The 72,089-nt window shown below is 41.8% G+C and overlaps 2 protein-coding genes, 1 long non-coding RNA gene and 1 other non-coding gene across 5 annotated transcripts; 3 read left to right on the plus strand and 1 right to left on the minus strand.

Moving 5' to 3' along the window:
• The first annotated feature begins 25,541 nt into the window (after positions 1-25,541).
• On the plus strand, positions 25,542-32,223 carry LOC110613761 (synaptotagmin-1). The gene is made up of 12 exons (XM_021755057.2): positions 25,542-25,976; positions 26,574-26,672; positions 26,785-26,835; positions 26,949-27,072; positions 27,876-27,994; positions 28,092-28,193; positions 29,301-29,375; positions 30,085-30,161; positions 30,299-30,545; positions 30,630-30,983; positions 31,406-31,537; positions 31,906-32,223. The coding sequence occupies exons 1-12, from the start codon at positions 25,866-25,868 to the stop codon at positions 32,035-32,037; spliced, it is 1,623 nt and encodes a 540-aa protein (XP_021610749.1). The 5' UTR covers positions 25,542-25,865; the 3' UTR covers positions 32,038-32,223.
• An 867-nt stretch (positions 32,224-33,090) lies between these two features.
• Positions 33,091-33,162, plus strand: TRNAQ-CUG. The gene has a single exon. It is a non-coding gene; the product is annotated as a tRNA-Gln (tRNA).
• Positions 33,163-38,069: 4,907 nt separating this feature from the next.
• LOC110614063 lies at positions 38,070-38,868 on the plus strand. Of its 2 annotated transcripts, XR_002487709.2 has the most exons (4): positions 38,070-38,230; positions 38,337-38,444; positions 38,557-38,599; positions 38,701-38,868. It is a non-coding gene; the product is annotated as an uncharacterized LOC110614063 (long non-coding RNA). The 2 variants fall into 2 exon arrangements; XR_002487710.2 differs by lacking the exon at positions 38,557-38,599 and having other exon boundaries at positions 38,701-38,865.
• A 13,527-nt stretch (positions 38,869-52,395) lies between these two features.
• LOC110612606 lies at positions 52,396-54,100 on the minus strand. Its single transcript, XM_021753384.1, has 2 exons — positions 53,889-54,100; positions 52,396-52,738 (listed from the first exon to the last, which is right to left on the minus strand). The coding sequence occupies exons 1-2, from the start codon at positions 54,098-54,100 to the stop codon at positions 52,396-52,398; spliced, it is 555 nt and encodes a 184-aa protein (XP_021609076.1).
• Between the last annotated feature and the right edge of the window lie 17,989 nt (positions 54,101-72,089).

The raw sequence follows: 72,089 nt of genomic DNA on the forward strand, positions 1-72,089 counted from the left end.
ATAATGGAAAAGTTCAAAATCAACAAGAGCGCTATCCGTGATTAAATGATCCAGTACAAAGGTACTCTGAGACGCATCAATAATATCACCTAGAATATGCTTTAGCCTATTTTCAATAACTTTTATAGCAACTTTCATAACATAATACATAGGCTAATTGGTCTAAACTAAAAAATAAGTATTGGACTTTTCACTTTTGGGATTAAACAAATATGAGTATGATTCAAACCTCTTGAAAGCTCATTACCTTGAAGAACATGATTAACTAAAGCCACCACATCATCGCCCACTATCGACCAATACTTGTAGTAAAATAAAGGCAGTAAACCATCCGGATTAGGTGCTTTTGTTGGATGCATCTATTTTATGTCTTGGTAGATCTCATCACGCTCATAGAGCTGTAATGAGTGTGCTGTAACGACCCGAAACCCGGACCGCTATCGGCGCTAGGATTCAGATCGACTTAAGGTCGCCGAAACCCGTAGCAAGCCTACTATGCATCCTGAATACCTAATAAAATCCCATACATGATTATACATTTTCATAAAAACTTAAACTTTTCGTATACCAAGCTTGACGTGTGCATGCATCAAAACTGTAAACATAAAAACCCCATACTAGAGCCCTCATCAAATGCTCTAGTAGGGTGAATATTTCATATATCAAGCTTGGTTCAATACATCTCATCAATTAAAACATTTACATAAAGATCATGTACCAAGGGGTTACAATCTACCAATAGGGCCAAGCACAATACTATCCACAATACATTATATGTTCACTACTAATCTATTACAAAGACTGTACCATCAACCTTGGCGACTTCCCGCACTATCTCTGCTCCTGCAAACCTGGGGGTTAGGGGAAAGGGATGAGCTACTAGAGCCCAGTGAGCAGAACGTAAAATAGTTTAATAATCATATGCTCGTATAGAATGTGTCACAGCATAGACAATACACATCAAGGATGGACTGACCCAAAAATCCCTCTACTCTGTGCCCGACCCTCGATGGAGCTCCTCAAGACTTCTTTACATACATAAGCTGTGTGCCAGGGGCATAGAATGGCAGCCCTGATCTTTCATTACATAACATAACATCTAGAGGGCTAATGGGTCGTCCTGTTGTCCATCCACATCAACAACCAATTATGCAATGCGGCATATTCATGAAATCTAATGCATACAACCTATTTCATATACATGATGCATGAACATGCTTAAAACATTTGATTTCTTGAAATAAAAGATTAGATTAGTTCTACTCACCTCTGGCTGACACTAGAACAGCTAACTCACTGTTGGCTTTCTCGGTTCCTCGGGTCCGATCCTACACAGGTGGACTCAAATGATGGACCAAACAAACTCTAACATGACACTAAACATCTCCCCAAAAATCCCCTATATCATCATAAAACATGCATGCAAAACAAGCAGAGGGAAGCTGGGCAGGGGACTTTCGGCAGCAGGTTCGGCGGCCGAAGGTCCCTACAGAGCCGAAAGTCAGGCACTTTCGGGGGTAGGTTCGGCGGCCAAAACTCCCCTCCAGAGCCGAAAGTCCAAACTTTTGGGGGCGAGTTTAGGCGGCCTAAAGCTGCCTCCACAGGCAGGTTCGGCGGCCGAACATGGGTTCTCCGGAATGGCAAAACCCGATTCGCCTCTCTCATTTAGCCTCCCAAAACCCTCCAAACTCATACTCAACACTCAAAAGCATGCATAAACACATCATCAAGCATATAGGGGCATAAACTAGCCTATACCCCAACAAACATCACATTTAACATCACATTTCTCATTAAACTAACATAACCCTAATATTTTACATCTACTTTAAACATGCATTAAACACCCTTAAAACCCCTCAAAACTTACTTAAAATATAAAAGAATGTGAGGATCTACGCTTACCTCTTGAAGATCGAGAGGAGAGGTGATCCAAACTTGGAGATTGGGAGAAATTGAGCTCCGGGGGTCTCCAAGCTTCAAAACTTTGATCTTAGCTTAAAATCTTCAAAACAAAGGTAAAAAGTCATCACAACTTGAAGGAAAATACGAAATCAACCAAAGAAGGGCGAAATCTCACCTATGTCCGAAAATAGAGAGAGAAAACTCGCCCATTTTCGGACAAAGGGCCCTTTATAGGTGGCTGGCCAGACCACCTTCGGGGGCCAAAGGTGCTTCCGCAAGAGCCCAATGTTCGGCGGCCGAACATGAGGTTCGGCGGCCGAACATGACTTTTCCCTCCTTGGTCTTTTCTTTCAAAACTCAATTTCTTTCTTCATTAAAACCATAAAAACATACAAAAACATTTTAGAAAACCTTTATTTTACCCTTCTAGAAGGCTCCAACATCCAAAATTCTGGATTTCAACGGGGATTCCGCCGGAAGGTAGGAATTCCGATGACGGGGTCTAGCCGAGTATTACATGTGCATTCATAGCCAAAGTAACCTTAAAGGGATAAAAGATAAGTCATCCAATAGGTCGCCACGCAAATCCAAAGCAAACAACTGCAAATAAAACTAAACAATATGATCATGGAGCTCAACCCCTTGTAAAAGACATTGAGCTAAATCTAGAAGACCACGGATAGCATTCCTACGTGAACTGGCCATTGCATGAAAATAACGAGTGTTACGATCACCATCTTTCAACCATATTTGTCGAGATTGTTGCTTCCACATCATTTCCTCCCATAACCCAATTTCAGCAAGCTTAATTTTCAACTCTCAGTGACGTCCCATGATAGTTGGTCCTTGCGAGCCACCTAAGGTACTCAATTCAGATAGCACCAGACGTTATTAAGTTGTAAATTGCCAAAAGATAGTTTACTCCAGTCTTAAAGGCCCTTACTGCAATTAGCTATTTTGGTACACAATTTGAAACCAACAAGATCAACATCCCCATCTGTCCAAGAGGATTGAATGGCCTCCAAACAGATAAGGTCTCGTGTCCATATAGATTCGAACCGAAAACGTTGTTGATAAGGCAATAGAGGTTGGAACTATTCCTCCAAATGCATCAAAATTGTGTAGCGATCAGATTCAGTATGCATCAGGTGTGGAGAGAGGCTGCTGGAAAGAGAATCTTAAAGCCAGGAGAACCTAACGTCTTGTCCAACCTTTCCTCCATAAAACCATCATTCTTTCTCCCATTGTATCACATGTAATGGTACCCAAAAAAACCCAAATCAGCCAGTTTTGAAACTAGAGCAGCCTCTCTAAAAGTATCAATAAAACCTCCTAGCCTAGCTGAACCACTGACTTTCTCAATTTGAGCCATGATTTCATTAAAATCACCCATAACCAACCATAGGAGAGATGATTCAGTGCGTAATTATCGTAGAAGCTGCCAAGATCAATAGTTGAATCGCCAACAGGCCACCCCACCCACTTGAGGTACATTAAAATCCATATGATGTAAAGAGTAGGATAGTAGTTGCAAAGATATATTATCATCCTAAAAATAAGCTAACCCCGCACCACCAGAAACTCCTCGAACTGCAAACATATGCTGAAAACCTAAAGAAGCTTTAATAAAAGACATCCATTCCTCACTTGTATGGGTCTCCATGAGAAACATGATGGTAAGAGTGAAGGACAAGCATAAGACAAATTCATGTGACAAGAGTTCAATGAACCTATACGCGGTTCTATTTATAAAAAAGAATACCATGGAATGAGTTGTCATCATAAGACAAATTCATGTGATAAGAGTTTAATGAATCTATACGCGATCCTACCTATTAAAAAGAATATCAGGGAGTGAGTTGTCATCATAAGATAGATTCATGTGATAAGAGTTCAATGAACCTATACACGATCCTACTTATAGAAAAGAATACCAGAGCGTTTCAGGTTAGCCTCAGAATAGGTGGTCTCAGGTCGGACAGACTCATGCTCTCAATTTCAGAGTGAGACTCCATAAAAGTGTTATTATTAACAGTTACAATTCAACAGATTTCCTTTATACTTGCGATCACGGATTTCTCGACCAATTAGTCGGTGAAAATTTTTTACCAACGAGCCAGCCACATTATCACCGGATTATCAATAAATGTTATATTTATCTCCATTTTCTTACAATATAAAAGGAAAACAAGGTAAAAATATGTCATTATCTCACACAACTACTTTTGAATTCTAAACATTATACTTGTCTCTCTCTTCAACTTATTGACTTGAACGTCAAAATGGCTACCATAGATGCCAACCACCTCATGTTTTTTATCTTTCAGATGAACCAATCACAACATAACTCTATTTCGACCACATTTGCTTTCAACAACATTAAATACTAGTTAACAATATGGTATCCTATGAAAAAAATTTACAAGATTGACTGTAAAAAAAAAAAATTTCTAACTTTGAGAAAAATTTTGAATAAGAGTGAGCAAGCATTTGACATTTGACGCCATTGATTATTAATACATTTTTACAATTATCTAACACTAAAACAGCCATAATAAAAATGCACATGAAATCAGATAGGGATATATATATAATTTATTAAACCCACAAAATGTCTCTTATTAAATTTTGATAATAAATTAGTTTTTAAATTTAATTTTTGTTTAACAAAATTATCCTTTTACAAATAAAAGATGCATATTACTGTGAATGGACTACTGATCAAAAGTTATATATTTTTAATGGCCAAAATATCCCTTTAAATAATTAATATTATTTTTTATAATAAAAAAATTAATTTTATCCATTATTTTAATAATAAAAATTGAGATACTATTGAATTTTTTAACGTACTAAACCTGTGAATTTTATCCATTATTTTTCTTATTTATTATCATAATAAATAATTTTAGTTTTTAAAATATAAAAATTAATATTCTATAAGTATAAAAGTTAAAAATTAAAAATATTAATTTTTTTTAAAAATTAATTTTTATATTCTATAAGTTTAAATTATAAATTTAAAAATTAAAAATTAATTTTTATAGTTAATTAAAAAATTATTTTTTACGCTTACATATCATAATTAGAGTCCATCTAAATTAATTTTTTTTATACTTTAAAATCTTAATTTTATGTTTTAAAGGTTAAAAGTTATTGTGATAACAAATAAGAAAAATAATAAATAAAATCTAAATATTACCGATATTCAAAATTAAAATAGTAATCTCGTAATTTTTTTATTATTAAAATAATGGATAAAAATAATTTTTTATTATAAAAAATTATTGACCATTTAAAAATATTTTAATTATTAAAAAATATATAATTTCTGGTTAATGGTCAACTCACAGTTTATGTACTTTTTTTCACGAAAAAAAACTGTTTTATTAAATAAAAAATTAAATTTAAAGAGTAATTTATTATTGAAATGAATGACTAATATACATACACTAGCGGGCTCAACTCAAATTAGCTGAAGGTATCATGTGAAGCAAGGTAGAATAGTTAGGCCATTTGACTCGTGAAGTTACCCCAATAGAGAAGCCACCACGCAAGGCAGAGTTGTTGTGCCATTTTTCGTATTGATATGGAGGGAGCTTGTTGGAGCATTGGCCTTTGAAGAACAGAGTGTTTCAATATGAAGGGAGCTTGTTCGAAGTGCTAGGCTTCGAACAAAAAAACACGTATGGACACCATCACTTAGTAGGTTCAACAAGCTCTTATCACCTTTTGATTGATATTTGTTATGAGCGTGCAAATTCTCTATAACTGTTTACGGTTTCGTCTTTCCATAATACTACTCTGAGACTCAAATATTTTGACATTAAAAAGAGCGTAGAAAATAAGTCGCTACCCTAATGAAATGAAAATAGGAAACAAACAAAAGGAAATGATTATTCGACTTACTCTTAGTAGGGATTCACTATTCTCCTTAATCCATAACCTAATGATCTAAGTTCACGATAGTAAATATGAGAAGGGAATGTTATAAGTATCATTCTCACCTAGACTTTACTTAATAATCAGTACTAATTCTTATATTAATTTTTATATCTTATTTTTAAGTATTTATTGAAAAATCCTCTTTAACGCAATATACAATTTACTATTACACATGTATCAATCACACAAAAATATTTATTTCACACACATCCACTAGCTTAAACATGCAAAGTTTTTATGTAAAATAAGGTGGAGAAATTATCAAGTTGTTCTAATTAGTTATATATGCACGATTTCTAGGTTCATATTTAGCATATAGCAAAAAATATCTCGCTAGGTTTCTAAACATGCATGTCAATTTCAATTTGAAGGTTAACTTGCTCCAAGGTGATTGTTAATAAGCCATTTAATTATTCCATAAGCATACGTAACCACATCTTTATTATGTTAAAGTTGCGTTTAAAAATTGCTAAGTGAATTATTTAATTTACTAATTTAGTTTCATGTATATTAAGTCAAGTGAATAACCATACCAAAGAAACGAGAGGGAAAATGAATTAACTAAAAATTAATTCAAATTCTAAACTAAAGAAAGAGGTAAGAGAACACTCTTTCAAAAGAACTTCAAAATACTCCAATGGGCCTCCATAGTTAAATAGATTTTTATTCTATGTTCCTTTAAGTCCAAACCAAAGAAAGGGCTTGCACACTAAGATTGGAGGATGCATTAAGCCGAGATAGAAAGTTCGAAAGAGATTGGATTTTCATCATTTCCTCGAGCTCATTTACCAATTATTAACTTACCATAATTAAGGAATAGAAAAAAAAAGAAAGAAATAAACTAACAAAGGCAAGCAATAGAAAAGGAAAGAAATGAATTCAAATACAAAAGTAAATATTTACAAACAAGATAAAAAGTAAAATCAGTTATGGGAAGAAATAATTATAGAAGAAAATATATTAATTAAGACAAGAAAACAACTCAAATATGGTAAGAAAATTATTTAATTAGGAAAAAGGAAATATATATAGACATGGTAAGAAATAACTCCAAACAAAAAAATAAAATAATGCACAAAGTAACAAAACATAAAAATTAAGAAATTTATAATAATTAAATAATTTATTCAAATATGGATGTTAAGGAAATTAAATATAAAAAATTAAAAAGAGAGCAAAATAATTCTCTCAATTTGGAGAAACAATATTAGGCTAACTCTAACTTCTAATGAGAACCTAACACCTATTTATCACATATTTTAATTCTTAAATACAAGTTAATAATATAAAAAAAAAAGTTCAAAATATAAAAACCTAAAAGCAAATAGTTAAAAGCATAAAAATTAGATCTATTAAAAATTTTTATTTGAATATCGATAATGCTGGTATTAGAAATTAAATTAAAAGTCAATGAAAAATAATAAATATGATGACCGCTGGATTCCTTCACCCTGGACCAGGGGCTTGACCACAGCCCAAGGCCCACGATGTAGGGGTCCACACACCTGATATGCATAACAAGCCTGGCTCGTCTCCTTCCTTCATGGCCGGGCTCGGCCCATCTTTCTCACTCAAGCGGGCCCGGCCCGCACAAAGCAGACCCTCTCCACTCCAGCTTAATAATCCGGTCCAACTTTCAGCCCAGCCCAAGATCCGAAATAATATTCACCAGACAGCCTAGCAGATCCGCTCGAACGTACGCACGAGGGAAATCAGAGGCCGTTACGCATGGAGCAGGCGGCTGATACCCTAGTACCTCCAAATCCACATGGCAGAGACGCGTGGCCCAATCCTGGAGAGACCTTCACACGCCACCAGTAAGCAAGACAATGTATAAAAGAGGAGTCTCCTCCTTAGGAAACTTAGGCCTTATTCAATAATACAAAACCCTTGTAAAACCCTATTCCATTGGATCTCAGATCATCAATTGGCGCCGTCTGTGGGAAACGAAGGAGATCTTTTCATCACCGGAGTTTTCACTTTCACAACCCACTGAGATCCACGATGGCAAACCACCAAGACAGTAACCTTAATATTCCAAATGACTTGAGCTCTGCCCAAGATGGGCAGCAGTTCTCCTTTTCTAGCCCTACAACGTTGAATAACCAAACACCTATCTCTCTTAATCCCTCGCCAAGCCTGGAAGGGAATACTCCCACCATGACCCTGTCTAACCAAGACATTCAAACCATGGCTCTCCAGCTACAAACCACTGCCCACTGGTTGGGGCAGATAATGCAACAAAGGGGACTTAGCACCCCAGTAAACGCACTCCCAGTAGTGGAGGAACCCAGAACCGATGAACCCCAACCTACCTCTGCCCGCCTCCAAACTAACAACCACAATGCCAGAGAAGAGGAAGAACCGGAGGCCCGAATCCATGGGAGAAGGGCAAGAGAGTGGATAGAAAATGAAGAGGTGAATGACTATTCTGCTGAAACAACCAGGGAAACGGGAACTGAAACAGAGGAGGAAGAATGTAGTTTGGGCAAAAGATCCAGCCCGGAAGACGAGAAAATGAACCAAAAGCTGAAAAGGTTGAAGGAGCAGCTCCTAGCCGAGCTAGGTAAGAAAGATCAAAGTCAAACCTCCTTGCCTACTTCTTCTCCCTTCTCAAAGTTAATGCAGCAGGAGACCGTTCCCAAAAAGTTTATGATGCCACCGATGGCGGCCTATAATGGAGCTGGTAACCCGAGAGAGCACGTCATGAACTATAAGACCTTCATGGAGCTACAAACCCTGTCAGATGCTCTGATGTGCAAGGTGTTCCCAACAACGCTCTCGGGACCAGCGAGGGCATGGTTCAACAGCCTAGAGGCCGGAAGCATTCAAAGTTTCGGAGATTTGGCCACTCGCTTCATTAGCCGGTTCGTAGCTGGGGTGCCTGCAGATAGGAAGACAAGTTATCTGGAAACAGTGAGACAAAAAGCTGGTGAATCCCTCAGAGAGTACGTCGCCCGTTTCAATACGGAGGCCCTGCAGATCCCCGAGCTTGACGAAGGAAGGGCGGTAGAGGCCATGCAGAAGGGACCGACCTCACTGGCCGAGTTGATGAAGAGGGCGGAAAAGTATATAAGGCAGGATGACGCCTTAGTAACGAGTAGATTTGCCAAAAGGGCGGAAGGAAAAGAAAAAGCCCCGGAGGAAGGGAGGTCGGAGAAGCACGAGAAGAAGCATGGAAAGAGGCCTGAACCGTACAAGCAGGCCTGGGAAAGAAGGGATCACAGGCCTCCTCCTCCTCGGATTCTCGAACCAAGAACGCTCCCTCCTTAGGTTCCGGAGAAACCGACTCCATTAAATGCGTCTAGAGCCGAGGTGCTCATGGCCGTCCAAAATGAAGAGTTTCTCCAGTGGCCTCAACCTTTGAAGTCGGAAGCAGATCAGAGAAATCCTGATAAGTATTGTCAGTATCACCGAACGCATGGCCACGACACAAATAACTGTTTTCAGTTAATTGCAGAGATTGAAAGATTGATAAAAAGGGGGCATCTCAAAAATTTTGTGAAGAAACCGGAGGGGCAGAGGCCTCAACCCGGTCCGGCAGCCCAGATGCCCAGGAGAACTGGAACGGGGCCAGTGAACGATGGGTCCAGTGGGACTATTAACATGATCGTTGGAGGAACTGGAGGACGGATGAACCGTCGAGGAAAGAAGAGAAACCGGGAAGGGGAGACCAGCAATGGTGAGGTCATGCAGATCGTTGAACACTCTCCCATGACCATCGTTTTCTCTTCGGAGGATGCACAGGGCGTTCAGATGCCCCATGATGACGCGCTTGTCATTGAAGCAGTCATTCATAATTTTCGGGTGAAGAAGGTTCTGGTGGATGATGGAAGTAAGGTTAACTTATTGCCATATCGGGTTTTCCAGCAGATGGGAATCCCAGAGGAACAGCTGGTTCGGGACCAGTCACCCATCAAAGGGATCGGAGGAGCACCGGTACTTGTAGAAGGGAAGGTGAAGCTGGCCCTCACCTTGGGAGAAGCACCCAAAGCTCGCACCCATTATGAGGTGTTCTTGGTGGTCAAACTCCCACTGAGCTACAATGCGATTTTGGGGAGGCCGGCGTTGTTCAGTTTCGAGGCTGTCACTAGCATCAGGTATCTGGCGCTCAAGTTCCCTACGGAAGGAGGAGTGGGAATGGTCCGGGGAAGCCAGGAGGAAGCAAGGGCAGTATACTTGGCCACAGTGACGGAACCAAACTCAACCGGAGAAGCACTTGATTCGGAAGTTTTGGAAGTCAGGGATGAGACAAAGGAAGCCCGGACAGAGCCCGTTGGAGAGCTGGAGACTTTCTCCCTATCAGAAGAAGAAACCAGTAAGGTCTTCAGTCTCAATGCCGGCCTCACCAAAGAACAAAAAGGTGAAGCCATGGCCCTGATCCGAAGTCACTCACCGACCTTCGCATGGAAGCCCTCAGACATGCCGGGAATTGACCCCAAAGTAATGACACACCAATTGAATGTCCTCCCCGAGGCCAGACCAGTAAAGCAAAAGAAGAGAGTAGTGGGAAGAGAGAAGCAGCGGGCAACCCAGGAAGAGGTGCAGAAGCTAGAAGAGGCAGGCTTTATTAGGGCGGTTATGTACCCACAGTGGCTGGCAAATCCTGTGTTAGTCAAAAAAGCCAATGGCAAATACAGGATGTGTATAGATTTTACCGACCTGAATAAGGCCTGCCCTAAAGATTGTTACCCCCTTCCCGATATTAATAAGATGGTCGACTCAACGGCTGGTTTTGATTATATGTCTTCTTTGGATGCTATGTCTGGTTACCACCAAATCCCAATGGAAAAAACGGATGAGGAGAAGACCTCATTTATAACCGAAGACGGGACTTACTGCTACAGAGCTATGCCTTTCGGATTAAGAAACGCCGGGGCAACTTACCAACGACTAATGAATAAAATCTTTAAAAACCAGATCGGCAGGAATGTCGAAGTGTATGTGGATGACATGGTGGTTAAAAGTTCAACCTTTCAACAACATATAACGGATTTAAGGGAGATATTTGGGGTGTTAGATCAATACAGGATGAAGCTGAATCCAGCAAAGTGCGCTTTCTTCATCAGGGGAGGAAAATTCTTGGGGTACATGGTGAGCGGAAAAGGCATTGAACCCAATCCGGAGAAAGTGGAAGCCATATTGAATATGCCAGAGCCGACCTGTGTAAGGGACGTTCAGAGATTGACCGGGAGAGTAGTGGCGCTTCATCGATTTATGTCAAGATCGGCAAAAAAGTGTTTGCCATTCTTCAAAAAATTGAGGAAGGTCCCGAATTTTGAATGGACAGGAGACTGCCAAAAAGCCTTCACAGAGCTTAAGGAATACCTCAGCTCGCCTCACGTGCTCAGCAGCCCCGCAAAAGGGGAAGAACTCTTGATATACTTGGCAGCCTCAGAGCAAGCAGTTAGCGCAGTACTAGTAAGAGTGGAAGACGGGGAACAGAAACCTATTTTCTACGTCAGCAAGGTACTCAGAGATACTGAGGTTAGATACTCGAACATTGAAAAATTGGCGTATGCCTTGTTGTTAGCAGTCCGGAAATTCAAAGTTTATCTGGAAGGCCATCAAGGAGTTGTGATGACAGATCAACCGTTAAAAAAGATCCTACGAAGGCCGGAAACTTCAGGACGGATGTTAGCATGGTCCGTGGAAATCAGCCCTTACTGTCTGGAGTACCGACCTCGGACAGCTATAAAATCTCAAGCGCTGGCTGACTTCATAGCAGAATGCTCATTCAACAAGGAAAAGGAAGGATCATCCTCGGAGATACCAAGCAAAGAAGGAGAGGGAGGATTTTCCCAAGAGTCCAGCTGGAAGCTATATGTAGACGGAGCATCAGGCTCTAAGGGCAGTGGCGCTGGGATAATACTTAAGGGGCCGGAGGGCTTCAAAGTATGTTATGCCTTAAGGCTAGAATTCAAAGCTTCTAATAATGTGGCCGAATATGAAGCCTTGGTGAACGGAATGTTGGTAGCTCTGGAAATAGGGGTAACCGACCTCGAAATAAATAGTGACTCTCAGCTGGTGATCAACCAGGTGACAGGAATATATCAGGCCAGAGATCCCATCATGCAGAGTTATCTTGATAAAGTAAAAGCTGTGGAAGCCGACCTCACGAGCAGAGGAATATTGACGAGATTTCAGCGGATACCTCGAAATGAAAATGAGGAGGCAAACCTGCTTAGTCGGCTGACCAAAGAAGAGTTAGAGCAGCTCCCTGATGAAGTCTACATACAGCATGTCAGCATACCCGCTTTCAAGAAGATAAACACAGTACTACAGGTGGAGCAGAGCCCAACTTGGATGACTTCATACTTGAAATACTTGGAAAAGGGCGAACTCCCCGAAGATAAAGTCGAAGCCAAAAAGATAGCAGCTCGAGCTGCCAATTACCAAGTAATAAGGGGAACTTTATACAGAAAAGGGAAATCCAGCCCATGGCTCCGGTGTGTGAGTCCGGAAGAAGCTGCAAAGGTAATGGAGGAAATACATAGAGGCCTATGTGGGGCTCACGAGGGAGCAGGGACATTAGCTAACAAAATATTCAGGCAAGGATACTACTGGCCCACTGTTAAAAAAGAAGCAGAAGAATTTGTCCGAAGGTGTGACGTATGTCAGAGATTTGCTAATGCCATCAGGACCCCTGCCACTCCTCAAGCAAGCATATCCAGTCCATGGCCCTTCTCACAATGGGGAATTGACATCCTGGGACCTTTCCCCAAGACTACGGGGCAAAGGAAATTCGTAGTGGTGGCTGTGGAATATTTTTCGAAATGGCCAGAGGCAGAAGCAATAGCCACAATCACAGCCCGCAAAATGATAGATTTCGTATGGGGGCATATCATCTGCAGATTTGGCATACCAAGAGTACTTATCTCAAACAATGGCAGACAATTTGACTGCAGCACTTTCAGAGCCTTCACAACGAACATGGGCATATGGCATAAGTTCTCCTCTGTGGCTCATCCTCAGACTAATGGCCAAATGGAAGTCACTAATAGAGCTATCCTTCAAGGATTAAAGAAACGGCTGAATGGCGCAAAGGAGAATTGGGCAGAAGAGCTCAATAGCACTCTATGGGCACTCCGGACCACTCCCAGAGCGCCCACTCAAGAAACCCCGTTTGCACTTGCTTATGGCACAGAGGCTGTAGTCCCAGTTGAATTGCAGATCCCCACTCATCGAGTTCAATTCGTTAGTGAGAACGCTAATGGGGACAAATTAAGGAACAACCTAGATGCTCTTGAAGAAGTTAGGGAAGACGCCCAAGTCCGAACTGCCGCTTACCAACAACGAGCAGCAAGATATTACAATCAAAAGGTCAGAGAAAGAAGCTTGAAGGTGGGAGACCTGACTTTAAGAAACCTAGAAGCCACTGGAAAAAGAGCAGCTGCAGGCAAACTAGCACCGACCTGGGAAGGTCCATTCAAAGTGACGAAAGTGGTTAAGCCCGGGGTATACCGAATTGAAGATATGCAAGGAAACCCCGAGCCCCATGCTTGGAACATCCAGCACTTAAAAAGGTATTTTCCTTGAAATATTTGTAAAGAAAAAACATCGTATTTTGATAAATATGAATAAATGGAAATTGTTTATACAATGAAATTATCTTTGTGAAAAAATATTTTTCATGATAAAGAAAAGAACAGGGCTAAGAAAGATCCCTCGCAAACAAGGCCTCAGTTAGGCACAAAAAACCAGCTGAGATGACGAAGCGACAGTAAGGCCAATAAGCCTGAATTTTGTACAAAAAAACCGGCGAGGCCCCAAGGTCGTCCCGGAAATTCAAAGAAACAACCGGCGAGGCCCCGAGGTCGTCCCGGACATTCAAAGACAAAACAGGATCCCGTAAGATCTCCTGGAAACAAAAACAACCGGCGAGGCCCCGAGGTCGTCCCGGAAATTCAAAGACAAAACAGGATCCCGTAAGATCTCCTGGAAACAAAAACAACCGGCGAGGCCCCGAGGTCGTCCCGGAAATTCAAAGAAAAGACAGGATCCCGTAAGATCTCCTGGAAACAAAAAACCGGCGAGGCCCCGAGGTCGTCCCGGAAATTCAAAGACAAAACAGGATCCCGTAAGATCTCCTGGAAACAAAAACAACCGGCAAGGCCCCGAGGTCGTCCCGGAAATTCAAAGAAAAGACAGGATCCCGTAAGATCTCCTGGAAACAAACAACCGGCGAGGCCCCGAGGTCGTCCCGGAAATTCAAAGAAAAGACAGGATCCCGTAAGATCTCCTGGAAACAAAAAACCGGCGAGGCCCCGAGGTCGTCCCGGAAATTCAAAGACAAAACAGGATCCCGTAAGATCTCCTGGAAAAAAATAACCGGCGAGGCCCCGAGATCGTCCCGGAAATTCAAAGAAAAGACAGGATCCCGTAAGATCTCCTGGAAACAAAAACAACCGGCGAGGCCCCGAGGTCGTCCCGGAAATTCAAAGACAAAACAGGATCCCGTAAGATCTCCTGGAAACAAAAACAACCGGCGAGGCCCCGAGGTCGTCCCGGAAATTCAAAGAAAAGACAGGATCCCGTAAGATCTCCTGGAAACAAAAAACCGGCGAGGCCCCGAGGTCGTCTCGGAAATTCAAAGACAAAACAGGATCCCGTAAGATCTCCTGGAAACAAAAACAACCGGCGAGGCCCCGAGGTCGTCCCGGAAATTCAAAGAAAAGACAGGATCCCGTAAGATCTCCTGGAAACAAACAACCGGCGAGGCCCCGAGGTCGTCCCAGAAATTCAAAGAAAAGACAGGATCCCGTAAGATCTCCTGGAAACAAAAAACCGGCGAGGCCCCGAGGTCGTCCCGGAAATTCAAAGACAAAACAGGATCCCGTAAGATCTCCTGGAAAAAAACAACCGGCGAGGCCCCGAGATCGTCCCGGAAATTCAAAGAAAAGACAGGATCCCGTAAGATCTCCTGGAAACAAAAAACCGGCGAGGCCCCGAGCCTAAAAATCCAATTCCGACCTCGGAAAGAGAAAAGCCCAGAGACTTAAAAAAAAAAAAAAAAAAAAAAAAAAAAAAAGGGACCGAGCTCCCAGCTCGACCAGACTTATATTCTTACGACACTCAAAGTCGAGCTCCCAGCTCGGACTGATGATTCACAAAGGCCCAAGACCGAGCTCTCAAACTCGGGTAGACTTATATCCTTAAAGGATCCAGATACGAAGGCCAAAACAGAACGGCCGAGCTCCCTCCATAGCAGGACGCATAAAATACCCTTAGAAGGATAAAAAAGGCTATAATCAAAGCCTAAATCAGTTTATCTAAAACAAATATACGAAGTCACAGCGCAGAAAGCAGGACTAAAAGCCAAAAACTGACATGATAATTGTCATTAAAAAGGTACGAGACTTGATCTCCCAAAATCATCAGCTAAGAGCTGAGCTCGCACATTCAGAGCTCCTAAATGAAATTATATAGTTTACATCACAAATACGAAGAGTAGAGATAAATGTCAAGAAATATGAAAAACAAGAAAGAAACTAACATTGCATTACTGACTATTACAATTTATTTCTCCGGCGAGGAAGGAGGATAGATAGTCCTTAAAGGACTTACATCAGTAAGTACACCCTCGCCTGCATTATCTCTATTTACAGCCATCCCCGAAGGAAGCTCGGTGTCCCTGGGGCCAGAGCTCTCAACATTAATAGTAGGGGCCACTTCTGACCTAGGGTGGAGGCCGTCTTTCTCAGAATCAAGATCATCTTCCTCCGACCCTACCTCAGATTCCTCTGACGAAGACTCAGATGGCCGGTCTATGTTCCTCCGCGAATCTCCTCGGGGCAAAGGGCAATCATCCTCCCCGTATAGCACTGACTCGCCATCTGAGTCCACTTCGCGCCTCCGAAGCTCGGCCAAAGGAACATCAGGAGCCTGTCTAGCTTCTCTTAAACCGCGATTGTAGCCAGTTACATACATGCGGTAGGCCTTATCAAGGATAGCCTTTTTCATCTCACCAGAAGCTTTATACTCATCAAGGTGTTCTTCACAAGCCTCAGCCACAAATTCCTTAAACTCAGAAGAGTCTTTGTAGTCCTGAAGATGAGCTTCACAGGCCTGATTAATTTTCACCTTCAGCTCATCAGACTCCTGATACTCCGCTATATACTGTTCATGCTTCAGCTGAACCTTCCCTTCGGCATACTTTACCACCTCAAGCAGGGCTAAACATTTACGTTCCAAAACCCTGACTTCATTTTTCAGCTGTTGTTGGCGAAGGTTGAACTCTTCAGCCGTTGAAGACAGATCTTTGATACGTTCAGAACTTGTGCCCAACTCCTGCTCAAGGACCTCCACCCGGGCTAGGGCACTTTCCTTCTGAGCCTTCACCTCACTCAGGTGAGCTTGAAGCCCCTCATAATCAGCCTTTAAGGCCTCATGTTGGCGCTGGACCTCGGTTTTTTGGCCAACAGCCTCATCCCTCTCCTGAAGGGCCGTCGTCATAGAGGACAGCTGTTTTACAACCTCTACACAACGAGTCTCCACTTCAGCTGCCCTCTCATCAGACTCCTGAAGAACTCTGCGAGTACGAGACAGCTCTGACTCCAGGGATTTGCTATGCTCTGCCGCCTCCATTGCTTTGTCCTCAGCTCTTTTAGAAGCCTCCTGGGCAGAATGCAACTCCACTCGGAGAGTTTGGATCTGCTCCCGGGCGGCTGCCAGGTGGCCCCTCGCGTCGCCGGTGGCAGTCAGGTTCTCATCATGACGCGCTTCCTCGATCCGGCGGTCCACGGACTCCCGGAGAGAGAGATCACGGGCATCCACCTCCATAACCAGGCCTAACACCTAGGACGGAAGAACAATTGTCAAGAAAAGACACAAAGCAAACTCAAAAGACAGGTAAAAACATAACTTACCATCAGCAGCATTTCTCCAATCGTGGATCCGAGCTCCTCACGAGAGCGAGATTGGAAGGACACCTACTCCTTGGTAGAACTGGCCAACTGACCAGTCAGGGCCAGCAGACGAGGATCCGAAGCCTCTGTTATCCCGCCGAACATCCGTTCCCGGAGAAGTGCGGCAACAGCGGAGGCCGGAGACTCCGAGGAAATGCTTGACAGGTCCAGAATGTTGTCAGTAGGGGACGACGAAGGAACAGCAGAAACGCCCTTCCCTTTCCCAATGGGAGGAAGAGGTGGGGAAGGACCCACAGCAGTCCGGGATTTTTTCCGAGCAGGAGATGGGACAGGCGTTCCAGAAGAGGTCGGACGCTTGCACCCAGTCCTTGAGGGGACACCCTCAGATCCCTCAGGCTCAGTCCTCGCAGGGGCAGGGGCACCTTCACCAGAAACCTCTGGGCTTTGATCCTCTAGGAGGATGATCTCCATCCCTGTCCCAGAGGCCTCCTTCTCGTCAACAGGGGACTTAAGTTTCCCCCCTAACACTTCCTCAGTAGAATGGACAGCACCCTGCCCCCCTTGTTCAGTAGCTTGGGTCTGTTCCATAACAGCTAGGGAAGTTTCCCTCACGACCTCTGAGGTTGAGCTCGACCCACCTTGGCCAGATGTCCGAGCTGATTTAATGCTGCGAGAGCTCGGCTTGGAAGTCCGAGCAGAGGCTTTGACAAGAGATCGGCTGATCTTCTTGGAAGAAGCGGCCTGAGCCAGCTCTGCAGCAATCTCAGTTACAGAGCGCCCATCCCCAAAGGCGTCAAAAATCGCATGCATGTTCTCTCGAGACAGTTCAAAATTCTTGGGGAATTTGATGCTATCCATTCTAACCTCGGAAGCTGCGAGAAACAAGAAGTTATAAAGAGTCAGCATACTTCCTGATATCATGAGCAAAGAAAAAAATAGAATAACCGAACAAAGCACTATACCCGTGTCCTGGATATCCCTAAGGTTTGACGCAGACATACACTTCTCGACATCATACTTCCTCTCAACGGAAGTCAGTCGAAGCAGCCCGACCTGCTCAATAAGACTCAATTCGGGCAGATCGTTGCAGCCCGGAAAGATCTCCCCCCACCTCAGGTCCACATCCCACGATCGGCAGGACCCTAATTTCAACTCCGCCACAAGGAAATTCTCTACCCATCCCTTTATAGAATCCTTGTAGCCCGTAAGAATAGACAGCCCATTACGGGGGGACAAGTAATAGAAGTTTTGCTTCACCCTAACCAGGCGGAAAAAAGTGACAAACAGACAGGCCGTAGGAGCAAAACCCCAACCCAGACAGATAGACTCAAAACAGGACATGAATAAAATGGAATTTGGAGACAACATTCGAGGAGTTACCCCAAAGTATTCAAAAACCTCAACAAAGAAAGGGGTAAAAGGAAGCGGTAGACCAAATTCTCTCTGCTTCAGGAAAAACACTATACTACGAACCTCTTGGGGATCTACTAAACCAGGAGGGCGAGGGTAAGGAAGAACTATCCTCTCATTTGGAAGAGGTGCTCGGATAAGATACAACGGAGTATCTAAAAGCCTCCGGGAAATGTGATTAGTTATGTTGGAAGGGGTAATATGCGACTCAAGGTCAAAAACATCAGGAAGCTTTAAACTTGCCATAGAAGAACAAGGAAGCGTACCTGAGAACACGATGGGATGAAAGAAGAAACGTAGAAGGAATTGCAGGGAGACAGAGAGCAACCAAGCGCTAGTTCTTCAAAGGACAGAAGGAATTCGAAAAGAAAGAACGAAAGGCTATTATGAGGCAAAGCGTCGATACTGAACAGTTTTGTCTTGGAGCGGTGCGATCATTAATTGTTCTCGAAGTTTACCCTCTTGACGGTTAGGTAACAACCGGCGAGACGGTAAAGGGGCAAAAGGATGATCGCTGGGCTTCTTTACATTTATCAAGGGCCAAGTATATGATGACAGTCCATCATTTAAGAGCCCATTTGCCACCCACATAATACAGGCCCAACCCGTCAGTCAGAGCAACTTAGCCTACTACTTCACCATCCCTATGGTAAATGCCGAGGACACAGAGGGGCAAGTTATGAAAAGACTCAAAAGTACAAGCAAATGGGAGCATGATAAAGGTCAGATTTGTGCATCACTTAAAAAATTATAAGATTTGATTTACCGCTATTAAACAAAGGGTGGGAGATCGGAAATGAGCGCCAAAAGCACCTCGGAGTCATACAAAGCTGAGAGCTTAGAGTTCAACTCATCAGAAGCCGAGCTCAGAGGATGGATTAGTCCAGCCCGGACAGCACGACTTGAGAGCTCGGCCAGCTAAAGGAAACTCCGAGCTCATTTCATTAAGCAAGGACAGAACTCTCAGGTCGGTCAATTCCGCTCGGACAACATGACCTGAGAGCCCGGACGGATGAAGGAGACTCAAAGCTCAATTCATCGAAATAAAGACCGACCTCACAGGTCGGTCAGACAGTCCAGTTCGAAAACTTGAAAGCCCAGTTGACTAAGTGGATCCGGAGTTCAACTCATCAGAGCTCGCAGATAGGTTAGATTAGCTCGGGAAAAAGCAGGACAGAGCTCAGTTGGTTAAAATTATAAGGCGAGCAATCTGAAGTATTTCACACATGATAAAAAGAGAACAGCTCAAGCATGAGAGCAAAACAAGAACTTCATTAAAAGAAAAGCACATTACAGCACGTTACAAAGGCCTACACTACGGGATGAAAGACTATCCTTAAAGAATTTACATATCCAGATACTTCCTCATCTGCGACTATCACCTATCCTATTATTCTAGTCTCCAGTTCGGAGGACTTCTCGTAGCTCGGAATGAGAGTTTCTCAGAAAAGGCCAAGATCTGTCTCGCTATCACAGGGGAACTGAACAAGTTGATTCCCATAAGCATTTCTCACTGTTCCCCTGGGCGAACATCCGGTTACCCAAATGTGATGCACGGTACATTCGAACAAGCTCAGATATGGTATGCCGACCGTGCACCACGCTTGAAAAACATAAGTCTTCGAGGCTATGGCCCCGAAGAGATCGTGAAGTACACATTCGAAAAAATCACTGGAGACCTGACTGAATGCAGCAGATCCCAGCCTCACGTAATACTGGTACTTCACACCAAAGGGAATAATAATACTGGTACTTCACATCAAAAGGAACAACGAGCTGAGCACCGGCGCCACTCCCATTTATATCAAAAGAAGACAACAGGGGCATCGAGGAAATTCCCTTTTTCTCTGCGGAAAAAGGCGAAGTTAGAGCGAACCCCCCAACAGCCCAGACCTTCTTTGGAGCCCGGACAACAAGCAGAGGAGGAGGCCGGCCGGACGACCTGGGTAAAGCAGTTTCAACAGCTTGCTGGATGGTCCCGCCTTTCGCCTGCCATACCCGAAGGACCTTCAATGCACCCTTCAGATACCTTAGAGGTAACATCAAATCTCCAAGAATTTTGAACTGACCCATATTTATTTCAGGAACGACAAAAAGTTTCAAAACAGGGACAAGTCAGAAACAGTTCTCCCTTGAGATGATGAGAGCACAATCAAGGCAAACCTCTGGGGCACAAGGCAATCTGCTTGAAGAAGGCGTCGGATAAACCTGCCGCAGATAAAACGAGAATTTCTCGCTTCAACAAGAAGGCTCAAGAATGAATAAAAGCTGGCGCTGATATATACTCGGAGCCTGAAGACTTAGCACGGGACAGAGCTACACTAGACTCTAAGCTAATGGCGTCAGATGTTTAAAAGGATATTCACAGAAAAGGAAAGAAAGGAGATGTCCAGATAATGATGACAAGAAAGTAAAGGCGGCGGAGGACAAGTAAAATGGAGAAAAGACAGAAAGAGGAAAGAGCAGATAGAATTCAGAAACTGCGCAACGACTGAAAGATGAAAGGATGTTATTAAGGCACCTGAACCCGAACAGGCGCGATCATAATAGTTCTTGATATTCACCCCCTCGGCAGTTGGAGCAATAACTGCCGAGAAGGTGAAGGGGCAATTGATGACCGCTGGATTCCTTCACCTTGGACCAGGGGCTTAACCACAGCCCAAGGCCCACGATGTAGGGGTCCACACACCTGATATGCATAACAAGCCTGGCTCGTCTCCTTCCTTCATGGCCGGGCTCGGCCCATCTTTCTCACTCAAGCTGGCCCGGCCCGCACAAAGCAAACCCTCTCCACTCCAGCTTAATAATCCGGTCCAACTTTCAGCCCAGCCCAAGATCCGGAATAATATTCACCAGACAGCCTAGCAGATCCGCTCGAACGTACGCACGAGGGAAATCAGAGGCCGTTACGCATGGAGCAGGCGGCTGATACCCTAGTACCTCCAAATCCGCATGGCAGAGACGCGTGGCCCAATCCTGGAGAGACCTTCACACGCCACCAGTAAGCAAGACAATGTATAAAAGAGGAGTCTCCTCCTCAGGAAACTTAGGCCTTATTCAATAATACAAAACCCTTGTAAAACCCTATTCCATTGGATCTCAGATCATCAAAATATATTAAAAAATTATAAAATTTTATGGTAAATTTTCAACACATAAAATACACAAGATGAAAAAGAAAAACACTAAAATAATTTTTTGTTTTAAATATTTTCATCGCATTGATGCGGATATAAGTTTGAATCTATACACTAATTTTTTTATGATACGTGATATTCGAAGATCCAGATAATAAGATTTACAATGGTTTAGTGAGTTTAGTCCGAGGGGAGAATGCCCCTCTCCCTTTATTCTTTTTCTTTTTCTGACCAATGATGTCTAACGGCCTTTCTACTATAGAGACATCTGTCTCTATCATTCAGTTCCGTACGTACAGTGGTGTCAGTTCCCCTTATTCATGTCAGGCGACCATTTAATTCCCTCAAGAGTGCGTACAAGAAGCGCTGCGAAAAGACCGAGTCTGCTGCCCATCCTTGAGTCCCATCACGGGGCTTGCTTCAATACAGCAGATTCTGGGCTCGAAGATGGCCCGAGTCGGCTAATGTCTTCAGGTCTGGTCCATTGCTGTGGGTAGGCTTTCCTTGAGGTGCTTCAAATTCTGAGCCGACCTTTGTTATCATGGGTCCTGACCCGGTCTGGAAGGGTAAGAGACCTAGCGGTTATCAATACAGAATTAATTTAGAAACATAAATTAAAAGAAATTAAAACATAAAAATTATAGGACACTTCTCAAACTTAATTTAGATTTAAAATTCACTTAATTTAGTAATATAAGTCTTTACAATTTCAACTATGGTATTATAACTTATTAAAATTCTAGATTTATCCTTATAATTTTAAAAATTCATAATTAATTTAATTTAAATTTAAAAAATACAAATAATATATAAAAATCAAAGAGAATTCATTGAGAAATATAAGAAATATTTAGAGAGCTATAATATCACCCAATTAGATTGAAAAGTCTAAATTTAATTGCTAACATAATTTCATATACAAAGTTTGTATTGCCTTTAAATTTTACATTAAAATTAGTATGAAAGATATCCAACATGATCAAATCAATTCAAAAACATATAGAATATTTTTTATATTATAAAATTATTTGTTTCAGTAGATTATCTTTAAAAAATAAAAGAAAAAGAAAAAAAAGCAAATGAGGGTAGTAAACTTTGAGAAGAAGGGAGATTTTTTAATTTTTTTGAAGCAACTGAGAAAATTTTTAGAGATTTTTGGGAGTAAAAAAAGTCGGCTGCTTAGGTCTGAAAGGAAGAAAATCATTATTAGTTAAGATTTTTAGATTAAAAAAAAGTTTAAATAGGTGAGGATTTTAAAGAGGAAATAAATCTCTCTTTGATTTCAAGATCGTCGGCTATAACACATGGATTTTGAATTGGTTTTTGCTTAATTTTGATTCAACTACTCCTCAATCAAACCACCCTTAAATTTTTTTAAGAGTAAAAAATAACCAAATTGTCATCTTAGCCCAGCATACTACTATCATGAATAAGGGGTTAAATATGGATCATTCATTATTTTTAACAACTATATCTATTCATTTATGCATGAACGTCAATTTTATCTTTCTGACTTGTTTAATGATAAATCGATTGTCCAAGGTTTCTACAAAGAAGACATTATTTTTATTAGCTTGAGCTTCCCACTTCTTACAACTATTGAGAGACCTTATTAGATCAAAGTTAGACAGGAAACATATCCACCTCCAGGATTTAAAATGGTTTTCATATTAACAACACACAAAATGCTTCACCTTTTTAAGTGGGTCTTCATCTATAAAGCAAGATCTAAATATAGACAAGATACTCTTATCTGTAGACCCTAGGAAACATGTAGAACGTTGGTTTGAAAAACTATAGATAAAGGATAAAGAAGAACAAATGAAAGGAAAAGAATAAAAAGAAAAGTGGTACAATTCGAGTGACATGAAAGATAATTATAATAAAAGAAAAATAAACCCTATTTTAAAATTTTAAGATTTGTATAGTCTAAAAGTTAATTTTGAATTTATTTAATTCCGATAAATTACTTCAGGATTTGTCATCGAACTCTCAGTAGGCTGTAAAATTTGATCACATTACATTATGGCATACCAAACAAAGCCATAGAGTTTGATTCTTGCTCATGTCTTTAATAATTGTATAATAATAATTTTATACATAAAGTTATATTGGTAGAACTCCTATGATAATAATTCCTTTCTTAGTAAAAGGGTTCAAAGAATTTAATCGATTTAAAATTTCATGATCTCTTTGAAATGAAAAAAAAAAATATTGGAGCAATAATCATTTTTCTCCATAACCATGTCTTACAAATTGGTGATCAATGTTCTGTATAAAAACTTGACTAAAATCCAGGATTGAAAGTGGGGTCAAATATGGATAGTCATAAAATTGACTAATATACTTTAATAAAAAATTATTTTATATTTAATAAAATTATAATTTTAATCGTATTTTTTATTCGCTGCAAAAAATAAATTATATCACTGTTTTATATTTAATAGTAAAAACATATGTCTTAGGTTTTAAACCGTTACTTATCTATAGTTACAGTTACACTATATAATATAACAATTTATATTCGTTCCCTTAAATATATTTATGTAGTAATGATACTAGATAGGGATGAACAGTATTCGGTTCAAATCGAAAAAATTGACCAAACTGAATTAATTTGAAATTTTGGTTTGGTTTTTTATTCATTTCGGTTCAATTCGATTTTTCATTTCAAAAATTTTGGTTATTTCAGTTCGGTTTTATTTTGATAAGAAAAATTGAAAAAACTAAATCGAACCGATTAATGATAATAGTATATTATTTTTAATAATATAGAGATATTAGATCATATTAAAGTTAAAATATTTCAATTAAATTTTAAAATACTAAAAATAAAGTGTAAAAAATGAAAAATTTATTAAAAATTCAAATCGATCAAATCGAACTGAAGTAAATTGAATCAAATCAGTTCGATTCGATTTAGTTTCTGACTAAAATCGGTTCAATTTAATTTTTTTAAATACTAAAATTTAATTTTCAATTTATTCAGTTCGATTCAATTTTGAATCAAACCGACCGAATGCTCATCCCTAATACTAGAGTAACAAAATATGATTTTAAAAATTATACACCAAGCTAACTAATAAGTTGTAATTCGTTAAAGGCGTATTCCAACCATGACCTTTCAAATTTAAATAATAATAATAAATATTTATAAAAAAATAAACAATATTAGTTCATAATAAAAAAAATATATTTTTAATAATATTTTTTAAAAATATTAAATTATAAAAAAGAGTGATGGAGCTTAAACTTGAGGTTTTTGAGATCAAGCACTATACTTCTTGCTCAACTAATCGAGCAAATTAGGTGGCTAAGCAATCTTTAGTCTTGTGTATAAATAAACAAGATGATTTGAAAGAATTCAACTTGTAACCATAGATTTTATCTTTATTATTTTGTCATTTTCCATTTGCTTGTAAAATAATTATTCCTTTCATTTCCTAAGAACATTAGTTTAGTTTTTTGCAATAAACTCTTTCCAAGTTTATAAAAGCAAGCTCCACATGCACAGGAATTAAAAGTGGAACTTAAATATGGTAAGAAATTTATGTAATTAGCAATTCTCATAAAAAATGATTAAAACATGCATAATAGTAATGTTTTAATTATAAATAATTTATATATAAAATTAAATCCACATGATTGCGTGAGAAGGCCTGAGAACACTGAATAAAAACTTTGTATCCCTATGTAACTTTATCCTAATTTAAAATGTTTACATTAATTTTAGTCAATTTTAATTCAAATTTATTATGCTTGTAAATAATATTAATTGAATATTATTTTATTTTTTATTGATATTTAAAATTAATTTTCTTAAAATCATTAAAAATAAATAATTTTATAATGAGTAAAGATAATAAAAAAAACTAGTATATTTAAATAGACCTTTTAATATATATACATTTGTAAGTTAAAAATAACATGGTTATTTAAAAAAATTATAATGTGACCGAAAAATTTACATTTTTAAACCCTTTTTCTTTATAGCTAAAAGCCACGTCGGCATCCATGTCCAATTACCGTTAGCCAAGCAGTAATCAGATGTATCCATTGCCACGATAAGAAAGTTAATCCTGATTGTCTATTTATCAAGAGTGAGAGATTTTATGGTATAAGATGAATCTCTAAACAAATTAAAAAATGCAAAAAATTAACTCAATATGCGGCATGATCGCCACGTGTATCTTATGGGCACACCTGCCACATAAGGTATTTTCTCTCATTTTAATGGGCCCAGTAGCGAGCGCCTGAAAAAGAGAAACAAAGAATAGCGTGTTTGGATTAAAAAGAGAGAAAAAAATTAAATACGCTGTAGCAGGGCACGGAATGAGCGTCGTTTCGTTTTCAGGTTGTCCATTTGTCTTTCTAATGCTTCTTCGTGATGTGTTATGGGTAACGTGATTGCGACACAGATCCAGGAAGGACAAATCAGTCATTTTCCTTCTCCGGTACTAAGCGTTTCATCTGAGAAATCGAGGAGATTTTGTCATTAATTCCTTCCACGTTCTGTGATTGAACAAGAGATAGAGAAAGAGATCGAGAATTTGGGAATTGGGCATTTGTTTGGTTGCCGGCAAACGTTGAGGATTAAGAGATGGGGTTTTTCAGTACAATTTTCGGTTTCTGTGGATTTGGAGTTGGAATTTCAATGGGTCTTATGATCGGATACTACCTTTTCATATATTTCCAACCCAGCGACGTTAAGGCAAAATTTTTTATCTTTATGTTTCTTGCATTCAATTGTTTTGTTCTTCATTTTTCTTATTTGTTTCTATGGATTGCTTGTGTTCCTCATTTTATATTTGGTTGCTTAGAAATGATATGAAGGAAATGCTAATCATAATTGCAATTGTTGCGTAATATTCATATTAGATTTATATTGTTATACACGACTACAGCGTAATGGTGCATACGCGAGTGGAAGTTGTTTCTTCAGTAGTTGGAGTTAGTTTTTGAAAGTTTGCCATGTTTTTGGTTTTAGGGCTAGTTTGGGTCAAAGCAAAAGTTATTTGGAAAAAAAATGCATAATCTAGTTAAGCTGTTCATTGTGGTAATCATGTTAATTTAGGGCTAACCTTCCAACCCAAAAAATAAAAAGTAAATAACTGCTTAATTGTAGTGCAAATTACGGAGATTATATTCACATACATGTAGGTCTCTCTATAATCCAGATTTAATAGGTTCCCATAAATTACTTGGCGTATTAGGCTTCATTTTAAATCTGACAGGCTATAATTCAAAGTTTTTGATATCTAGATGTAAGCTTATCAGAGTCATATATGTTTGCCTTTTTATTGGTTAGGATCCTGAGATTCGTCCATTGGTTGAGCAAGACTCAGAAACTTTGCAACGCATGCTTCCAGAGATACCCCTGTGGGTGAAAAATCCAGATTATGATCGTGTGAGTAGTTAATATATCTAGCATTCCTCCTATGCTATGAAATTTCACAACACAACTACGTGCTGCATTTTATTTGGATAACTTTACTAGTGTTGCCTTTGATTTTCTACAGATTGACTGGCTTAACAAGTTTCTTGAGTATATGTGGCCTTACCTGGACAAGGTTTGAAGTTTTTCATTTTTAAATTCTGATTTTTTTCCTTTTAAATTAATAGTTGCTTTTTCTCTATTGTCTGTGCTGACTTTTTTTCTTTCTACCTTTTCTTTAATACAAAGGCCATTTGTAAGACTGTAAAGAATATTGCAGCACCCATTATTGCTGAGCAGATCCCCAAATATAAAATTGATTCAGTTGAATTTGAAACACTTACGCTAGGATCCCTACCACCAACTTTCACAGGTCAGTAGAGCTGACTTATCCTTATTTCATTTTGCTTTCTTTTATTGTGTTGGTGAATACGGAAATGTAGATCGTTGTTTAAAATGGCATCTTAAGCCCTGTGGGGGGTGGGGATATTTCATAGTTAGAAGTGTGAACTTTATAGGCATTCACATTATATATCAGATATTACATCACAATTGCAATGTTTTATAATCGTTTGTAACTTGATGCTAGCAACGTTTTATAATCATTTGTTACTTGATACTATGCATGGCTAGAAGTTTAATAATGTGAAAGGGAGGAGAAATGATGGAATTACCTCGGCCATCTTTATTTGGCTTTCAAATTTTTCTAGGAGAGAAAAGCAAAGATGAGCAACCTTTACCCTTTGTTTCGTCATACAAGGTGAAATTTCTTTCATTTTTCCCCAATTTTTGAGGTATAAACAATTTCACCTTTTGGAGGGGATGACAACTTTTTTTTGTTCCTTCCTTTTTATTAGCCTGTTAGAAATTAAGTTAAATGCTATGCGGTGTACATGGTCTCTGCAGTTATCTTCTCCTATCTCACACACAAAAATTTCGATTTCCCTTCCCTTCCCTTCTTATCTAATTTTTATTTCCCAAATTTATCCCCACATTCCTTTCTATTTCAACGCATAGCATAAATGGTTAGGTGTGCCTTGAGGATAGTGCACTGGTTATCTAGAATAATTCACTTTCCAGCTATTGTCCTTGGATGCATTTTTGTTATTTATGACATATGATTAATGCTTTCATTTCGATGTTCTATTCATCTTTTCCACAAGTTGTTCTTTTCAGGAATGAAAGTTTATGTCACTGATGAAAAGGAGCTGATAATGGAACCATGCTTCAAATGGGCTGGAAATCCTAATGTCACTGTTGCTGTTAAAGCTTTTGGGTTGAAAGTAACTGCTCAGGTTGTTGCAGTCTTCTCTTTGGAAGGAAATTGCGGTTCTTTTGACTTATTTTTGAGAACTCTGGTTTTCTTATTGTGTGCTGTTTGAATAATTTCAGGTGCTGGATTTGCAAGTTTTTGCTTTACCACGTATAACTCTGAAGCCTTTGGTTCCTAGTTTTCCTTGTTTTGCCAAAATCTATGTGTCTCTTATGGAGAAGGTTGGTCATTCTATTTGTTCCTTTTACCCCTGATACTTCAGGAAAATAAAAACATCTGCAACATTGATACTTGGACTTACCTTTGTCGGGCACACATGTGCCACTTATGTTTCTGTCAAAAATTCGTTTGATGGGCATGGGCATATTTGGAGGAAATTAAGGCCTGAAAATGTTTGCTTTATTCCCTGTTGCAGTATTAATATTTTCTCACCCCATGAATATTCAAGTTTAGCTATTAAATGACCGAAACTACTATCCTAATGCTAGCAGGATATAGAACTTGTTCCTATCAAGAAAGTATCACCGTCTAGGGTTAAAAGTCACATCATGCAACTTACAAACAAAAAGCACAAGTTGCTGCTGAAAATTGAAATAATGCTTTACAGGTATGGTTTTTTTATTGATCAGAAGAAATCCTAAACACTTGGGCTCCTGTTGCATTTGGACGTTCTAAGCAAAGACTCCTTTACTTGAGTCCTGTGTTAACTAGGACTATTAGTATAAGTAAAAACAAACATAACTCTTATGACGCATAATTCGGAACTTACAAAATTACATCTGTGTAGTCCCTGCTGCTGAATCCTGTAGAAACAGATTAATCCAATCCCTGTTTAATCCTTTGCATCAGTGATCTTCTTAGATAATTAACAGTATCTCATGTAGTTCGCGTAAGATGTCAGAATTATACTTTGGGACTTGCTCATCCTACCTCTATCCTTTCACTGAGTCATTGCTTGACTCTAGGTGAAATATATTTGATAGACTATGGGCAATGAGAGCATTGACAAAAACTGGTTATGTCAAGTTTTTCTTGCCAAAGTAGCATCCAAGTTATTAGATATGGGGGGGGGGGGGGGTTGGGACTTTGTTGCTTCTGAACATACTTCATTTAATGTGTTAATGTGTCCTTAATCATTGCTCTGCTTTATACTCATCTTTTTGGTGCCTAATTATCTTTATTGAAATTGAAGGATGTTATTTATGAGAAATCTTTTAACTTAGAACTGTTTCATTTTGGTTCTTATACCATAACTTGGAGAACATATGTATGCTAGTGCTTTTAATATAATCCCTTTCCTTTCCATTTATTTGTTTCTGTTTCTGCAGCCACATGTTGACTTTGGACTAAAGCTTGTTGGAGCTGATCTCATGTCAATACCTGGCCTCTACAGAGTTATCCAGGTACGGTGTCTATATACCTTCTTTTGTTGCTTTGTCCATTCAGCTAGTTGGCAGATTAAGTTTTTTAAAATCAATTACATTGCCTCTTAAGGCCAGATTTTTTTGCTGATCAATTTGGATATGCTACCTTGTAGCATTATACAGATTATTGGTACCTCTTCTCAGCATTTAATATTAATAATTTTCCTGAGAAGTTTCCATAGCTCTAGGGAAATGCAGCTTCTCTGTCTCTCTAATTTTTCTTTATTGATTGATGTAATTTCACTTGCTTATCGGATTCAGAAAAATAGAATACGTTTCTTACAAGTTGTTGTTGGAACAAGCATGGGGAAATTTTAATGTAAAAGCATTTGTCTTTTATTTCATGGTTCTTACCTGATAGTAACTTTGCATGTTAAAATGTTTACTCTCTGATACCATTTTCATTTGCATAAATGAATTAAGGTTTGATGGCTGATGCTATATGTTGTCAGAAAAGTTCATGAACTTCGTAGTTGTCCAATGGGGGACAAAAGCAATTGAGCTTAAATGAGTTGTATCACTCCTGGTGATACTATGCATGTCTCCCTTTAATAGATTTATTTGCCAAATAACAAAGTTGGTGTCAACTGTTTTGTCAAGTCATTATAGAATCTGAACAATTAGGTTGCAAGTTTGGTTGTTGAGATTTATGATTTTTAACAGTATAGATATTTTTCTTTTCTTGCAGGAGATTATCAAAGATCAGGTTGCCAACATGTATCTGTGGCCGAAAACCCTAGAAGTACAGATAATGGATCCTACAAAGTATGTTGTTTATTAACTGTTCTGAAAATTTATATTGGCGGTGGCAATTTAAGACTAGTTCTCGATTGCGACAATTTTTTTGCCAAGATGTTTGATTTTTTTTTTTTTTTGTTCTCTAAATTAATTGGAAAATGCAGAGCCTTGAAGAAGCCTGTGGGAATTCTCAGCGTGAAAGTGCTGAGGGCACTGAAGCTGAAGAAAAAGGATCTGCTGGGTGCATCAGATCCTTATGTCAAAATAAAGTTGACCGAGGATAAGCTTCCATCGAAGAAGACAACTGTAAAACACAAGAACTTGAACCCTGAATGGAATGAGGAATTCAATTTGGTTGTTAAAGATCCAGAGACCCAGGCTGTAGAGTTCCATGTTTATGATTGGGAGCAGGTATAAGATTTCTATGTGCTTATTGGACGTCACCATCTTCTGCTACATATTTGTTCATCTCAAATTGTTTTTTTTTTTTCTTAGGTTGGCAAACATGATAAGATGGGTATGAAAGTAGTTCCTCTAAAAGAACTCCCCCCTGAGGAGCCAAAATTTATGACTCTTGACCTACTTAAAAATATGGATATGAATGATTCTCAAAATGAGAAGTCACGTGGGCAGCTAGAGGTTGAGTTAACATATAAACCATTCAAAGAGGAGGAGATGCCTAGTGGTTTTGAAGAGTCATCAAATACAGTGCAGAAGGCTCCTGATGGAACCCCAGCTGGTGGAGGTCTGCTTGTAGTGATTGTTCATGAGGCTCAGGATGTGGAAGGAAAGCATCATACTAATCCTCATGCACGGCTCATTTTTAGAGGGGAGGAGAGGAAAACTAAGGTATTCCTTTTGTTGATACAATATTGGTATTAGCTTTAGCATTTCTAAATACAGTATAATTAGCTTTATAATTGTCTTAGTGTGTATACATGTGATACATTGTGACTGAAATTTTTGGATGGACTGTGTTGAAATGATACTATGAGACTTTGCTTTTAGTTTGGCCTCTGCGTGCGTGTGGTAATTACCTCAACTTAGCAATATGCATGGCTGGTGCTGTGAAATAATTGGTGGCTGTTTCTTTTAATAGATTTAATGGATTTTTCAATAGCATTAAGTAGATAAATTCTAAGTTCATTTCATTTTATGTATTTATTTTTTTATTGTTGATTATGTCTGCTGTTGAATTTATAAATATGAAACTGGTTTATGCAATGCAATAAGATCTTTATGGTTAATAATTCTGTTTTCCATTGGTACAGCATATAAAGAAGAACCGAGATCCCAGATGGGAGGAGGAGTTCCAGTTTATGTTGGATGAGCCTCCCACTAATGATAGACTACACGTGGAAGTTGTCAGCACTTCAAAGAGGATGGGCTTGTTACATCCTAAGGTATGGGTTGCAAAATTTCCTTTTATTTTCTTCAAAGTATTGGGAGAAAATGCTACTAAAGTAATTATTTCCACTTCAATTGGGATTATGAGATGCTGAAGCAGCACCATGTACATTTTATGATTGAACCTAAAGAAGAAAATGATGCTTTTCAACTTCTATGGAATTTTAATTTTTCTCATCAGGTCGAATTACTTAAGAGAACAGAAATCTATCATGTCATGGGTTGATTAAACTTTAATTCTTTGTGCCTTGCTGCTTAGAATTTCAGAAGCTCCGAGATTCTTGGAGTTTTAGTTTAATTATCTACAGCTTCTGGATGAATTAGATAACAGGCATGGTTCCATGTTTCCCTGTTGTTTGATCAGGAATCTCTGGGTTATGTGGACATTAGTCTTGCGGATGTTGTTAGCAACAAAAGGATCAATGAGAAGTACCATCTTATAGACTCAAAGAATGGTCGGATTCAAATTGAGATGCAGTGGAGAACATCTTCCTGAGCTTGTTTACTGTTTGTTTTCTTTGTCTGAGTACTTCTTTACTTTGGATTTTGATTTTAAATAGCACGTTATAGGAATACTTGTCTGTTGTTTTTGCCCTAAACCCCTCCAATTCTTTTTGCTGCTTCTGTAAGTGGTTACAATAAATAAGGTAAAAAAGAAATACCACGCATAGTTACTTTCAAATTGATCATTTCTGGGCATTTCGTTTATGGCTAGAACGGAAGTTAACATGATGCTGAAACAAAAAGCTGCTGATAGTGAGCAGGAGCATGTAGGATTCATTTGGTATTAGTTGTATTATAGCTGTATGCTGAAACCGCCTCTATTTTTCAGATTGAAACCAGTTAAAAGTGAATCTTGTCTTTACTACAAATTCTTTTCCTATCAAATGGTATACTATAAAAATTGAAATGTTTCCTTGGCTGAAGTGTGTGGGCAACAAATCACCTTTATGATGACGACTCCATGTAGATTTAATATTTCAAGATGTTGAATCGATTCAAGTAAGACTAAATAAATTGAGGGGAATAATTTATACTCTTAAATCGATCAAATAAATTGAGGAGAGTATAATTTGTACTCTTAAATCTTCAAAATAATGATTTTATTTGATTAAGAATAATGATTTTATTTGATTTTTTAATAATAATTGTAGAATAAATTAAAAAAAATAAAATAATACATATTTCACTGTCTGTAAGCTCAAGTACACTGTCTTACTCCAATGGAAGTACAATTTTAATAAAAATATTTAATTTAATGATAAATGTATCCGTTAAAGGATGATATTGTTTATTTAAATACTAACACATATATCCAAACTTAAGAAATTAAATAGTTACAATTATTAAAATTATAATTAAACTATTATAAACTATCAATGAATTTAAACAAAATGGCCATTTTATAACAAAATAAGATTTTGGAGGTTAAATTATTACTCACTAAAAAATTTAGGGACTAAGTTACAGTTTTAGCCAAACCTCAGGCACTATAATGTGAGTTGAATCTACAATTATATAAAATTGACGTCCTATATATATCCAACAAGGTTCCATGGTCTAGTGGTCAGGACATTGGACTCTGAATCCAGTAACCCGAGTTCAAATCTCGGTGGAACCTAAAATTTCATTTTTTTTTTCCACAAATTTATTTTCCTGTCTAAATACGAACTACTGCGAAAATATCAAAATTTGCAATCCTAGAAAATTCTGAGTAATTGAAAGTTAAATATATCACATGGTGATTGGATTGAAACACTGCTTACTTTACATGGGGAATGGAGAGAAAGACACTCATGGTACCAATAATGGCTTGAAGTTTGCCCCTTTTTACCTTTATTACTCGTATATTTGTGTGTTTGAGCATGTGTTGTTTTCCACTTTTTTTGCAAGAAGTGAAAGCTAAAACTCCCAATATTATTTATGCAGACTAATTGATTATTCATGGCGTTCATAAAGTGGTGATATGGTCATGTTTCTTTTATTTTCCCCCATTTTCAGAAGCACATAAAAATTTTCCAATGCAAAAGAGGACAGGTTTTGATTCTAAGCTAAATGCGTTGGCTATTTTTTCCAATAAAATTGTCCCACATTTATCATTCGATTGCCTGGTGCCTATATTCTCCAACTAGACTTGTTACTTGTCGCAACATTGATATTATTTTATAGATCCTTCAGTTTTCTGCATATAATATTTTTTGTATACATGTTTCAGGCTGATTTTGCAGGTTTTATGCTTATAAGAGGGTTTAATTTCTTTACCAGATCTGAAATCTGGGTGTGCTTGTGATGACATCTCTAGAAGCTTAACCTAAGCCTCATATTTGTGGATTCAAAGAAGCCAAAGAAAAAAGTATGTGCAATCTACACCACTGACAGTTCTAAAGAAAAACTTTTTTTTTTCGGGAGTTAATTGTCCCACTGTATGTATTGGAAAACAAATTGCAGATAGCAATTATGTGATTTTTCAAAAAAAAATTCAGATTAAAGTTTAAGGGAGAATATAAAAGAGTAATTTCTGTCTCAATTAGCAAATGCATAAAAGAGTAATTTCTGTCTCAATTAGCAAATGCCAAGTTTTTTATTTATAATATAACTTACTATGATTTATAAATTTAAACCTTGATTCACATTTTAAAACCGAAAATAATATACAAGTGAAAAGCATTTTCTTCAATTTAGAATTTCACTAAATAAACTAACACTAACATGGATTTGTGCTGCTTCTTAAATTTATGAACATTTACAATTAAAACTGTTGAAGTATACCACTTCTCATGTTTATACAAGTAAAACCCTTATTTAAATAAAATATTACTTTATTAAGAGTGTCATTACTCATCCTCCTTTATAAGCTAGTATTTAACTTTACGTATCATTTAATGATTACAAATTTAACATCTAGCTTCCTTATTAATGATTTGTTATTACCCTTTAAACTTTGTTTCAGTAGTTTGCTAAAGAAAGTTGGGTTGCCAGTATTAGTAAGTCTAATTAACAAGTTTTAATCTTAAACTTGCAGATGTACTTTTTATTATATTAAATCTCTCAATAACATAAACAATTGTTATTATTTCATCAGCAATTAATTGACTTATATATTCATGTCTCAAGTTTATATGTCTAGATTTACCATTATATACTTTACCATATGCTCTAGACATGGTTGCTTGACTATCACAGTGTAAGGAAATAGTTGTCGTCAATTGTGGCCACAACTTTATATCCAATAATAAATTTTCCAGTCATTTTGCTTCCTTACATGCTGCACCAAAAGCTATGATCTGAGATTTCATAGTAGAATGTGTTATACATGTATGTTTCTTTGATGCTCAAGAAACAACGCCACCTCCTAGAGTAAAAACCCATCCCGAGGTAGATTTATTCTCATCAACACTAGTCATCCAACTAGCATTAGTATAACATTCTAAGACAATAGAAAATTTATTATAAAATAATCTGTAATTCATAATTTTCTTTAAGTAACCAAATACTCTTGCAATTGCTTTTCGACATTCTATACTAAGATTACTAGTATATCTTGATAATTTACACACTGCAAAAGCAATATCAGGTCTAGTATAATGCATAGCATATATTAAATTGCCTATAGTACTTGCATATTCAAGTTGAGTTACTGTCCTGCCAATATTTATAGTTACTTTGCATGATACATCATATGGAGTATTTGCTTCTTTTATATTCAAGTATTTAAATTTATTTAGTATTTTCTCAATATAATGAGACTGACAAAGAGCAAAACCCCCATTGTATTTCTCCACTTTGATATATAAGATTGTATTTATCTCATTTAGATATTTCATCTTAAACTGTGAGACAAGATACTTCTTTATATCAATTACATCTAACATGTTAGTTTCAATAATTAACATATCATCTACATAAATATATATAATAACTCCAAAATCATCTGTAAACTTAAAATAAATACATTTATCTGCACTATTATGCTAAAAACCATATTTTAAAATTACAGAATCAAATTTTTTATGTAATACCCGGCTAGACTCCGGTATCGGAATTCCTACCGTCCGGTGGGATCTCGGATGTCGGAGACTTCTAGAAGGGTAAAATCATGTTTTCATAAAATATTTTAATGTGTTTTATGATTTTAAGTAAGAAAGAAATTGAAATTTGAATGAAAAAGACCATAGAGGCATTTCCAGGTTCGGCCGCCGAACGTGGGATAGTTTAGGGGGGCAGGTTAGGCTTCCGAAAGTGGCTCATGTTCGGCCGCCGAACCCCATGTTCGGCCGCCGAACTTGCATGAGTTTTGGAGGCACTTTAGGCTGCCGAAGGTGGTCTGGCCAGCCCCTATATAAGGGCTCCATGGCCGAAACGGGCGAGTTTTCTCCCCATTTTCGGCCAACGGTGAGTCCATGCTCTCTCATGGTTGTTTTTGACGATTTTCCTCCAACCTTTCAAGTTTTAACAAGTGGTTGCTTGGTTTTTTGAAGATTTGTGAGCTTTGAGCAAGTTTTGGAGCTTGGAGACCCAAGGAGCTAGATCTCCCCAATCTCCGAGTTAGATCGCCTCTCCTCTCGTTCTTCAAGAGGTAAGAGTAGATCCTTAGCTCATTTTATGTTTTAAACGAGTTTTATGAAAGTTTATGGGGGTAGAAATGCATGTTTAGGTTATTATTGAGTTTATAGGTTTATGTTGAGTTTTTGAGCAATCACTACAAAAAAACGGACTATCAGCGACGAAATTAGCGACAGATCAGCGACGAATATTTTATTTTGGTATTTCTGACAGATTTCTGACGGATTAGAGACGGATTATAAAAATATTAGCGACGGAATAAATTCCGTCGCTAATCCGTCAAAAAATGCAAATAATATAAAAAAAAAAACCCTAATCATCTCTTTCATCCTCACTTCTAATTTTAGCCGCCCACTTCCTCTCCTCTCCTCTCCTCTCCTGGATGCCACATCTTTCTCCTTGCCGCAATCGCCGCCGCTGCCGCCGTTGATCCCATCACTGTTGCCGCTGCTAGACGCTCGCCACTGCTAGACGCTCCTCTCGCCACCATAGCGTTGCCGCTCGCCACTGCCGCCACTTTCGCCACTGCCTATCAAGTAAGTGTCTACTTTGATTTTTAGTTTCTTTTTATTATATTATTGAAATTTTGAGTTTTAGTTTTTGAATATGTTATGATATAGTGAAAATATTATTCATTTAGTTATAAATTTGTATTAATCAAAATATATTTTTAGTTTTACTAATTATATTTCAAAAAAATATAATTGTGGGCAGCAAGCACAGCAGCAGCAGCTGCTGCTGCGTAGCATGCTTACTGCTGCTGGCCAGCAGCAGCTTGCTGCTGGGCAGCAGCTGCTTGCTGCGCGCAGCAGCTTGCTGCACAGCAGCAGCATGCTGGCTGCTGTTGTAATTAATGTGGGTTTAATTTCTTATTTAAAATATATATAATTTTAATTGAGAAAAGAGATCAAATAATAATTGTGGGCCAATAAATCAAATAATAATTTGTTTTATCTAATTGTGTCATCATTTAAACTGCATTTCTTTTCCTTTTTTTCTAATAAAGCAATATTGGATTTAGCAAAGACTCTTGTGATTAAGGAATTAGAGAAAAAAGAATAAAAACATAATTTTCAGAAATTAATTTGATTTGATTAGTATATTAATGAATGGATTAACAAACTAATCTATTAATTTAACTTTTTTTAAAAAATAATAATATTTAAAAGTAGTTAGTTAATTAAAGACATGAATTAAAATAGTATTTGTGGGTTTGCTTTACATGCCTTCCTTTCAACTCTACTTTGATATGTTACTTATGGACAATTATTTTTTCAGATGCCTCGAAGAGCAGTATCATCCAGAGGTAGATGACATAGCCAGCATCTGTCTATGAATGAAATAGATGAAGTAGTACAGGTGCAGGAGGAAATACTAGAGCACACTCCACAAGCATTAGGGGGCCAAGCAAACGCATCCTCATCATCATCAGTTCGAACTAGGTCCGAATTTGGGACATCCTATCCCATCAAACCCGTCTGATCGACAATTGATTAGATTGAAAGGAACTGTGTAAGTCATATACAACTTTTTGCTATTGATTCAATATGTATTATTACTTACAACTACTCATTATATATAAAAAATATTGCAGTTTTTTAGATTCCACAGTTACTAGATCAATCATTAATGACATTAAGATGCGCTATGCTGCTCCATGGAAAACTTAGTCAGAAATACCTTTAAAGACAAAAGACGAGCTCTTCGGACTTTTTCGGGTAAATACAACTTATATTCTAAAATTTATAATATGCATTTTAAGTTTTTTAAATTTACATAACACTGATTGTTATTTGTAGAGTCGATATGCATGGGATGAGAGTGAAGAATGTATGGTTCAAATTGCTTGGGAAAAGGTAGGTAAAGAAAGACTACGAGACATTCTTAATAGAGTTAGGAGCAAATTGTTGCGCAAGCACAAGAAGGCAGATGTTGCTTATCTATACAATTTAGGACCAGATTGGATAGAGGCAGAGATATGGAATGAACTTGTTGCATATTGGAGTACACCAGAGTGGAGAAAGAAATCAGAAGCTGGTAAAGCAAATAGAAACGTAGAAAAAGATGGGACTATTACGAAACACTCTGGTGGTTCAATAAAATTGGAGGTTCATGAGAATAGATTGGTATAACTCTTTTATTTCTTACTTTTATTTATACAATTCTATTTTTATATAGATGGCTAGAAATTATTCGTGCATCTTGTGTTGTGTGATTATTTCTTTTTTGTAGGCAAAGAAGTTGGGTAGACAACCAACTCAACTTGAACTATTTCGTGCAACTCACACAAAAAAGGGGAGTCAAGGTGTTTACATTGATGGAAAATCACGACGAGTTGATGTAAGTTATTTTTTGCTTATTTAATGTTATCACATTATTTATCTAATTGTTATGTTATCATTAGTTGTATATGGTTCATGAAATGTTTATTATGTTTTCTTTTTTTACTTAGGGAGCTTATTTGAGTGCAATTGCTGAAAATGTGAATGACAATTGTGAGAATCAGTCTGCTTTTAATTTGAATAAGTGGATTGAAATTTCTGGACTAGCAAAGGAAGAGTTTATGGTTTTGGATCCTCTGATATTGCAAAATCAGGAACTCCAACTACATCTTTCTCATGCACATCAGCTCATCCTGGAGGACCTTCTCAAACTATGTTTTCTTTAGAGGAGGTTGAACAAATATTAGAGCAAAACCGGATCAAAATGAAACAAGACATGGAGCAAATGCAAGAGCAAATGCGAGTGCAGATAGAAAAACAAATAAAAGATAAGATGAAATCATTGAAGAACAAAAATAGATCTTCACCGCATAACACAACTGCAGATTCAGATGGTTCAACAAATTCATAGATTAGTTTTAAATTTTATGAATATTGTTAAGTATTATGGATTTATTTTAAATTTTATGAACATTATGAATTTATTTTAAATTTTATGAATATTGTTAAATATTATTGATTTATTTTAAATTTTATGAATATTGTTAAGTATTATGAACGTTAATTATAGTTTTTATGAATGATATTTGATTTATATTCAATATGATTCTTAATTATAAATTATTTTATTATATAGGGAATATCTAAATAAAAGCAGGAATTTTTTTTTTGTGATCGAATTTTAATAGACTAGCGATGGATTTGTGAGAATATTTATTAAAATGTCTTAATATTTCCGACGGAACATTTCCGTCGCTAATTATTTCTGACAGATTAGCGACGGATTGTTATAGGATGAATTTAGATATTCCGACGGATTTAGCGACGAAAAAACTCGTCGCTAAAATTTTTCGACGGAATTATCCGTCGGAAAATCGGTCGCAAATTTTTCCGACGGAGGTAAGATCCGTCGGAAATCCGTCGCTAATATTTCCGACGGAAGCCCGATCCGTCGGAAAAAATTAGCGACATGATTTTAAGCGACGGATTTGAGTCCGTCGGAAATCCGTCGATGATAGTCTGTTTTTTTGTAGTGAATGTGGTTGTTATGTATGTTTGATGTGTTGTAGTTGGGGTTTAGGATAGTTTGAAGCCCCTAGGAGCTTATGTGTGTATACATGTTGTGGAAGTGTTGTGTTTGAGTTGAATGGTTTGGGAGGCAAATGTGCATTGTTGAGGCTGAGTTCTGCCCTTTGGAAGAACTCAGGTTCGGCAGCCGAAAGGACTTTCGGCCGCCGAACGGACTTTCGGCCGCCGAACGGACTTTCGGCCGCCAAACCTGCCTATGGAGGCAAGTCTTTGACTGCCGAACCCTGCCCCCGAAAGTGGACTTTCGGCTCTGGAAGGGAGTTTCGGCTGCCGAACATGCATGAGTTTCGTCTCTGGAAGGAACCTTCGGCCGCCGAAAGTGCCGCCGAAGATGCATGACTTTCGGCTCTGGAGGGACTTTCGGCCGCCGAACCTGCCGCCGAAAGTGCCCTGTTCAGCCTTCCTTTGCATGATTTCTATGATTGTTTTAAGGTGTTTTAGGGGGTTTTTAAGGAGTATTTTAGAGTCATGTTCTTGTGTGTTTGGTTCCTCATTTGAGTCCACCTGTGTAGGTTCAGACCCGAGGAACCGAGGACCCCAGCAGTGAGACAGCTGCTTCAGTGTCTTGTCAGAGCTAGCCTGAGGTGAGTGGAATAACTCTTTATGTTTCAAAGTAAATAAATCAGATTTTGAGCATATTCATGCATCACGAATGCCATGAGATAAATTAGGTTATTTGCATTAGAATTCACAAATATGTTGCATTGCATAATATGATGATGATGTGGATGAGTATTGAATGATTCTTTAGTCCTCGTATGATATGAGATGATGATGGCATGATGTGAGATGATGATGGCATGATGTGATATGATATGGTATGGAAATCCAGGTCGAGGCCCTGTAACGACCCGAAAATCGGACCGCTACCGGCGCTAGGATCCAAGTCGGCTTAAGGCCGCCGGGACCCGTAGCAAGCCTAACATGTAACCTGTAAACCTGTTTAATCCCATACATGATCAACAACATACATAAAAAATTTAAAACTTTTCTTTCATACATTCTATCATACACCAAACTCAACCTGTGCATGCACTGAACATAGCTATAATCATAAACTTGACCCCTCTGTGGGATCTCATCAATGCCCCCAATGGGCGATATACATGTGTTGAGTTGGCTAACATCTATGTCATAAAACATCTAAGATCATGTATTTAAAAAGGGATAACAACATCCATAGGGTCAAGCACAACTTCTAATCTTCAATATCATTATACATAACATAACTATTCAACTTTACATTATCTTACAATTTATCATGTCCACTTTCTAACTATTACAAACATAAGACTTTACTCTTCTTGACTTCTCTGTCTAGCCCATACCTGCAATCCTGGGGGATTAGGGAAAAGGGGTGAGCTACAAGAGCCCAGTGAGCAGAATAATAGAAAACAACATTTAAAATCTCATGCCATCATGTAATGCAACACATCACAACAAATCACATCTCGGATGGTATTGTCACCAATAGTCCTCTACATTCCAAAGTATCGGAACGTAGAATGGGTACAACCGGTCTTTCTCTTAACATAACATATCATAACATACCAATGTGCCAGGGACGTAGAATGGGTACAACCTGGACTTTCTCTTACATAGTGCCAGGGACGTAGAATGGGTACAACCTGGACTTCCATACCATATCATGTCGTAACATCATCATACCATATGAGGACTAACGGATCATCCAATAACCAATCCACATCAACATCATAAGTGCAATGCAACATATTCGTGAATTCTAATGCAAACAACCTAATTCATCACATGGCATTCATGATGCATGAACATGCTATAAACTTTATAATTTATTTGCTTTAAATCGTAAAGGTTTATTCTACTCACCTCTTGGCTAGCTCTGACAAGGACTGATGCAGCTAACTCACTGCTGGGGTCCTCGGTTCCTCGGGTCCGAATCTACACAGGTGGACTCAAATGAGGGACCAAACAACTAGAACATAACTCTAAAAACATCCCTCAAAACCCCCTAAAACACCTCAAAACAATCATGCAAAAACATGCAAAGGAAGGCAGAACAGGGCAGGTTTGGCGGCACCTTCGGCGGCCAAAAGTCCCAGACAGAGACGAAAGTCTCTTTTCGGGGGCAACTTCGGCAGCCAAAAGGCCTGCCTCCCCAACCATGTTCGGCGGCCGAAAGTTCCTTCGGCTGCCGAACCTGGTTTCTGCCAAAGGGCAGAAACTTGGCTCCTCTTGCCTCCAATGCCTCCCAAACCTTATAAACATGCATAATCCTATTCTACAACACACATACTCAAGCATACAAGCTCCTAGGGGCTTCAAACTATCATAAACCCCATCTACAACACATCAAATAACACAAACTCAACATACATTATCCATAAACCAACACAAACCCACAAACTCATAAAACCCTACACATGCATTCTACCCCATAGATCTTACACAAAACTTACTTAAAACATGCAATGAGCTTAAGATCGGCTCTTACCTCTTGAAGATCGAGAGAGAGACGACCTAAACTCGGAGATGGGAGAGATTTGAGTTCTTGAACCTCAAAGCTCCAAAACTTGCTCAAAACTTGAAAATCTTCAAAACAAGATGAAAACTTGTGAAAATCGTGAAAGATTTGAAGGAAAGAACTCAAGGATGGTGAGGAATGGCGAAAGGGCTCACCTTGGCCGAAAATGGGGAGAAAGCTCGCCCATTTCGGCTAAGGGGCTCTTTTATAGTGGCTGGCCAGGCCACATTCGGGAGCCGAACGTGCCTCCGCATGCATGCCATGTTCGGCGGCCGAACCTGGGCTTCCCTCACTTATGCCTTCGGAGGCCTAAGGCTCACCCGAAATGCATGCATGTTCGGCGGCCGAACTTTGAGTTTCGGCCGCCGAACCTGAGTTTTCCTCCAAGGTTGTTTTTATTCAAAAACTCATTTCCTCTTTACTTAAAATCATCAAAAACATTAAAACATTTCATGAAAACATGGTTTTACCCTTCTAGAGGTCTCCGACATCCGAGATTCCACCGGACGGTAGGAATTTCGATACCGGAGTCTAGCCGGATATTACATTCTCCCCCCCTTAAGAACATTCGTCCCCGAATGTTCCTCAACTAGCACATAGCATGGCATACACATAACATACATGTAAAGCACATAGAACTCACAAAGAACTAACCTTAGAAAAGATAAGGGTATTGCTGGAGCATGGACTCCCGTGTCTCCCAAGTGCATTCTTCCAAATTGTGGTGGTTCCATAGGACTTTCACCATCGGGATTTCCTTGTTCCTCAGCTTCCTGATCTGGGTGTCTATGATCCGTACTGGCTGCTCAACATAGGTGAGATCCTCTTGTATCTCCACATCAGGCTCACTAAGAACCTTGCCCGGATCTGACACAAATTTCCTCAACATTGAAACATGGAAAACCGGATGGATTCTTGCCATTGAAGCAGGCAAATCTAGCTTGTACGACACATTCCCAATCTTCTGCAAGATTTCAAAGGGTCCGATGTATCGTGGGGCTAGTTTACCTTTCTTCCCAAAGCGAACCACTCCTTTCATTGGAGACACCTTGAGCAATACCAGATCCCCCTCCTGAAACTCTACTTGCCGTCTGCGGATGTCTGCATAACTCTTATGTCTGCTTGCAGCAGCCTTGATTCTCTCTCTGATTATGGGTACCACCCTGCTGGTGATCTCTACTAGCTCAGGCCCTGCCAAGGCCTTTTCTCCAACTTCCTCCCAGCAAAAAGGTGACCTGCACTTCCTTCCATATAAAGCTTCATATGGAGCCATCTCGATGCTAGCATGATGGCTGTTATTGTAGGCAAACTCCACCAAAGGTAGATGCTGCCTCCAAGAACCGCCAAAATCCAGCACACACATTCTGAGCATATCCTCGATAGTCTGGATGGTCCTTTCGGACTGTCCGTCCGTCTGGGGGTGGAAGGCAGTACTGAAATCCAACCTAGTACCTATGGCATTCTGCAGACTCCGCCAAAACCTGGAGGTGAACTGGGGCCCTCTATCAGACACTATTGAAACAGGAACCCCATGCAGCCTGACGATCTCATCCACATATACCTGCGCCAACTTGTCCACAGAGTAGCCACTCCTGACAGGGATGAAGTGAGCAGATTTGGTAAGTCTGTCCACAATCACCCATATGGAGTCCAATCTGTTGGACGCCGCCGGTAACCCCACTACGAAGTCCATAGCTATATTCTCCCATTTCCACTCAGGAATAGGTAGCGGGTTAAGCATTCCAGCCGGCTTCTGATGTTCCAGCTTCACCCTCTGACACACTTCGCAGGCTGACACAAACTGTGCCACTTCTTTCTTCATCGCTAGCCACCAATAAACCTTCTTCAGATCTTGATACATCTTGGTGGCTCCGGGGTGAACGCTGTATCTTGCATTATGAGCCTCTCTCATAATGTCTCCTTTTAGCCCTATGTCATCTGGTACACACAATCGACTCCCATAGTGGAGGATCCCCTTACTGTCAAATCTGAACTCACTGTCCTTGCCTGACTGAACAGTCCTGGCAATCTTCACTAACTCTGGGTCCTCATGCTGTTTCTGAGCCACTTGCTCCAGAAACACAAGTATCACTCTCATCTGGGCCACTAAAGCACCTGTACCAAACAACTCCATCTGTAGACCTTCATCAATGAGCTTGTAAAACTCCTTCACCACTGGTCTCCTCTCTGCCGTGATGTGGGATAGACTGCCTAGTGACTTCTGGCTTAGGGCGTCTGCCACGACATTCGCCTTACCCGGATGATACTGAATCTTGCAATCATAGTCACTCAGCAGCTCTACCCATCTCCTCTGTCTCAAGTTCAAATCTCTTTGACTCAGGATGTACTGCAGGCTCTTATGATCTGTAAAGATCTCACATTTTACCCCATAGAGGTAGTGCCTCCACATCTTGAGTGCAAAGATTACTGCTGCCATCTCAAGGTCATGTGTGGGGTAATTCAACTCATGCTTCTTCAGCTGCCTAGAAGCATAAGCAATCACCCTCTCATTCTGCATTAGTACACAACCCAGGCCCACACGGGACGCATCACAGAAGACTGTAAAGTCCTCATCACTAGATGGCAGAGCTAACACTGGTGCTGAAGTCAACCTCTTCTTAAGCTCTTCAAAACTCTCTTCGCACTGGTCGGTCCACACAAACTTCTGATTCTTCCTGGTCAACCTGGTCAGAGGAGCTGCTATTTTCGAGAAGTCCTGAACGAACCTCCTGTAGTAACCTGCCAAACCCAAGAAACTCCTGATTTCTGTCACTGAAGTGGGTCTGGGCCAGTTAGCCACAGCTTCTATCTTCTTGGGGTCCACCTCTATCCCATTCTCTGACACTACATGCCCCAAGAACGAAATGCTCCTCAGCCAGAACTCACATTTAGAGAACTTGGCATACAAGCCATGTTCTCTCAAAGTCTGCAGAACCAACCTCAGATGATGGGCATGCTCCTTTGCATTCCTGGAATACACCAAGATATCATCTATGAAGACAATAACAAAGTGATCCAGGTATTGACTAAACACTCTATTCATGAGATCCATGAATGCTGCAGGGGCATTGGTTAACCTGAACGACATTACAAGGAACTCAAAATGCCCATATCTGGTCCTGAAGGCTGTCTTCGGCACATCCTCTTCCCTTATCCTTAGCTGATGGTACCCCGATCTCATATCTATTTTGGAGAAACAACCTGCTCCGGCTAGCTGGTCAAATAGATCGTTGATCCTAGGCAACGGGTACTTATTCTTGGTAGTGACTTTGTTCAACTGCCTGTAGTCGATACAAAGCCTAAGGGATCCATCCTTCTTTCTCACAAACAAAACTGGTGCACCCCAGGGTGAGGTGCTTGGTCGGATGAAGCCCTTTTCTACCAGCTCTTGCAACTGTTCCTTCAATTCTTTCAACTCGGTTGGAGCCATCCTGTAGGGAGGAATAGAGATCGGTCGGGTTCCAGGCATCAGTTCTATCTCGAACTCTATCTCCCTAGCAGGTGGTAAACCTGGCAGCTCGTCTGGGAAGACGTCTAGAAACTCTCTAACCACTGGCACCGAGGCAGGCTCTCTAACCTGACTGCTAAGCTCTCTCACATGAGCCAAATACCCCTGACATCCCTTCCTAAGCAACCTACGAGCCTGAAGAGCTGATATCAGACCTCTAGGTGTACCCCTCCTGTCTCCCCTGAAGACAACCTCTGACCCATCCTGACCTCTGAACCTGACTACCTTGTCCCTGCAGTCCAAGGTAGCACCATGGGTAGATAACCAGTCCATCCCTAGAATGACGTCAAAATCTGTCAAATCTAGAACCACCAGGTCGGCGGACAAGCATCTTCCCTCAACAAACACAAGACTACATTGGCAGACTGACTCTGCCACTGATGGATCACACTTGGGTCCACTGACCTAGAGAGGACACTCTAACTCAGAGATCATCAACCCCAACCTCTGGACGGCTCTCGGAGCAATAAAAGAATGAGATGCACCAGGGTCCATCAAGGCATACACATCTGAACAACCAATGACTAAGTTACCTGCCACCACGGTGTTAGATGCATCTGCCTCCTGCTGAGTCATTATGAAGATCCATGCTGGAGCTGATGGACCTTCACCTCTGAAACCCGCTGAAGAAGAGGCTGCCCCTCTCCCTCTGCCTCTGCCACTGGCCTGAGTCATGGCTAGAGCTGCTGGCTGAGCCACACTACCAGAAGCTGTCTGCTGAGACTGTGCTCCAAAAGCTGCCCTAGGACACTCCCGAGCCATGTGTCCCTCTTGCCCGCATCTGAAGCATGCTGGTGTCCCAGCCCGGCAAACTCCCTTGTGTGGCCTACCACACTTTGCACAAACTACATTATCCGCACCAGAGCTCGAGCCACTCCCTAGTCCCAGACTGGATTTGACCTTGTTCCAAAACTTGTTCTTCTTGGGCTTCCTAGTGGTATTATTCCACTTTTTGCTACCTGAAGCTGCTGCACTCAGAGAAGAAGAGCCTGGGGTCTTGGAACCAGAAGGCTGTACCACAGACTGCTTAACTGTTCCCTGAACGATGGCACTGGCCTCCATTTTCCGGGCCATATCCACTATGGCATGGAAGCTCTCCCTATCTGCTGACTGGATCAAGGAGGAATATCTGGAGTGGAGTTTCATGATATACCTCCTTGACCTTTTCTGATCTGAGTCAAGATTTTGCCCTGCAAATGGCAACAGCTCCAAGAATCTGTCTGTGAACTCCTCTACACCCATCTCATCAGTCTGCCTCAACTACTCAAACTCTATCATCTTCAGCTCCCTGGAACTATCTGGGAAAGCCCATCTTGCAAACTCGTTTACAAACTCCTCCCAAGACATGCTGTCTACTCTGGGGTTCACATAATTCTTGAACCACTCTCGTGCCTTCTTGTACTTAAGAGTGAACCCAGCCATCTGAATGGCTCTACTGTCATCAGCCCCAATCTCATCTGTGATCACCTTAACCCTTTCTAGATACACAAATGGGTCATCCCCTTTTTCATACTGAGGAGCACCCAATTTCATGTAGTCGGTCATCTTGACCTTGCTCCCACTGGCTAAGCTAGGTCTAGAAGGTTGGGTAACTGGGGCTGCTGGTTCTGTAGGTGGTGGAGGTGGTGCAACATTTTCTGAGGTAGGGTTTGCTGGATTTGGATAGTAGGGTGGGGGTGGATACATTGGGTATTGTGAATATGGTGGGTAGTAGGGTGGGTATGGCATCTGTGTAGGATAAGGGGTGAAGCTAGGGTAATCCGATGTACCTCCCATCGACTACCCGGGATTTTGTGAGAAGTGTGGGTAGTGGGGTGGCTGAACAAATCTCGAGGCCTGAGTGCCTCCTTGGGACTCTCCCATTCCCTCTTCTGACATGCTAACTCCCAAACTGCCATCCCTCCTCTGCTCTACATCCATATCATCCCCCATGTCTTCTGACATTCCTCCCTGAACTGTTCCCCTCACTGATCTGCTCCTACCCAGATCCAGAGACCTTCTAGGGTCTCTTACTGCTCTTTCTCTGTTAGACCTACTAGACATTGCCCTAGGCAATGTAGGCGGACGGGCGCTCGTGCCCTCATCCTCAGGTGGCACTCCAGTCAATCATACAGATCGACGAGTTCCCCTCATCCTATTTTCTGAAAGGCAGCACATAACAAGCAAACATTAGCATCATATGGTTCATGTGGGCACACATGAACCCTCATCACATATCATTAATGCACATGCATATAATCATGGCATTTCACATCATCATGCAAGACAGGACTCCATATCCTATCCTAGTGGACATGATCTTCCTATTATGCTTGACCTTCTATAACATCTATGAGCCCGACACTCTAGGTCCGACCATATGAACCTAGGGCTCTGATACCATTCTGTAACGACCCGAAAATCGGACCGCTACCGGCGCTAGGATCCAGGTCGGCTTAAGGCCGCCGGGACCCGTAGCAAGCCTAACATGTAACCTGTAAACCTGTTTAATCCCATACATGATCAACAACATACATAAAAAATTTAAAACTTTTCTTTCATACATTCTATCATACACCAAACTCAACCTGTGCATGCACTGAACATAGCCATAATCATAAACTTGACCCCTCTGTGGGATCTCATCAATGCCCCCAATGGGCGATATACATGTGTTGAGTTGGCTAACATCTATGTCACAAAACATCTAAGATCATGTATTTAAAAAGGGATAACAACATCCATAGGGTCAAGCACAACTTCTAATCCTCAATATCATTATACATAACATAACTATTCAACTTTACATTATCTTACAATTTATCATGTCCACTTTCTAACTATTACAAACATAAGACTTTACTCTTCTTGACTTCTCTGTCTAGCCCGTACCTACAATCTTGGGGGATTAGGGAAAAGGGGTGAGCTACAAGAGCCCAGTGAGCAGAATAATAGAAAACAACATTTAAAATCTCATGCCATCATGTAATGCAACACATCACAACAAATCACATCTCGGATGGTATTGTCACCAATAGTCCTCTACATTCCAAAGTGTCGGGACGTAGAATGGGTACAACCGGTCTTTCTCTTAACATAACATATCATAACATACCAATGTGCCAGGGACGTAGAATGGGTACAACCTGGACTTTCTCTTACATAGTGCCAGGGACGTAGAATGGGTACAACCTGGACTTCCATACCATATCATGCCGTAACATCATCATACCATATGAGGACTAGCGGATCATCCAATAACCAATCCACATCAACATCATAAGTGCAATGCAACATATTCGTGAATTCGAATGCAAACAACCTAATTCATCACATGGCATTCATGATGCATGAACATGCTATAAACTTTATAATTTATTTGCTTTAAATCGTAAAGGTTTATTCTACTCACCTCTTGGCTAGCTCTGACAAGGACTGATGCAGCTAACTCACTGCTGGGGTCCTCGGTTCCTCGGGTCCGAACCTACACAGGTGGACTCAAATGAGGGACCAAACAACTAGAACATAACTCTAAAAACATCCCCCCAAAACCCCCTAAAACACCTCAAAACAATCATGCAAAAACATGCAAAGGAAGGCAGAACAGGGCAGGTTCGGCGGCACCTTTGGCGGCCGAAAGTCCCTCCAGAGCCGAAACCCAGGCAGGTTCGGCAGCACCTTCGGCGGCCGAAAGTCCCAGACAGAGACGAAAGTCTCTTTTCGGGGGCAACTTCGGCAGCCGAAAGGCCTGCCTCCCCAGCCATGTTCGGCGGCCGAAAGTTCCTTCGGCTGCCGAACCTAGTTTCTGCCAAAGGGCAGAAACTTGGCTCCTCTTGCCTCCAATGCCTCCCAAACCTTATAAACATGCATAATCCTATTCTACAACACACATACTCAAGCATACAAGCTCCTAGGGGCTTCAAACTATCATAAACCCCATCTACAACACATCAAACAACACAAACTCAACATACATTATCCATAAACCAACACAAACCCACAAACTCATAAAACCCTACACATGCATTCTACCCCATAGATCTTACACAAAACTTACTTAAAACATGCAATGAGCTTAAGATCGGCTCTTACCTCTTGAAGATCGAGAGAGAGACGACCTAAACTCGGAGATGGGAGAGATTTGAGTTCTTGAACCTCAAAGCTCCAAAACTTGCTCAAAACTTGAAAATCTTCAAAACAAGATGAAAACTTGTGAAAATCGTGAAAGATTTGAAGGAAAGAACTCAAGGATGGTGAGGATTGGCGGAAGGGCTCACCTTGGCCGAAAATGGGGAGAAAGCTCGCCCATTTCGGCTAAGGGGCTCTTTTATAGTGGCTGGCCAGGCCACATTCGAGAGCCGAACGTGCCTCCGCATGCATGCCATGTTCGGCGGCCGAACCTGGGCTTCCCTCACTTATGCTTTCGGGGGCCTAAGGCTCACCTGAAATGCATGCATGTTCGGCGGCCGAACCTGAGTTTTCCTCCAAGGTTGTTTTTATTCAAAAACTCATTTCCTCTTTACTTAAAATCATCAAAAACATTAAAACATTTCATGAAAACATGGTTTTACCCTTCTAGAGGTCTCCGACATCCGAGATTCCACCGGACGATAGGAATTCCGATACCGGAGTCTAGCCGGGTATTATAGGCCCATTCTACGCCCCTGGCATTATGTTAAGAGAAAGACCAGGTCGAGGCCCATTCTACGCCCCTGGCATTATAGGAATGTTATATTATGTATGTTATGTTAAGAGAAAGACCAGGACGAGGCCCATTCTACGCCCCTGGCACTATTGGATATGTAGAGGACTATTGGTGACAAAACCATCCTTGATGTGATTTGTTTGTGATGTGATGTATTCCATGAAAGCATGAATTTTAAATATAATATTTTATTATTCTGCTCACTAGGCTCTAGTAGCTCACCCCATTTCCCTAATCCCCCCAGGTATGCAGGTACGGGATAGGCCGGGAGGTCAAGAAGAGTAAAGTTATGTTTTATGTAATAGTTAGTTGTGGACATGAGGATGATGTAATGTATAGTAATGTAATGTAATGATGAGTATTGAGGTTTAGAGATGTGCTTGACCCTAGTATGTTGTTAATCCCCTTTTGAGTACATGATCTTTTAATGATATTTATGTAAACCAAACTTATCATATGTTATGTCACCCCATTGGAGTATTTGATGAGGGCTCCAGTGTGGGGTTTAATGTTTATACTTATGAGTTGTGCATGCACAGGTTGAGTTTGGTAATTGAATGAGAAAAGTTCAAAATTTTTATGTATATGTTGATCATGTATGGGATTAAACAGGTGTACAGGTTGTATGTTAGGCTTGCTACGGGTCCCGGCAGTCTTAAGCCGATCTAGATCCTAGCGCCGGTAGCGGTCCGATTTTCGGGTCGTTACATTTTATGCCATAGTTTAGGTGTTTATTTTAATCCATATAAAGATTTAATTAATTTGCAAACTTTATTTTCATTTCCTATTAAAACAAACCTTCAGGTTGTTCCATATAGACTTCCTCATCCAAGTCTTGAATGCAATTTTAACATAACATATAAGTTATATATTGATGCTAAAGCCAAAAGAATTCTAATGGAAGTGATTCTAGCTACTGGTGCATAGGTATCAAAATAATCTATTCCTTTCTGATGTCCTGAGATCTAATAATGGGTAGGCTCAAGGTATATTTAGGTAAGCTTAGTCTGGTTTGTCTCCCCCTTACTTCCCTTATTCATTTTCCTTTTTATCCTTTAGTGACGTATAATTGCCGTCTTGCATTTGTATCCTCCTGCCACAGTCACACTAGCCATACGTACGAACGTACTGTGTCCTTTTTTATTGTTAGGCGGCCATTTAATTTCATCTGGCGCTATGTGGACACGACCCCGGCGTCACAGGGTTTGGTGTCTCATGGAGCTAGAGGGATAAACAGGGTCAGGCCTCCTATGCATAGGCACGAGCCTGGTTCAGCTCATCAAAGCGAGTTCTAGACTTACACGTGAGGCAGACCTAACTGTTGAGGCTTAATAGAGTTGAGACTTGGCCTTTTCAGCATGCGCCCAACCTGAGTCGGGGTGTCCAGGGCCTGGCTACAATTACAAAACTCTTCTACCCCATAGTCTTAGGGAATGCCTATCTATCCTCCCACTGCGAGAACAGACATGGGCTTGATATACTTGACTGTGGCATAGCCGGGCTGTTGATAGCATTAGCAAACCTTTAGCAAACATCACATCTCTTCACAAATTCTCCGACTTTTTTCTTTGGTAAAAAACAATAGTACCCCTGCCGGAAAATCTTATTTGCCAATGTGGTTGCTCCCTCCTAAACTCCCAAACCCCCTGGTGTATTTCTTGGATTACCTTGGCTACCTCTTTCGGGCCTACATATCTCACCCACGGGTTGGACTTCCCCTTCCTATGTAAAATTTCTCTTACCGCTTGATAATTGGCAGCTTTAGCTGCAATTTTCTGAGCTTCTACTTTGTCTTCGAGCGATTTTTTAGTTTTGGGATACTCTAAGTATGGGGTCATCTAGCTCCATTCTTCATCAATTTGCATGAAAGAGGCTGACTTTTCGAAGGTGGGAGTGTCAATTTCCTGCACATACACTTCATTCGAAAGTTGTTCTAACTCTTCCATAGATAATTTGCTGAGTAAATGTGCCTCTTCATTCTCTTCTCGAGGTATTCTCTGGTATTTGACAATGGCTCCTTGCTCACCGATCTCGGCTTCCAGAGCTTGTACTTTGGTTAAGTATCTCTACATGATGGTATCCTTTACCTGGTACACTCCTGTCACTTGGTTCACTACTAGTTGAGAATCACTGTTTATTCTGAGGTCGGTTGCCCCCACTCCTAAAGCTATATGCATTCTATTCAGAGGAGCTTCGTATTCTGCCTTGTTATTAGATGCCGAAAACCCACAATGCAAGGCATAGCATACTTTAAACTCGTGAGGCCCTTTCAGCAGAATTCCTGCCCCAATACCTATGGTGTTCCATGCCCCATCTACAAATAGATTCAACATGAACTCTTGTTGGAGCTGACTCCCCTCCCCTTCTTCCACTAAACTCGGCAGTGCATTATTATGCTCTTTATCCGAGCTGAAGGAGCATTCAACTAAAAAGTCAACTAAGGCTTGGGCTTTGATTGCAATCCGAGATTAGTATATGAGATAGTACGGACTGATTTCTACCGGCCATGCTAGCATCCGTCCTGAAGTTTCAGGTCTGTATAAGATCTTTTTCAAGGGTTGATCAATCATCACTACTCCCTGGTGGCCTTTTAGATACATAATGAATTTCCTCAATGCTAACAACATAGCAAATGCTAGTTTCTCAATGCTCATATACCTAACCTTGGCATTTTTAAGTACCTTACTAACGCAGAAGACAGGCTTCTAGGTCCCTACCTCTTCTCTCACTAGCACGACGCTTACTACCTATTCGAATGCGGCCAAGTAGATCAACAGCTCTTCTCCTGCTAGGGGACTGCTGAGCACAAGTGGAGAGTTGAGATATTCCTTAAGGCTTTTGAAGGCCTCTCAGCAGCCCTCCGACCATTCAAAGTTCAGGACCTTCTGTAGCTTCTTAAAGAAGGGTAGACATCTCTCTGCTCACTTGGACATGAACCTATTAAGTGCACTCTTTCCGTGAGTCTCTGTACATCCCTTATATAAGTCAACTCGGGCATACTCAGAAGAGATTCTACCTTTTCCATGTTTGGCTCTATGCCTTTCCTACTGACTATGTAGCCCAAAAATTTCCCTTCTCTAATGAAGAAAGCACATTTGGATTCAACCTCATTCTGTATCGTTGTAGTACCTGGAAGACCTCTTCTAAGTCAATCAGGTGTTGTTAGAAAGTTTGACTTTTAACTATCATGTCATCAACATACACATTTACATTTCTCCCTATCTGATCTTTGAAGATTTTATTCATCAGCCACTGGTATGTTGCCCTGACATTTTTCAACCCAAAAAGCATAGTCTTGAAGCAATACGTTTCATCTTCGGTTATGAAGGAGATCTTCTCTTCATCCGACCTATCCATAGAAATTTGATGATACTCTGACATAGTATCTAAAGACGATAAGTAATCAAAGTTGGTCATAGAGTCGACCATTTTATTAATATCTGGGAGGGGATAATAATCTTTTAGACAAACTTGGTTTAAATCAGTGAAGTCTATACACATTTTATACTTTCCATTGGCTTTTTTCACCAACATAGGGTTAACTAACCACTATGGGTACATTGCTTTCCTAATAAACTCGGCCTCTTCTAACTTCTCTACCTCTTCCCTCGTAGCCTGCTGTTTCTCCTTCTCGAAGACTCTCTTTTTCTGTTTCACTGGCTTGGCTCCAGGGAGGATGTTCAGCTTATGGGTCATTACTTCTGGATCAATCCCTGGCATATCAAAGGGCTTCCAAGCAAAGCTTGAGGCATGCCCCCAGATTAGGGCCATTACAGCTCGTCCATAGGCTCAGTCTTGGTCTCCTTCTTTTCATCTCAGATCTCCATAACTTTAGGGTCTATTTCTTTTGGTTGGACATATTGTTCCTCTACTATGGCCAGGTATACAGCTCCGGTTTCCTCATATCTTCCCCGGACGACTGTGACTCCTGCCTCTATTGGGAACTTCATGGCAAGATACCGAATGCTGATCACTACTTCAAAGTCGTAGAGCATCGGTCATCCCAGAATAAATTTGTATCTCAGGGGTAATTTCACCACCAGAAACACTGTGTGGTGAGTCCGTGACAGGGGCGGATCCCCTAGGGTGAGGGCTACCTTTACTTTTCCTTCCACTACTACCGGGGTTCCTCCTATCCCCTTGACTGGAGCTTGATCCCTAACCAGCTGCTCTTCATGTATCTTCATCTGCTAGAAGACTCTATAAGGTAATAGATTCACTTTGTTGTCGTTGTCTACTAACACCTTTTGAACCCTGAAGTTATGGATGACAGCCTCGATGATCAAGGCATCATCATGGGGCATCTATACTCCCTATGTATCCTCCAGGGAAAAAGAGATGGTCACCAGAGAGTATTCAGCAACCTGCATCACTTCGGCACCACTTTCGTCTTCGTTTCTGCTTCTCTTCTTCCCCCTTCTACTCATACAACCTCCAGTTCCTCCTACAATCATATTGATGGTCCCACTAGAGCCATCATTCACTCGTGCCCCAATTTGTCTCTCGGGCCTCTCCCTAGCCATATTTTGTTGTTGCCTCTTTCCCTCCTGCTTCTTCACGAAATTTTGGAGGTGGCCTCTTTTGATGAGTCTTTCTATATCGTTTATCAGCCGGTAACAGTCATTTGAATCATGGCCATGAGTCCTGTGGTATTGGCAATATTTGTCTGGATCTCTTTTGTTTGCTTCTGCTTTCATGGGCTTAAGCCATTATATGAAGTCTTTGTCTTGGACTGCCATGAGTATTTTTGTAATACCCGGCTAGACTCCGGTATCGGAATTCCTACCGTCCGGTGGAATCTCGGATGTCGGAAGCCTCTAGTAGGGTAGAAACATGTTTTCATAAAATGTTTTAAGGTATTTCATGGTTTTAAGTATGAAAATTTATTGAGTTTTTGCATGAAAAGTCTTTGGAGGAAAACCCAGGTTCGGCCGCCGAAAGTCAAGTTCGGCCGCCGAACGTGCATGCGTTTTGGAGGCACGTTAGGCCCCCGAAAGCATGAGTGAGGGAAGACCAGGTTCGGCCGCCGAAAGTCAAGTTCGGCCGCCGAACATGGCATGCATGCGGAGGCACTTTCGGCCCCCGAACGTGGCCTGGCCAGCCACCTATAAAAGGGTCCCTTAGGTCCGCACGGGCGAGCTTTTTCTCCCCCGTTGTCGGCCAAGGTGAGTCTCCGCCACCCCTCCCTCGATCTTGAGTGTTTTCCTTAGATCTTCCATGATTTTCACGGGTTTTAACTTCTATTTTGAAGATCTGTGAGTAAAGAGCAAGTTTTGGGTACTTGGAGGTTCAAAGAGCTCAATCTCTCCATCTCCAAGCTAGGATCGCCTTTCCTCTCGTTTCTTCAAGAGGTAAGCTCGGATCCACCCTTGTTAGGTGTTTTAAACAAGCATTAAGTTGTTTTATGGGTAGAGATGCATGTTTAGGCTTGTTGATGAGTTTATGGGTTTTGATGTTTTGATGAACAATGTATGTTGATTTTTGTGTGTTTGAAGTGTTGTAGTTGGGGTATATGCTAGTTTGAGACCCCTAGGTGTAATGTATGATATGTATGCATGTTTTAGAACAAGTTTATGCTTGATTGGTGAGTTTGGAGGCAAAAATGCATAAGGGAGCCAAAGTTTCTGCCCTTTTGCAGAAACCAGGTTCGGCAGCCGAAGGCACTTTCGGCCGCCGAACATGGCTGGGGAGGCAGGCCTTTCGGCTGCCGAAGTTGCCCCCGAAAAGAGACTTTCGTCTCTGTCTGGGACTTTCGGCCGCCGAAGGTGCCGCCAAACATGCATGAGTTTCGCCTCTGTCTGGGAGTTTCGGCCGCCGAAGGTGCCGCCGAACCTGCTTGACTTTCGGCTCTGGAGGGACTTTCGGCCGCCGAACCTGCTGCCGAAAGTGCCCTGTCCAGCCATTTCTTGCATGTTTTTATGCAGTTATTTTATGATGTTTTAGGGGGTTTTTGGGGAGTATGTTAGAGTTATGTTTATGTATGTTTGGTCCCTCATTGGAGTCCACCCGTGTAGGTTCGGACCCGAGGAACCGAGGACCCCAGCAGTGAGCCAGCTGCTACAGAGTTTGTCAGAGCTAGCCAGAGGTGAGTGGAATAAACCTTAAGTTTTAAAATAAATGAAATATGAATTTTGAGCATGATCCATGCATCATGAATGCCATGAGATATAGTAGGTTGCTGCATTAGTATTCACGAATATGTTGCATTGCATTTATGATGTTGATGTGGATTGGTTATTGAATGATCCTTTAGTCCTCATATGATATGATGATGTTATGGCATGATATGGTATGGAAGTCCAGGTTGTACCCATTCTACGTCCCTGGCACGATGTAAGAGAAAGTCCAGGTTGTACCCATTCTACGTCCCTGGCACAGTTGGACTGTATGATATGATATGTTAAGGGAAAGACCGGTTGTACCCATTCTACGTCCCGGCACAGTTGGACTATGTAGAGGACTATAGGTGACAATACCATCCGAGATGTGATTTGTTGTGATGTGTTGCATTCCATGAAAGCATGAAATTTTAATATATTGTTTTCTACTATTCTGCTCATTGGGCTTTGTAGCTCACCCCTCTCCCCTAACCCCAGATGTGCAGGTACAGGGTAGACCAGGAGGTTAGCCAGAGTTTTGAAGTATGTCTATGTAATAGCTAGATTGTGGACATGACAATTGTATTGATGTAATGTAAGAGATTTCAGTATGTTATGTAATGAGGTATATTGAGGTTATAGATGTGCTTGACCCTATGAGTATTGTAATCCCTTGTTAATACATGATCTTATATGTTTTATGATGTTCATGAAAGCCAACTCATCTTATGATGTATCGCCCATTGGGGCATTGATGAGACCCCACAGAGGGATCACGATTATGATCATGACTATGTACAGTGTATGTTCAGGTTGAGTTGGATGTTTGAAGGAAAAGTTTTAAATTTTTATGTATATTGTTGATCATGTATGGGATTATACAGGTTTACAGGTTATATGTCAGGCTTGCTACGGGTCCCGGCGGCCTTAAGCCGATCTGGATCCTAGCGCCGGTAGCGGTCCGATTTTCGAGTCGTTACAGAATGGTATCAGAGCCCTAGGTTCATAGGATCGGACCTAGAGTGTCGGGCTCATAGATGTTATAGAAGGTCAAGCATAATAGGAAGATCATGTCCACTAGGATAGGATGTGGAGTCCTGTCTTGTATGATGATGTGAAATGCCATGATTATATACATGTGCATTGATGCTATGATATAAATGTGATGTATATGTGATGAGGGTTCATGTGTGCCACATGAACCATATGATGCTAATGTTTGTATGATGTGTACTGTTTTTCAGAAAACAGGATGAGAGGAACTCGTCGATCTGCACGATTGACTGGAGTGCCACCTGAGGATGAGGGCACGAGCGCCCGTCCTCCTACATTGCCTAGGGCAATGTCTTGTAGAGCCAACAGAGAAAGAGTGTCAAGGGACCCTAGAAGGTCTTTTGATGTTAGCAGAAGGGGGACTGATAGAGGAGGAAGTTCTTCAGGAGTGAGGGAGGTTATGGAAGAAGATCAGAGGAGGGATGGGAACCTGGATGTGAGCATGGAGGAAGAAGGGACAGGGGAGTCTCAGGGAGGCGTTCAGGCCTCGGGGTATGGTTTTCCACCCCATTATCCACCCTTCCCACAGGGTTCAGGATATCCGATGGGAGGTACATCGGATTACTCCAGCTTTAACCCCTACCCTACCTACATGCCTTATCCACCTTTCTATCCACCTTACACACAGTACCCAGCTTATCCACCCTCACCCTTCTATCCAAACCCGGCAAACCCCACCTCGGGGAATGCTGCACCTCCACCTCCACCACCTACAGAACCAGCAGCCCCAGTTACTCAACCTCCTAGACCTAGCTCAGTTGATGGGAGCAAGGTAAAGATGACAGATTACCTCAAGCTGGATGCTCCCAAATACAAGTCAGGGGATGACCCCTTTGAGTATCTGAGAGTAGTGAAGACAATCACTGATGAGCTAGGGGCAAGTGACAGCAGGGCCATTCAGATGGCAGGGTTCACTCTAAAGTGCAAGAAGGCACGGGAATGGTTCAAGTGTTATGTGGACCCGAGACTAGACGGTATGACATGGGAAGAGTTTGCGAATGAGTTCGCTGGATGGGCTTTTCCAGACAGTTCCAGAGAACTGAAAATGATTGAGTTTGAGCAACTGAGGCAGTCAGAGCACATGGGTGTAGAGGAGTTCACGGATAAATTCTTGGAGCTATTGCCTTTTTCAGGGCAAGCTCTAGATACAGATACGAAGAAAGCCAAGAGATATGTTATGAAGCTGCATTCCAGGTACTCCTCGTTGATTCAGTCAGCTGAGAGAGAAAGTTTCCACACTGTGGTGGATATGGCTCGAAGAATGGAAGCAAGTGCTATAGTTGAGGGGTCAGTGAAGCAGTCAGTGACCCAGTCTTCAGGGGTTAAGACCCCAGGCAGAGGAGGACCAGGTTTTTCTTCTCAGAGCTCAGGTAAGAAGAGGTGGGATAGCACCACCAGGAAGCCGAAGAAGAATAAGTTTTGGAATAAGTTGAAATCCGGTCTAGGTTTTGGCGGTGGCTCGAGCTCAGGCTTAGATGGTACAGAATGCCAGAGATGTGGAAGACCGCACAGGGGAGTGTGTCGAGCTGGGACTAATACATGTTTCAGATGTGGACAGGAGGGACACATGGCTCGGGATTGTCCTAGAGCACCTTTTATGGGCCAGCCCCAGCAGACAGCCTCCGGTAGTGTGGCACAGCCAGCAGCTCCAGCCACAACTCAGGGCAGTGGCAGAGGTAGAGGGAGAGGGGCAGCCTCTTCTTCTGGTTCCCGAGGTGAAGGTCCATCAGCTCCAGCCAGGATCTTCACCATGACACAGCAGGAGGCTAACACATCCAACACCGTGGTGTCAGGTAATCTCGTCATTGGGTGTTCTGATGTGTATGCATTAATGGACCCGGGTGCATCTCATTCATTTATTGCTCCGAGAGCCGTTGAGAGGTTGGGTCTGATAGTCTCTGGGTTAGAGTGTCCCCTATGGGTCAGTGGACCCAAGTGTGACCCGTCAGTGGCAGTGTCAGTCTGCCAATACAGTCCAGTTTTTGTTGAGGGAAGATGCCTCTCCGTCGACCTTGTGGTTCTAGATTTGACAGACTTTGACGTCATTCTAGGGATGGATTGGCTATCTACCCATAGTGCTACCTTGGACTGCAGGGACAAGGTAGTCAGGTTCAGAGATCAGAACGGGTCAGAGGTCGTCTTCAGAGGAGACAAGAGGGGCACACCTAGAGGTCTGATATCAGCTCTTCAGGCTCGTAGGTTGCTTAGGAAGGGATGTCAGGGGTACTTAGCTCACGTGAGAGAGCTAGACAGTCAGGTCAGGGAGCCGGCCTCGGTGCCAGTTGTCAGAGAGTTTCAGGATGTTTTTCCGGATGAGCTTCCAGGTTTACCACCTGCTAGGGAGATAGAGTTCGAGATAGAGTTGGTGCCTGGAACTAGACCGATCTCTATCCCTCCCTACAGGATGGCCCCAGCAGAGTTAAAGGAGTTGAAAGAGCAGTTGCAAGAGCTGGTAGAAAAGGGTTTCATCCGACAGAGTACCTCACCTTGGGGTGCTCCGGTTTTGTTTGTGAGGAAGAAGGATGGATCCCTTAGACTTTGTATCGACTACATGTAGTTGAACAAAGTCACTACCAAGAATAAGTACCCATTGCCAAGGATCGACGATCTATTCGACCAGCTAGCCGGAGCAGGTTGTTTCTCCAAAATAGATCTGAGATCGGGGTACCATCAGTTAAGGATAAGGGAGGAGGATGTGCCGAAGACAGCTTTCAGGACCAGATATGGGCATTTTGATTTCCTTGTAATGCCGTTCGGGTTAACAAACGCCCCTGCAGCATTCATGGATCTCATGAACAGAGTGTTTAGCCAGTACCTGGATCACTTCGTTATTGTCTTCATAGATGATATCTTGGTGTATTCCAGGAATGCAGAGGAGCATGCCCATCATCTGCGGTTGGTCTTGCAGACTTTGAGGGAACATGGCTTGTATGCCAAGTTCTCTAAATGTGAGTTCTGGCTGAGGAGCATTTCTTTCTTGGGGCATGTAGTGTCAGAGAATGGGATAGAGGTAGACCCCAAGAAGACAGAAACTGTGGCTAACTGGCCTAGACCCACTTCAGTGACAGAGATTAGAAGTTTCTTGGGTTTGGCAGGTTACTACAGGAGGTTCATTCGGGACTTCTCGAAGATAGCAGCTCCTCTGACCAGGTTAACCAGGAAGAATCAGAAATTTGTGTGGACCGACCAGTGCGAGGAGAGTTTTGAAGAGCTTAAGAAGAGGTTGACTTCAGCACCAGTTTTAGCTCTGCCATCTAGTGATGAGGACTTTACAGTCTTTTGTGATGCGTCCCGTGTGGGACTGGGTTGTGTGCTGATGCAGAATGAGAGGGTGATTGCTTATGCTTCAAGGCAGCTGAAGAAGCACGAGTTGAATTACCCCACACATGACCTTGAGATGGCAGCAGTAATCTTTGCACTCAAGATGTGGAGGCACTACCTCTATGGGGTAAAATGTGAGATCTTCACAGATCATAAGAGCCTGCAGTACATCCTGAGTCAAAGAGATTTGAATTTGAGACAGAGGAGATGGGTAGAGCTGCTGAGTGACTATGATTGCAAGATTCAGTATCATCCGGGTAAGGCAAATGTCGAGGCAGACGCCCTAAGCCGGAAATCACTAGGCAGTCTATCCCACATCACGGCAGAGAGGAGACCAGTGGTGAAGGAGCTCTACAAGCTTATTGAGGAAGGTCTGCAGATGGAGTTGTCTGGTACAGGTGCCTTGGTGGCCCAGATGAGAGTAGCACCCGTGTTTCTGGAGCAGGTGGCTCAGAAACAGCATGAGGACCCGGAGTTAGTGAAGATTGCCAGGACTGTTCAGTCAGGCAATGATAGTGAGTTCAGATTCGACAGCAAGGGGATCCTCTGCTATGGGAGCAGACTATGTGTACCAGATGACATAGGGCTAAAAGGAGACATTATGAGAGAGGCTCATAGTGCAAGATACAGTGTTCACCCCGGAGCCACCAAGATGTATCAAGATCTGAAGAAGGTTTATTGGTGGCCAGCTATGAAGAAAGAAGTGGCACAGTTCGTGTCAGCCTGCGAAGTGTGTCAGAGGGTGAAGCTGGAACATCAGAAGCCGGCTGGAATGCTTAACCCGCTACCTATTCCCGAATGGAAATGGGAAAATATAGCTATGGACTTCGTAGTGGGGTTACCGGCAGCGTCCAACAGAGTGGACTCCATATGGGTGATTGTGGACAGACTCACCAAATCTGCTCACTTCATTCCTGTCAGGAGTGGCTACTCTGTGGACAAGTTGGCGCAGGTATATGTGGATGAGATTGTCAGGCTGCATGGGGTTCCTGTTTCGATAGTGTCAGATAGAGGGCCCCAGTTCACCTCCAGGTTTTGGCGGAGTCTGCAGAATGCCATGGGTACTAGGTTGGATTTCAGTACTGCCTTCCATCCTCAGACGGACGGACAGTCCGAAAGGACCATCCAGACTATCGAGGATATGCTTAGAAATTGTGTGCTGGACTTTGGCGGTTCTTGGCGGCAGCATCTACCTTTGGTGGAGTTTGCCTACAATAACAGCCATCATGCTAGCATCGGGATGGCTCCATATGAAGCTTTGTACGGAAGGAAGTGCAGATCACCTGTTTGCTGGGAGGAAGTTGGAGAAAAGGCCTTGGCAGGGCCTGAGCTAGTAGAGATCACCAGCAGGGTGGTACCCATAATCAGAGAGAGAATCAAGACTGCTGCAAGCAGACAGAAGAGTTATGCAGACGTCCGCAGGAGACAGTTAGAGTTTCAGGAGGGAGATCTGGTATTGCTCAAGGTGTCTCCAATGAAAGGAGTGGTTCGCTTTGGGAAGAAAGGTAAACTGGCCCCACGATACATCGGACCCTTTGAAATCTTGCAAAAGATTGGGAATGTGTCGTACAAGCTGGATTTACCTGCTTCAATGGAAAGAATCCATCCGGTTTTCCATGTTTCAATGTTGAGGAAGTTTGTGTCAGATCCGAGCAAGGTTCTTAGTGAGCCTGATGTGGAGGTCCAAGAGGATCTCACCTATGTTGAACAGCCAGTACGGATCATAGACACCCAGATCAGAAAGTTAAGAAACAAGGAAATCCCGATGGTGAAGGTCCTGTGGAACCACCACAATTTGGAGGAATGCACTTGGGAGACACGGGAGTCTATGCTCCAGCAGTACCCTCATCTCTTTTAAGGTTAGATCTCTTTGTGTATATGTGCTAGGTATGTATGTTATATGTTATGCCATGCTATGTGTGCTAGTTGAGGTACATTCGGGGACGAATGTTCTTAAGGGGGGGAGAATGTAATACCCGGCTAGACTCCGGTATCGGAATTCCTACCGTCCGGTGGAATCTCGGATGTCGGAAGCCTCTAGTAGGGTAGAAACATGTTTTCATAAAATGTTTTAAGGTATTTCATGGTTTTAAGTATGAAAATTTATTGAGTTTTTGCATGAAAAGTCTTTGGAGGAAAACCCAGGTTCGACCGCCGAAAGTCAAGTTCGGCCGCCGAACGTGCATGCGTTTTGGAGGCACGTTAGGCCCCCGAAAGCATGAGTGAGGGAAGACCAGGTTCGGCCGCCGAAAGTCAAGTTCGGCCGCCGAACATGGCATGCATGCGGAGGCACTTTCGGCCCCCGAACGTGGCCTGGCCAGCCACCTATAAAAGGGTCCCTTAGGTCCGCACGGGCGAGCTTTTTCTCCCCCGTTGTCGGCCAAGGTGAGTCTCCGCCACCCCTCCCTCGATCTTGAGTTTTTTCCTTAGATCTTCCATGATTTTCACGGGTTTTAACTTCTATTTTGAAGATCTGTGAGTAAAGAGCAAGTTTTGGGTACTTGGAGGTTCAAAGAGCTCAATCTCTCCATCTCCAAGCTAGGATCGCCTTTCCTCTCGTTTCTTCAAGAGGTAAGCTCGGATCCACCCTTGTTAGGTGTTTTAAACAAGCATTAAGTTGTTTTATGGGTAGAGATGCATGTTTAGGCTTGTTGATGAGTTTATGGGTTTTGATGTTTTGATGAACAATGTATGTTGATTTTTGTGTGTTTGAAGTGTTGTAGTTGGGTATATGCTAGTTTGAGACCCCTAGGTGTAATGTATGATATGTATGCATGTTTTAGAACAAGTTTATGCTTGATTGGTGAGTTTGGAGGCAAAAATGCATAAGGGAGCCAAAGTTTCTGCCCTTTTGCAGAAACCAGGTTCGGCAGCCGAAGGCACTTTCGGCCGCCGAACATGGCTGGGGAGGCAGGCCTTTCGGCTGCCGAAGTTGCCCCCGAAAAGAGACTTTCGTCTCTGTCTGGGACTTTCGGCCGCCGAACATGCATGAGTTTCTCCTCTGTCTGGGAGTTTCGGCCGCCGAAGGTGCCGCCGAACCTGCCTGACTTTCGGCTCTGGAGGGACTTTCGGCCGCCGAACCTGCCGCCGAAAGTGCCCTGTCCAGCCATTTCTTGCATGTTTTTATGCAGTTGTTTTATGATGTTTTAGGGGGGTTTTGGGGGAGTATGTTAGAGTTATGTTTATGTATGTTTGGTCTCTCATTGGAGTCCACCCGTGTAGGTTCGGACCCGAGGAACCGAGGACCCCAGCAGTGAGCCAGCTGCTACAGAGTTTGTCAGAGCTAGCCAGAGGTGAGTGGAATAAACCTTAAGTTTTAAAATAAATGAAATATGAATTTTGAGCATGATCCATGCATCATGAATGCCATGAGATATAGTAGGTTGCTGCATTAGTATTCACGAATATGTTGCATTGCATTTATGATGTTGATGTGGGTTGGTTATTGAATGATCCTTTAGTCCTCATATGATATGATGATGTTATGGCATGATATGGTATGGAAGTCCAGGTTGTACCCATTCTACGTCCCTGGCACGATGTAAGAGAAAGTCCAGGTTGTACCCATTCTACGTCCCTGGCACAGTTGGACTGTATGATATGATATGTTAAGGGAAAGACCGGTTGTACCCATTCTACGTCCCGGCACAGTTGGACTATGTAGAGGACTATAGGTGACAATACCATCCGAGATGTGATTTGTTGTGATGTGTTGCATTCCATGAAAGCATGAAATTTTAATATATTGTTTTCTACTATTCTGCTCACTGGGCTTTGTAGCTCACCCCTCTCCCCTAACCCCAGATGTGCAGGTACAGGGTAGACCAGGAGGTTAGCCAGAGTTTTGAAGTATGTCTATGTAATAGCTAGATTGTGGACATGACAATTGTATTGATGTAATGTAAGAGATTTCAGTATGTTATGTAATGAGGTATATTGAGGTTATAGGTGCTTGACCCTATGAGTATTGTAATCCCTTGTTAATACATGATCTTATATGTTTTATGATGTTCATGAAAGCCAACTCATCTTATGATGTATCGCCCATTGGGGCATTGATGAGACCCCACAGAGGGATCACGATTATGATCATGACTATGTACAGTGTATGTTCAGGTTGAGTTGGATGTTTGAAGGAAAAGTTTTAAATTTTTATGTATATTGTTGATCATGTATGGGATTATACAGGTTTACAGGTTATATGTCAGGCTTGCTACGGGTCCCGGCGGCCTTAAGCCGATCTGGATCCTAGCGCCGGTAGCGGTCCGATTTTCGGGTCGTTACAGAAGGCTCTGGAAACGTTTAGGGGAGTGATCTCGGCGGGTAGCCAGGGTCGATAGGGTCTTTGCTCCTTTCTCCCACCGATGTTTGTTCAATGCTTCTGGCTCCCGACCTTGCCTCCTCTCTGGCTTGTCTTGTCACTTGTCCTCCTCAGCCATTCCTTAGTCTCTATCATCTTTAGCAAACCTGCTTGTAGTTAAGGCATCATCCTGCCTTATATACTTCTCTGCTCTTTTCATCAGCTCTGCCAGAGTGGTAAGGGGCTTTCTGCATAATGACCCAAAGAATTCTGGGGAGGTAATGCCCTTCTGCATAGCTTCTACAGCTCTTCCTTCATCAAGCCCGGGTATCTGCAAAGTCTCAGAGTTGAACCTAGCCATATACTCTTTTAAGGACTCGTTCCTCCTCTGTTGAACGATCTCTAAATAGCTTATTTTTCTCTCCGCAAGGACCTCGACGATGAATCTGCTGATGAACACGCTGGGCAGGTCGATGAAGCTTTTAATACTTCCTGCCTCCAAGCTGTTAAACCACGCCCGAGCTAGTCCTGTTAAGGTTGTAAGAAAAACCTTGTACATCAAGGCATTCGAGTGAGTTTGTAGTTCCATGAATGTCTTGTAGTTCAAGACATGCTCCCTAGGGTTTCCCCGTCCATTTGTAAGCCGTCATTGTTGGCATCATGAACTTCTTGGGAATAGTCTCTTGCTGAACCCGTCTCACAAATGATGATGAGGTTGGTAATAGGGGACTGTTGCTATCTCGTGCTCCCAACTCTGTTAGTAGTTGTTTTTTCAGCCTTTCTAACTATTGATCCACGTCTATGTCCTCCCTCCTGGTCCTCTTCTCTAGACAGTAATTTCTTTCTAGCTCTTCACTCTTTGACCTTTTCACTAGCTCAGAGGAATAGCTCTTAACCCCATCATTCTCGATGAGCTCTCTCACTACCCTGCCCCTTATTTTGGCTATCGGCTCGTTTTTCCGACTGGCCTCTCTATCCCGATCAATTTTTCTCCTACTATTTTATTGAGGAGCTTGATAGTTTAATGTGGGTTAGGGTTCATTAACGTTGAACCCCTCAGCGGTGAGTGGTACACTCAATAGGGTGATGAACCCTCTCTGTTGCAACATCTGGCCTAGCCATTAGGCAATATTATGTACCTGGAGAACCATATTTTGCAGCTCTTGATCAAATAAGGTAGTTCAAGGTACGTTTCCGGTAGAGCTCGGTGAAGGGCTAAATAATATGGGGTGTTGGTTTAATACGACAATTGTGTTAGAAAATGAGAACTATGGTCCTTCCTGAGTTGAATTGAGGTCGTTCAGGATGTTTCCAGTATGGTTTTCGCCGTGCTTGGCCATGTGGATCTCAGTGGGTGAAATGAGGATGAGAACTCTGATAATGAAAAGATCTCATGCTGTAATACCCGGCTCGAGTCCGGCATCGGAATTCCTGTAGTCCGGTGGAATCTCGGGTGTCGGAACCCTCGAGAAGGGTCATGCATATGTTTTCCAAGGTATTTTCACTTGTTTTCATGTTTTGAAGTGTTAAAAGCATTGAGTTTTGAAAGAAAAGCAACAAGGGAGACATGCAAAGGTTCGGCCGCCGAAGGGTACTTTCGGCCGCCGAACATTGCATGGTTGCGGCTTCACGTTCGGCTGCCGAAGGTGGTCTGGCCAGCCACCTATAAAAGGGCCAAGGGTCGGTGGAAGGAGGTTATTTCTCCTCCACTTGCAGCCAGAGGTGAGTTTCAGCCTCTCAACGTTGACTTTCATGTTTTCCATGATTTTCATCAAATCTTTCAAGAGTTTTAAGAGTTTTGGTGACTTATGAAGGTTTTGAGCAAAAGAACCAAGTTTTGAAGCTTGGAGCTTTGGAAGAGCTTTTCTTCATATCTCCACGTTAGGATCCTTCATCCTCAAGTTCTTTAAGAGGTAAGTGAAGATCCTGAGCTTCTTTGATGATTTTGAAAGGTTTTATGAAGTTTGTATGGATAGTATGCATGTTTAGGTTTAGGTGAGGTTTTTGATGATTTGTGGTGTTCCAGCATGTTTAAGTGTTATGTGCTATGTTTGTTTGGGGTTTTAGGGTAGGTTTCGACCCCTTTGTGCATATCTATGTGGAAAGACCTGGAACAGCCCTACGGGGACCAGGCACACAAAGACCTGGAACAGCCCTACGGGGACCAGGCACATGGTACTTAGGTACCCCAGATAAGACAGAGGGATTTTTGATCCGTCCGGCCGAGGTGATGTGCTTATATGTTGCATTCCATGAGAGCATGTTTTATCACCTGTTATTTTACTATTCTACTCACTGGGCTATCGTAGCTCATCCCTCTCCCCTAACTCCAGTTGTGCAGGTTCAGAGGTTAGAGAGAGAACTCAGCAGGGTACAGGAAGAATACAGAGTTTTGTAATAGCTAGTGTGGACATGAAACTGTATAGAGATAGTGTATATGTATAGCATGGTGCTTGATTTATAAGACTTGTAATCCCTTTGTGGAGTCACATGATCAGTTTATGTATGTTTCTTTATTGTTGTATGTTTATGAGCAAAACCAGGCTTAACATTATGAGTTTGATCCGCCTAGAGCCATGAGGAGCTCTAGTAGGGATTAGTAGAGCACAGAGAGAGTGCATGCACAGGTTAAGCCTTGGAATGAAGAAAAGTTTTATGTTTTTACAGCAAATGTATGATCATGTGTGGGAGTTCACAGGTCTACAGACAGGATAGCAGGCTTACTACGGGTCCCGGCGACCTTAAGTCGATCTGGATCCTAGTGCCGGTGGCAGTTCGGTTTCCGGGCTGTTACAGATTTGGTATCAGAGCCCTAGGTTCATATGGTCGGACCTCTAGAGAGAGAGTTGGGCTCATAGAGAGGTTTAGCAGGTCAAGCACCATAGGAAAAACATGTCCACAAGGATAGGATGTTATGCTGATGTGCAATGCTATGAGTTCCGCATGTGCATGTTTTTGATGTGTTATGTGATTTGTTGTTTTCCAGCGAGTGAAGATGCGAGGAACTCGTCGATCCGCGAGATTGACTGGAGTCCCACCTGTAAGTGAGGGTACAGCTGCTCGTCCACCTGCCTTGCCAAGGGCAAGATCTCACAGGTCAAGCAGGGAAGGAACGTCACGAGACCCTAGAAGGTCTTCTGACGAGAGCAGGAGAGGAGTAAGCAGAGGGGGAAGGTCAGTAGAAGAAAGAGGTGTGATGGAAGAGGATCAGAGTAGAGATGTAAGCATGGGTGTAGGAAGGTCAGAAGAAGGTATGGGGGAGTCCCAGGGAGGCATGCAGGCCTCGGGGTTTGGCTATCCACCCTTTCCTCAGGGCCCAGAGTATCCGATGGGAGGCACGTCGGATTACTCCAGCTTTGCCCCATATCCACCCTACATGCCATATATGCCCTATCCTTCCTTTTATCCACCATATCACATGTATCCACCCCCACCTGTTCATCCAAGTCCAGTACAGCCTGAAGTGAGAGAACCAGTTCCTCCACCACCACCTCCTGAACCAGTAGCCCCTGTTGTGGAAGCACAGCAACCCAGTTCTTCAGGGGGAAGTAAGGTGAAGATGACCGAGTACTTAAAGTTGGATGCTCCTAAATTCAATACAGGAGATGATCCCTTTGAGTATCTCAGTGCAGTCAGAATGATAACAAGTGAGTTGGGAGCTGATGATGGTAGAGCCATTGAGATGGCAGGGTTCACGTTAAAGTGCAAGAAAGCTAGAGAATGGTTCAAGAACTATGTGGACACGAAACTTGAGAGTATGACATGGGAAGAGTTCGCCAACGAATTTGCTGGATGGGCTTTTCCTGACAGTTCCAGGGAACTAAAGGTTGTGGAGTTTGAGCAGTTACGACAGACGGAGGAGATGAGCGTTGATGAATATACAGATAAGTTCCTGGAATTGTTGCCATATGTCGGTCAGGCATATGATACAGATCAGAAGAAGGCAAAGAGATATGCCACAAGGCTTCATCCCAGGTATTTCTCTTTGATTCTTCATGCGGAGAAGGAAAGTTTCCACTCTATTGTGGATGCTGCTAGAAAGATGGAGGCCAGTGCCATAAGTCAAGGTGTAGTCAAGGCACAGTCTTCTGGTGTTAACCCCGGTTCCTCCTCACAGAGTACAGCAAGTGCAAGTAAGAAGAGATGGGAGAAATTCAGAGGAAAGAGAGGCAAGTTCTGGAACAGGCTTAAGTCGGGTCTGGGCATGAGTAGTGGCTCCAGTTCTGGCGCAGATTTTCCAGTGTGCAAGAGGTGTGGCAAACAGCATAGAGGCGCTTGTCAGTTGGGATCCACAGCCTGCTACAGATGTGGGCAGGAGGGACATTATGCACGGGAATGTCCTCAGGCGACTTTGGTTGCACCATCCCAGCAGATGAGTTCGGGCAGTGTAGTACAGCCAGTAGTTTCAGCCATACCACCAAGCAGTGGCAGAGGAAGAGGAAGAGGGGCAGCCTCTTCATCAGGGATGGGTTCCCGAGGTGCAGGTCCGTCAGCCCCAGCACGGATTTTCACCCTGACTCAGCAGGAGGCAGACACGTCGAACACGGTGGTGTCAGGTAATCTCATCATTGGGTGTTCAGAGGTGTATGCTTTAATGGACCCCGGTGCTTCTCACTCTTTCATTTCTTCTAGAGCTGCAGAGAGGTTGGGTCTGATAGTGTCTGAGTTAGAGTGTCCTCTATGGGTCAGTGGACCCAAATGTGATCCATCTTTGGCAGAGTCAGTTTGTCGGTTCAGTCCAGTGTGCATAGAGGGTAGATACCTTCCAGCTGACCTGGTGGTTCTAGAGTTGACAGATTTTGATGTCATTCTAGGGATGGACTGGTTATCTACGTATGATGCTACCCTGAACTGTAGAGACAAGGTCGTCAGTGTCAGAGACCAGGATGGGTCAGAGTGTGTCTTCAGAGGAGACAGGAGAGGGACACCTAGGGGTTTGATATCAGCCCTCCAGGCTCGTAGGATGTTAAGGAAGGGGTGTCAGGGGTTCCTAGCTTATGTGAGAGAGCTAGACAGTCAGGTTAGGGAACCATCCTCCGTACCAGTTTTTAGAGACTTCCCCGAGTTGTTTCCTGAAGAGCTTCCAGGACTGCCACCGGATAGGGAAATAGAGTTCGAGATTGAGTTGATGCCCAATGCCAGACCGATCTCTATTCCTCCCTACAGGATGGCACCAGCAGAGTTGCGAGAGTTGAAAGAGCAGTTACAGGATTTGGTAGCGAAGGGTTTCATCCGCCCGAGTACCTCACCCTGGGGTGCTCCAGTCTTATTTGTCAGAAAGAAGGATGGACCTCTGAGACTTTGTGTCGACTATAGACAGTTGAACAAAGTCACTATCAAAAACAAGTATCCGTTACTCAGGATCGATGATCTATTCGACCAGCTGGCAGGAGCAGGTTGTTTTTCTAAAATAGATCTGAGATCCGGATACCACCAGTTGAAGATCAGGGAAGGAGATGTATCCAAGACTGCTTTCAGAACCAGATATGGGCATTATGAGTTCCTTATGATGCCGTTTGGGTTGACTAACGCCCCTGCAGCATTCATGGATCTCATGAACAGGGTTTTCCGGGAGTACTTAGATCGTTTTGTGATCGTCTTTATTGATGATATCTTGGTGTACTCCAGGAATGCAGAGGACCATGCCCAGCATCTGCGGATAGTGCTGCAAACCTTGAGAGAGCATGGCTTGTATGCCAAGTTCTCCAAGTGCGAGTTCTGGCTAAGGAGCATTTCCTTTTTAGGACATGTTGTATCAGAGGAAGGCATAGCAGTAGATCCCAAAAAGGTAGAGGCAGTAGCCAACTGGCCTACACCCACTACAGTGACAGAAATCAAGAGTTTTCTGGGTTTGGCAGGCTACTATCGGAGGTTTGTTCAGGACTTCTCGAAGATAGCTGCTCCTATGACCAGACTGACCAGAAAGAATCAGAAGTTTGTGTGGTCAGAGGAATGTGAAGAAAGTTTTGCAGAGTTGAAGAGACTTCAGCACCGGTGTTAGCGCTGCCGATCAGTGATGAAGATTTCACAGTGTTCTGTGATGCATCCCGAGTGGGATTAGGTTGTGTGTTGATGCAGAATGACCGAGTGATAGCTTATGCTTCTAGACAGCTGAAGAAGCACGAGCTGAATTACCCGACACACGATCTTGAGATGGCAGCTGTTATCTTTGCACTTAAGATGTGGAGGCATTACCTCTATGGGGTAAAGTGTGAGATCTATACGGATCATAAGAGCCTACAGCACATCTTAAGTCAGAGAGAGTTAAACTTGAGGCAGAGACGGTGGGTAGAATTGCTCAGTGATTATGATTGTAAGATCCAGTATCATCCGGGCAAGGCTAATGTTGTAGCTGACGCCTTAAGCCGAAAGTCACTTGGCAGTTTATCCCACATTGCAGTAGAGAGAAGACCGGTGGTGAAGGATTTCTACAAGCTTGTGGAAGAAGGGTTACAGTTGCAGTTATCTGGTACAGGTGCTTTGCTCGCACAAATGAGAGTGACACCAGTGTTTCTAGAGCAAGTGGCTCTGAAACAGCACGAAGACCCCGAGTTAGTGAAGATTGCCAGGACTGTTCAGTCTGGCAACAATGCAGAGTTCAGATTTGACGGTGAGGGGATTCTTCGGCATGGTAAGAGGTTATGTGTACCAGATGATAGCAGTTTGAAGGTAGACATTATGAGGGAAGCTCATAATGCGAGGTATAGCATTCACCCGGGAGCCACCAAGATGTATCAAGATCTGAGAAGGGTGTATTGGTGGCCAGCAATGAAGAGAGAAGTGGCACAGTTCGTGTCAGCCTGCGAGACATGTCAAAGGGTGAAGCTAGAGCACCAGAAGCCGGCTGGAATGCTTAACCCACTGCCGATTCCAGAATGGAAATGGGAGAACCTAGCTATGGATTTTGTAGTGGGGTTACCAGCGACGTCTAACAGACTAGACTCCATATGGGTGATTGTGGATAGACTCACTAAATCTGCTCACTTCA

Source organism: Manihot esculenta, chromosome 4 (genome assembly GCF_001659605.2).
Source record: "Manihot esculenta cultivar AM560-2 chromosome 4, M.esculenta_v8, whole genome shotgun sequence".
In the NCBI taxonomy this organism is placed as follows: Eukaryota; Viridiplantae; Streptophyta; class Magnoliopsida; order Malpighiales; family Euphorbiaceae; genus Manihot; species Manihot esculenta.

What these genes read in the sequence shown, in the direction of transcription:
- LOC110613761 (XM_021755057.2), top strand. Translation starts at nt 25,866, where the DNA reads ATGGGGTTTTTCAGTACAATTTTCGGTTTCTGTGGATTTGGAGTTGGA. An exon ending in TGTGGCCTTACCTGGACAAG is followed by an intron (nt 26,836 to 26,948) that starts GTTTGAAGTTTT and finishes TTTAATACAAAG; the next exon opens with GCCATTTGTAAGACTGTAAA. An exon ending in ATGTGTCTCTTATGGAGAAG is followed by an intron (nt 28,194 to 29,300) that starts GTTGGTCATTCT and finishes CTGTTTCTGCAG; the next exon opens with CCACATGTTGACTTTGGACT.
- LOC110612606 (XM_021753384.1), bottom strand. Translation starts at nt 54,100, where the DNA reads ATGGCCCTAATCTGGGGGCATGCCTCAAGCTTTGCTTGGAAGCCCTTT. An exon ending in GAGTTTATTAGGAAAGCAAT is followed by an intron (nt 52,739 to 53,888) that starts GTACCCATAGTG and finishes ATGCTCCTTCAG; the next exon opens with CTCGGATAAAGAGCATAATA.